The 72089-nt window shown below is 36.1% G+C and overlaps 1 protein-coding gene across 1 annotated transcript; it reads right to left on the bottom strand.

The window, feature by feature from the left end:
* Positions 1 to 14920: 14920 nt before the first annotated feature.
* Positions 14921 to 55302, bottom strand: LOC148940715 (uncharacterized). The gene is made up of 3 exons (XM_089105047.1): positions 54972 to 55302; positions 16088 to 16869; positions 14921 to 15943 (listed from the first exon to the last, which is right to left on the bottom strand). The coding sequence occupies exons 1-3, from the start codon at positions 55300 to 55302 to the stop codon at positions 14921 to 14923; spliced, it is 2136 nt and encodes a 711-aa protein (XP_088961173.1).
* Between the last annotated feature and the right edge of the window lie 16787 nt (positions 55303 to 72089).

Raw genomic sequence — 72089 nt, 5'->3', positions numbered from 1 at the left:
TCTGAAGGCTGGAATTAAAGATGGTAGTCAACCGTTTCCGATTCAGAAAGATGTACGCCAAGGAGCATCGACTTCTCCAGTTTTGTTTGATAATTGTGTTACCGGTGGTTTGGATAAGTTAAACTGTATATTTATCATCAAAGGTGTTGATTTTATCGTTAGTTACGTTTTCAGATGACTCACTGAACTTTTCCTGCACTTTCCAAGGATGCTCTTCAATTTTTGAGCTTCTCCACGATGAGTACGAACACATTGGGTAGAGCTTCAATACTAACAAAACAGTTGTTCTACCATTCAATTATAAAGGGAATAGAAATTCAATAAGTCTATCGGGCTTTGAGGTGTCTTTAGCTAGTAGCCTTATTTACCTGGGCATGCCTATTGGAGCAAACCTGAAAGAAACTTTAAACCTGGCAATGAAAAACTATGCTAGTAAGATCCGGGCTGCGTATGCCTCCCTGGCTTCAAACGTATTGTTTATGAGTAGACCCCACCGTTCTAAGTTATATAAAAGCCTAACAGTTTCTCACTTACTTGCCCTTGCTCCTGTTTGGTCTTTTTTTAATTCTGGTAAGAGAAAGCAAATTCATCGCCTTTGTTTTAAATTTGCCAAGTATTTAATAGAACTTCCAACTTGGACAAGTAACTCTTTTGATTTATGAAAAAATCAAATATTATTAATAAATCAGATTTATTTTATACATGGATGTTCTTATTTCTGAAAACTAAAAACCAACTTTATTGAAATATCAAATATTGCTAATAAAACTAGATGTATTTTAAACGTGGATGTTCTTATTTCTGAAAACTAAAACCAAACTTTATTAAAAAATCAAATATTATTAATAAAATTAGATGTGTTTTAAAGGTGAATACTCTTACTTCTGAGAACTATAACCAAACTTTATTAAAAAATCAAATATTATTAATTAAATTGGATGTTTTTCAAATGTGTATATTCTTACTTCTAAAAACTAAGACCCAAACCTAATAAAAAATAAAATACTATAAGCAAATTCAGATAAATTTTAATCGTAGATGTTCTTATTTCTGAAAACTAAAGCCCAACTTTATTGTAAAATCAAATATTATTAATAATATCAGATGTATTTTAAACACGAATGTTCTTGTTTCTAAAAACTAAAACCCAACTATGTTAAAAAATCAAATATTATTAATAAAATCAGATGTATGTTAAACGTGGATGTTCTTAATTCTGAAAACTAAAACTCAACTTTATTAAAAAAAAATTTAATATTACTAATAACATCAGATTTATTTTAAAAATGGAAGTTCTTATTTCTGAAAACTAAAACCCAACTTTATTAAAACAATAAAATATTATTAATACAATTAGATGTATTTTAAGCGTGAATGAACTTGTTTCTGAAAACTAAAACCCTGTCTATTTTTAGTGATGATATGGCAACCCTGTGAGTGAAATGATTGAATAATGTCGATTGAAAAGTACTGCTTAGCATTGAGGTATGCATAAAGTCAAAATTAATAAAGTAATATCTATTCTCAGTGATTATGTTACAGCCCTATAAGGAAAATGATATAACTAATGTCTTTTGAAAAGTATTGATTAGTATTGGGGGTATGGATAAAGTCAAAACTAATAAAGTAATATCTTTTCTAAGTGACGGTATAACAGCCCTATAAGGGAAATGAAAAAATAATGTCTTTTTGAAAAGTATTGCTAAGTATTGGGGTTTACATAAAGTCAAAATTAATAATAGAGTACCACTGGGACAGCCGAGTAGTTTCTATGAGCAACCATAGAGTACGATTGATATAGCCGCATAAATAAAAAAAATTGAAAAAAGTTGAATAATAAGTCCAAAAATTCCACGTAAGAAAAAAAAAAGTGCTACTACAAACACTATTTTTCTAATAGTATAAGGCACTACTAACATATCTATATCATTCTCATTTTATATTTCGAAAATATTAAATGTATATTCGTTATTTTAAATATACTTCATGTCATTCTAAAACATGTAAAAAAATTGAAAAAATTCCTGTGTTTAAAAAAATGTAAAAATAAAAATAAAAGTTAAAAAATAGACAAAAAAATTAAAATAAAAAAAAATCTTAAGAAATGGGGGGAAGGGGGTCAAAAAGCTTGGGGGAGGGGTATTTGGCCCTTGGAGGTTTGGGCATGGAGGACTAATGGCTGCCGTGTCATTGCCTAAAATGTATACGGCTTTATTAATACCGGGTTTCCCCCCCAATACTACACAATATTTTATATTGCCCACACTCCGCATTTGGTACTTGTGTATTATACCAACCACACTTTTACATTTACAATTCCCACGTTAAATATAATCAGAAATCTAAATAATTATTCTCCAAACATCCCTCCAAAATAAAAAACAATATGTATCTCTTAATGGAGTCACTGTTCTCTCAGATATATCCCTTGGTTGATGAGCAATTAATATGTCAAGCCTTTCTCTCTTTAAATAATTATTCTTTCTGATATCCTTGTGCACGCAATAACTATGTGGCATGACCATGCAAGAATCACGTGTCAAAGTCCTGAACAAACAATCTGTAATCTCTCGCTTGAATTCTAACGCCTCTCTCTAAAGTAGGTCAAATTCCGTCTCTTGTAGTTCTGGCTGGAGTCCAGTTGTCTCCCAAATAAGGATACCCCCCTGGAACCGTTGAGGTATTACTACTACAATGGGCGTGAGAGGAGGGTTAGTTGCCCTCCAAGCAGTTTCAACTATTAAAAAGGGAGCTATCCCTTTGAATTTTCAATTGAATGAGCCCTTTTTGAAGTTTCTACGACAACGCTGTCTATAAAAACCTTAAATGCCCCCAGTGCATAACTTACAACCCTTGCCCTGAGGGCTGTGGGGGGGGGAGTCTCCTCCTCAAAGACATAATTTCATGATCTTTCAACTACGTTTTACAAAATGGGTGTGAGAGGGGTTTTACCTGCTTTCCAATCACTTTTGGCTATTAAAAAGGGCACAAGCCCTTCCAATTTCCAATCGAATGAGCCCTTTTCGAAATTTCTAATAAAAATCCTTAGATATGAAGTGCCCTGGTCTAAAAGAACAAAACAAACAAAAAAACCAAAGAAATAAATAAATAATACATTGTGCCAAGATCATTCTTTTCTTATGCAGCGCTATTGCGCTGCCTATGATTAAAGTCAAAGTGCAGTTATCTTGAGGATATATGTTTTGCTAAGGATTCATATAACATATAAGTAGTTAAGCCAGTTGAAGGGTTCTCATGAACCACCCAAAAATAGGACAAAATTTGTCTATTTTTGTTTTTTGCCGGTTATTTAGCGAATCAGTCGTGCAGGCTTATATTTTTGAGTCGTTACGAAATATTCATCTGATTCGACCGCTGCCTATTGTCACAATTAGAGAATAATCGGCTGAATTGACTGCCTGAGCCTAACTTCAGCATGAAAAACAAGAAAACAAGAAAATTAAAAACAGGAAGTAGCCAAAAACGATGATAAATGAACAATAAGATTATGAAGCTATATTATAGAAATGACTCGGCTCAGCCTTTTCCCAAACTGGTACATAATTTAAACAACCAATGGATTAATCGGTGCAGGGCGTACTCCCCCGGAAAATTCTCCCCAGATCCCCCAGGACCCCCCCCCCTCTCCGAGGGAAAAAAACGCATCCGCTGTTTTTGAATACATGGCAAGTGTTTTTTCTATAACAAACGAGCAGACAATATTAGTCACTGAATTACTTAATTACTCAGTTTTCACAGTAATTGAGCAGCTGAAAAGCACTTACTAACAAGTAATCATTACGGTTGTCTGTCTTTGCGGAACAGATTATTTCTTTATGTCCTCAAACAACTAAGTTAGGTATGTTCATTATAACCCGCTAAACATTCTTTTTGGGGAAACACTGTAATATGCTTACTGTGCTTTTTCCTTTGTTGGTTTGTTCGGCACAAAGCGCAAAGGCCAATCTTCAATTTTTATTTTACAGGAAAGAGATAACATGGCTTTTAATTTTTTTTATGGGAACAGCCTTTTGTTCAAGAACTGTCCCGAGGAAAAAACTAGTAAATAATGAAGCGTTTAGTTAAATAATGAGGCGTTCTTTTCGCTGTATAATACGTGGCATTGTTTTATGTCAACTTTGAGCTAAAATGACTGAATTTGTTTTGTTCAAATCCTGACCAGTCTTTTCTATCCCCTATAAACTAAATAACCCTCTGTGAATGTGACTTGTAAATGTAACTAGAGGAACAGTTTTCATTTTCCAACTATTTTTATAGTAATATGCACCCAATTGTCTTAGACTTTGGCCCAAACTATTACCTAATCGATCACTCAGCATTAGAAAAAGAGTATTAAAATATTAAAAATTAGTATTAAAGATTATACTACACCCAGTATTAAAAATTAGGTAGCTGAGGTTTTGCGTTTCTCGAAAATTATCCACGAGCTATTACTTAACGCTGGAAAACATTGACTAATTAAGTAATTTCGGCATGAGACATGCTTTTTGTCTAGTAGCCAAGTTTTTAAAGAGCGACTTATTTCAGTAAATCAAGTTCTCCCTACATCTTCCAGTAATTTATCATTAGTTTGTTGATGTTGATATAATTTCTTTTATGTGTACGATGCCTATTACGTGTCCAAAGTTTTTCGCACATAAGCTACAAATATACACGAGACTTTCAGGGTCTCGTTAGCTTGTTTTTTGCTTATTTTCGTTATTGTTTTTTCATCAAATTAAGTTCTTCTACTAACCTGAGGAATACCAGTTTTAAAAAAGCCTAAATCCCTTGACATAAAAGGATTCACGTTAACCTTTATTTCCATACACCGCGACATAGAAGAGAGACCTCCAGGCATACCACCCACCAATTCCATTATTCTGCAATTTCACCAATAGTTATGATTTTGTTTCTCAATAGTTATGAACATGATTCTCATGTTCTTTTCAGCTGCAATGTCACCCCTCACCAGGAAAAAGCTATATGTGTTTCTGCTCCCATAGGTTCCAAATGATCTTCAATATCTCCAAGATTTAACCGTTTCCTGGCTATCACGTAAAACTTAAAAGAAAAGTTGTAGTTTTAACCAATCACTTTTGCGAATAATCTCATTTCTTCGAAATAATGATAAGAGATAATACTACGAATAAAGGGAGCGTGTAAAAGAGTAATGCCCCTCCATCCATATCTTCAGCCAGCCAGTAAAAATTAATAAAATTCCATTAATATGTATCCTGATTTCCCGGCAGTTTTGTCAACATTATATATATACACACACACACACACACACATATATATATATATATATATATATATATATATATATATATATATATATATATATATATATATATATATATATATATATATATATATATATATATATATATATATATATATATATATATATATATATATATATATATATATATATATATATATATATATATATATATATATATATATATATATATATATATATATATATATATATATATATAAATATATAAATATAAAATATATATATATATATATATATATATATATATATATATATATATATATATATATATATATATATATATATATATATATATATATATATATATATATATATATATATATATATATATATATGTCAGTATATATAACTGACAATATTTAATGATTCTCGAAAATTTTATTATAATTCAACCGATTTATGCTTTTGGTTCGTCAGTCATTTGCGCAAGAACTTATTTTTGAGGGAACATACGATTTTGGAAGTAATTCCGAGATACAGTTCCAAGAATCTCGAGATTTCAGTGGTAGGAGGGAGCCAAGCACAATAGCCTCTTCCCTGTTTCTGCCTGATGACGGTGTAGCATTAGGGAAAGATAAACACTTGTCCAAGAATATATGTTATTTATGTATTCATGCATGCAAACATAAACCTGGCCCGGTTTCACACCTTTTCGGTTCAAGTTACAATTAAATAAAAAAAAAACAAGTCTTTTCAACTGAAATTAAGGAATAATATTAAAACTCAAAACGAAAAGAAATTATACCTTATATGAAGGGATTGCCCCCTTTTCTATACCTTCCTCTTCACGCTGTAGTTTCTAGTACATTTAGAGAAGCTTCCTATTCTAATTAAACGGCCCTTGTGTTTCACGAGTCGTTCTTAAAAAATGGGGATAAATAGTAAAACTTTAGTGCTAAGAGCAAGTTAGTGAGGAGGGGGCAACCCCTTTAAATGCGGAATAATTTCTGCTCGTTTTGAGTTGTGTTGTTGCTCCTTACTTTCAGTTGGAAAAGTTTATTTTTAATCTCTGATCGTTTTTCAAATAATGCCGGTCAATCTGGCTCGCTCACCATGAAAAATTTTCGCCCCTCACGGGAAAATCCTCCCTGGAAAGTTCCTCTGGCGTGAAATACACCCCTTCCATAAAATTTACCCACGGGCTGTGGGGGGTCATGTTACCCCTGAAGGCATAATTTATTGAATCTTTCAACTATGCTGAAGAAAATGGTAATCTTAAATATCGGACGTCTTTGGGGAAATATGAGGCGTTGGAGGGGGGCTAGTTGCCCTCTAATCTTTTTGGTCACTTAAAAAGGGCACTGTAGAATTCTTTGATTCAATAATTTAATTTCGACCCAAGCACATATAACAAATAAGCACATCAAGCACATAATAATCACACGTAGGCAATATAAGCAGAAGTATAAACAAGTAATACATAAGCAAGCACAAGCAAATATAATATATACTGCTACAACGCACTTCTTCGCATTTAATAAAATCTATATTTCAAGCCGTGTTATTTGCCTAATCACTGTGCCACTGCAGGTCTGGGGCACGATAACTGATACAGAAGGGAGTGGTGTAACTTCCATCTTGTACAGGGAGGTCGGTCTGAGGGGTGCTGATGAGTTGCGTGGCAGTGGCGCCTTTTCGTTGCGTGAATCCTGATCAATTTCGTGGGCTTCTTCTGTTGGATAAGAATCACGGTCAGATGGTGCTGTGTGGAAATTGTTCAGATAGGCTGTGTCAATGTTTTTGTTTTCAGGTATTTGGGTGCCTAGTGAGGTGAGGGTAGGAACATTGACTCGAGAGAGCTGGGTTTTGTTTCTTCCCAGCCTAGATTCATCAGCGGTTTCAACGACGTAGGATCTAGGATTTTCATATCGCGAAATGATTTTGGCTTTTGTCCAAGAGCTATTTGCCATTTTCTGGATAAATACTTTTTCACCCGTCTGAAGTTCTGGGAGTTGCTTTGCTGATTTGCCATAATAAGATTTCTGCCTATTCTGTTCAACCAACCTGTGCTGCATGAAATCTTTTGTTGGAACAATTCTGGGTTTTAGCTGTTGGTATGTTGATGGCAGGATTGACCGGAGCTGGCGACTCATTAGAACCTGGGCTGGAGAAGCATAACTGTCAACTGGGCTGTTCCTATATTCCGAAAGAGCAATATGAGGGTCGGTTCCAGCTTCTTTTGCTTTAGTGAGTATTTTCTTGCAGATTTGAACCGACTTTTCTACAGCCCATTGGATCTTGGGTATATGGGCTAGATGTTTTCAAGCTGATTCCCCAGGACTGAGCAAAATCTTTGAATTCCTGGGAGAACAGTTGTGGACCGTTGTCAGAGGATATGAGCTGGGGAATCCCAAAACGTGAAAAAATGGTTTTCATTTTTTCTATAATGGTGGACGAAGTTTGGCTTGGCAATTTTTCAACTTCAAAAAACCTGCTATAATAATCACTGATTATGAGGTAGCATGCTCTGTTCCACTCGAATAGGTCAATACCGAGGTGTTGCCATGGGATTGATGGTATCTGGCTGCTTCTTAGCGGTTCCTTCTGGTTGTTGGCAGCAAACTTCAAACATATTTCACAATTCTGGACAAACCTCTCTATATCAGCATTCATCTTTGGCCAGTATACGATCATTCTTGCGCGCATTTTAGTTTTGTCTATTCCCAGGTGAGCATGGTGGAGTTGGTGTAGAATGTTAGTTCTCAGCGTGTGAGGTATGATGATCCGCTGGCCTTTCAATAGCAGATCGTCGTAGACACTCACTTCGTGCTGGATATTCCAGAAGGCCAAAACTTCCATCGGGCAAGACTGACGTTTTGACGGCCAACCATCAAAACGTTGATGGTTATATCAACCATCATAACGTTGATTATATATATATATATATATATATATATATATATATATATATATATATATATATATATATATATATATATATATGTCAGTATATATAACTGACAATATTTAATGATTCTCGAAAATTTTATTATAATTCAACCGATTTATGCTTTTGGTTCGTCAGTCATTTGCGCAAGAACTTATTTTTGAGGGAACATACGATTTTGGAAGTAATTCCGAGATACAGTTCCAAGACTCTCGAGATTTCAGTGGTAGGAGGGAGCCAAGCACAATAGCCTCTTCCCTGTTTCTGCCTGATGACGGTGTAGCATTAGGGAAAGATAAACACTTGTCCAAGAATATATGTTATTTATGTATTCATGCATGCAAACATAAACCTGGCCCGGTTTCACACCTTTTCGGTTCAAGTTACAATTAAATAAAAAAAAACAAGTCTTTTCAACTGAAATTAAGGAATAATATTAAAACTCAAAACGAAAAGAAATTATACCTTATATGAAGGGATTGCCCCCTTTTCTATACCTTCCTCTTCACGCTGTAGTTTCTAGTACATTTAGAGAAGCTTCCTATTCTAATTAAACGGCCCTTGTGTTTCACGAGTCGTTCTTAAAAAATGGGGATAAATATTAAAACTTTAGTGCTAAGAGCAAGTTAGTGAGGAGGGGGCAACCCCTTTAAATGCGGAATAATTTCTGCTCGTTTTGAGTTGTGTTGTTGCTCCTTACTTTCAGTTGGAAAAGTTTATTTTTAATCTCTGATCGTTTTTCAAATAATGCCGGTCAATCTGGCTCGCTCACCATGAAAAATTTTCGCCCCTCACGGGAAAATCCTCCCTGGAAAGTTCCTCTGGCGTGAAATACACCCCTTCCATAAAATTTACCCACGGGCTGTGGGGGGTCATGTTACCCCTGAAGGCATAATTTATTGAATCTTTCAACTATGCTGAAGAAAATGGTAATCTTAAATATCGGACGTCTTTGGGGAAATATGAGGCGTTGGAGGGGGGCTAGTTGCCCTCTAATCTTTTTGGTCACTTAAAAAGGGCACTGTAGAATTCTTTGATTCAATAATTTAATTTATACCCAAGCACCTATAACAAATAAGCACAATAAGCACATAATAAGCACAAGCAGGCAATATAAGCAAAAGCATACACAAGTAATACATAAGCAAGTACAAGCAAATATAATAGATAATGCTACATCTCCCTTCTTCGCATTTAACAAGATCTACATTTCAAGCCGTGTTATTGGCCTAATCACTCTGCCACTGCGGGTCCGGGGCAAGTTCACTGATACAGAAGGGAGTGGTGTAACTTCCATATGGCACGGGGAGGCAGGTCTGATGTTTGCTGATGAGTTTCGTGACAGTGGCGCCTTTTCTGTGTATGAATCCTGATCAATTTCGTGGGTTTCTTCTGTTGGATAAGAATCAATGGCCGAATTTGCTGTGTGGAAATGGTTCAGATAGGCTCTATTGTCTTCTCTTAGTTCGTAATCAGTAGAATAATCATTATTCCATTTTGAGTCATACACAATTTTTACTGGTGTCTCATCAAAAGGCTCAATATGCTTTTCGTCTTTGGTATTATTTGGTTCAATGACTGTTTGACCAATGATAGTAACGTTTGCTGGTGTTTTGTTTTTCATCGATTCATCTTTATATTCCATCTTGATATTTTCTGACAATGCCCTTTTTATTTTTCTGGCAATTTCACTGTCTATTATCACATTATTTTTACACAGGTAACAGTTTCGGCACGTAGACAATATATGGCTTACGATATTAGTAGAAGAGTAGGCCTTTCTTTTATTGATCTTCCGTTGAATGCTAATACCTGAAAGGTGACGATTGGATGTATCAGTAGGTAATGTGTTACCTGCAACAGTAGCAAGGAGTTGTCCTCTATCATCAATGATTATTTTTATGTTGGCATTCTCTTTGAGTGCAATCATCTCTGGAGATCTCAATCTCGCATAACCACCAACATAAGAGTTGAATTTTTCGGTATTCCAAAGAAATTTAATTCCTTACTGTCATGACAATGCATGCATACATTTCCAATAGTGCTACCACCTGTACTTGTTTCAAAGTTTAAATATTTCTCTTTGTCGGCATTCAATGCTACAATAACCTTGTTATGTAAACACACTTTATTAAAATGTTCCGTCTTCACTTTTTTTTAAAATATATTACTTATTTGTTTATCGTTCCACTGCGTAAAAAATACTGATTTAATACATGCAATAGATTAGGTTGTGTCAATAAAAAGTAATAGAATACCAGTGGGAAAGTCACATCGTGTCTCTGACCAATCACAGAGCGCTGTCAATAACCGGTCATAGAATGCCAGTGGGAAAGTCACATCGTGTCTCTGACCAATCATAGAGCGCAATTGTTAGAACTGTAAGCATATTTTGACATTTTGAGTTCTGTACAGAAAGAAAGAAATAAATAAAGTTGAGAAATTTCGAAGTTTTAAAAAAGTTTCAATTAAACACTTTTAGGATATTGAGTGTCTTTACTGAAAAACTAGTGCATTACAGAGTCTCTCAAACCCATTAAAGCTATTTTAAAAGATACAAAAAGTACTTATTTAACACAAATATTTAGTTTTTAATTACCACCAAGTAAATAAAAACCACACTGAAACAGTCATCTGAGTCTCTCAAACCCCTTAAAGCTCTTTTAAAAGATACAAAAACTAATTATTTAACACGAAAATTTTGTTTTTAATTACTACCAAGTAAAGAAAAACCACACGGAATTAGTCAACTGAGTCTCTCAAACCCCGTAAAGCTCTTTTAAAAGATGCAAAAACTACTTATTTAACACAAAAATTTCGTTTTTAACGACCACCAAGAAAAGAAAAAACACACCTAAAAAGTCACCTGAGTCTCTCAACCCCCTTAAAGCTATATTAAAAGAAAGAAAAACTACTTATTTAACACAAAAATTAAGTTTTTAATGACTAACAAGTAATGAAAAAACACACGGAATTAGGCAACTGAGTCTCTCAAACCACTTAAAGCTCTTTTAAAAGATGCAAAAACTACTTATTTAACACAATAAATTCGTTTTTAACGACCACCAAGTAAAGAAAAATCACACGGAATTTGGCAACTGTGTCTCTCAATCCCCGTAAATCTCATTTAAAAGATACAAAAACTAATAATTTAACACAAAAATTTCGTTTTTAATGACAACCAATTAAATAAAAAACACACGGAATCAGGCACCTGAGTCTCTCAATCCTCTTAAAGCTCTTTTAAAAGATACAAAACTACTTATTTAAAACAAAAATTTCGTTTTTAATGACCAACAAGTAAATAAAAATCACACGGAATTAGGCTACTGAGTCTCTCAATCCCAGCAAAGCTCATTTAAAAGATAAAATAACTACTTATTTAACACAAATATTTCGATTTTAATGACCATCAAGTAAAGAAAAATCACACGGAATTAGGCAACTGAGTCTCTCAATCCCCGTAAAGCTATTTTAAAAGATACAAAAACTAATTATTTAACAAAAAAATTTCGTTTTTAAAGACCACCAAGTAAAGAAAAATCACACTGAATTAGGCAACTGAGTCTCTCAATCCCCGTAAAGATATTTTAAAAGATACAAAAACTACTTATTTAACACGATAATTTCGTTTTTAATGACCAACAAGTAAAGAAAAATCACACGGAATTGGGCGACTGAGTCTCTCAATCCCCGTAAAGCTCATTTAAAAGATACAAAAACTACTTATTTAACAAAAAAATTTCGTTTTTAATGACCATCAAGTAAAGAAAAATCACACGGAATTAGTCAACTGAGTCTCTCCATCCCCGTAAAGCTCTTTTAAAAGATACAAAAACTACTTATTGAACAAAAAAATATCGTTTTTAATGACCATCAAGTAAAGAAAAATCACACGGAATTAGGCAACTGAGTCTCTCAATCCCCGTAAAGCTCTTTTAAAAGATACAAAAACTACTTATTTAACATAAAAATTTCGTTTTTAATGACCATCAAGTAAAGAAAAATCCCACGGAATTAGGCGACTGAGTCTCTCAATCCCCGTAAAGCTCTTTTAAAAGATACAAAAACTACTTATTTAACACAAAAATATCGTTTTTAATGACCATCAAGTAAAAAAAAATCACACGGAATTAGGCAACTGAGTCTCTCAATCCCCGTAAAGATCTTTTAAAAGATACAAAAACAACTTATTTAACACAAAAATTTCGTTTTTAATGACCATCAAGTAAATAAAAATCACACGGAATTAGGCAACTGAGTCTCTCAATCCCCGTAAAGTTCTTTTAAAAGATACAAAAACTACTTATTTAACACAAAGAACCCCCATGTAACTGAACCCCTGTATAACTGAAACCCCTGTACAACTGAACCTCCGTGCTAAATTTAATTACGTTTAATATCTAGTCAACAAATGATACAAGCATCAGAATAAAAATGGATTTTTAAAACAGGGAGCCCCATTTACGAAAAAAAAAAGGGAGACCCCCCGTGCAACTGAACCCCCCTTGTAACTGAACCCGTGTATAACCGAAATCCCTCCGTGCAACTGTATCCTCTTTAACTGAACCCTCGTGCCCCTCACCCCTCTCTGCAACCCACCCCCCGCCTAACACGTTTCAGCCATTTCTTTTTAAATTGCCAATATTTTTAAAACGTTACTCACGTATTATACAGACCACATCGGCGAGGTAAAGCTAGGTCAAGTCACAATGTCATTCTATCGTTACTTTTCAATTAAGCTATTGAATACTTTCTAGCAATGTCCCTTGTAAGCGTCTACACAAATATCTTTTCGCAAATATCTTTTCGCAAAAAAATTCGCAAATCTCGTAAACTAAAGAAGTAATTACCCTTTTCAAATGCATTACTCGTTCTATTAATGAAACCCATGAAACGAATAGCCAAGTTTTAAAAAAAAAAACCCTACAAATCAACTTACAGATTAATGACCACAGATTTAAAATAAAAAAAAAAAACCGCAATCACTGGCTGGGGTACTAGATGCTTTACGCGAGCATTGTATAAAACTGGGCTTATCACCCAAAAGGCATTGAACTTTGAAACCGCGTCGTTCCCCTGGCAAAGAGTGTGTTGACCTGTAACTACTAGAAAAACCTGTTTGTACGGGGGCGTAAGCAAATTCAAAAGACCTATTCTACTTGTGTCATTGTTTTTGTTTCGAGTTATTGGGGTGCCGGTGATGCGAGGGTAGGAAAATGGCATCGAGAGATATGGGTTCTGTTTCTTCGCAGCCTAGATCCATCAGCGGTTTCAACAACGTAGGATCTAAGATTTTCATGTCAAGAAATAATTTTGGATTTTGTCCAATAGCTATTTGCCATTTTCTGGATAAATACTTTTTCACCCGTCTGAAGTTCTGGGAGTTGCTTTGCTGATTTGTCATAGTAAGATTTCTGCCTATTCTGTTCAACCAAACTGTGCTGGATGAAATCTTTTGTTGGAAAAATTCTGGGTTTTAGCTGTTGGTATGTTGATGGCAGGATTGACCGGAGTTGGCGACTCATTAGAAGCTGGGCTGGAGAAGCATAACTGTTAACTGAGCTGTTCCTATATTCCAGAAGAGCAATATGAGGGTCGGTTCCAGCTTCTTTTGCTTTAGTGAGTATTTTCTTGCAGATTTGAACCGACTTTTCTACAAGCCCATTGGATCTTGGGTATATGGGGCTAGATGTTTTCAAGCTGATTCCCCATGACTGAGCAAAATCTTTGAATTCTTGTGAGAACAGTTGTGGACCGTTGTCAGAGGATATGAGCTGGGGAATCCCAAAACGTGAAAAAATGGTTTTCATTTATTCTATAATGGTGGACGAAGTTTGGCTTGGCAATTTTTCAACTTCAAAAAACCTGCTATAATAATCACTGATTATAAGGTAGCATGCTCTGTTCCACTCGAATAGGTCAATACCGAGGTGTTGCCATGGGATTGATGGTATCTGGCTGCTTCTTAGCGGTTCCTTCTGGTTGTTGGCAGCAAACTTCAAACATATTTCACAATTATGGACAAACCTCTCTATATCAGCATTCATCTTTGGCCAGTATACGATCATTCTTGCGCGCATTTTAGTTTTGTCTATTCCCAGGTGAGCATGGTGGAGTTGGTGTAGAATGTTAGTTCTCAGCGTGTGAGGTATGATGATCCGCTGGCCTTTCAATAGCAGATCGTCGTAGACACTCACTTCGTGCTGGATATTCCAGAAGGCCAAAACTTCCATCGGGCAAGACTGACGTTTTGACGGCCAACCATCATGTACAAGGGATGTGAGTGTTGCTAGTTGGGCATCTTGGCGTGTCTCGTGCCGGATTTCCTCAAGTTTAGAGTCGTTCACTGGTAAGAATTTCATCACTGTATTTACAAAAACTTCGATGTCGTTCTGTAATTGAGTGTCCATGTCAGGTAAGTGCAGACGTGACAGTGCATCAGGTATTGGTATTTCTGCTCCAGGGCTGTATCGGACTTCTAAGTTGTAGGGCTGAATCTGTATCATCATTCGCTGAAGCCGGGCGGGTGCTTCATGGAGTGGGCGCGACAGGATAGTCTCTAATGGGCGATGGTCAGTTGTAACTGACAAAGACTTTGCGACCATAGATGTAGTGGTGGAAGTGTTTGCATCCAAAAACGATGGCATACAGCTCTTTCTCCATCTATGAATAGTTCTGCTCTGTCTTGCTTAGCGCCCGGGAAGCAAAACCAAAGATTTTACCTTTCAAGGATAGTTACCTCCCAGCCCATGTTTTGATGCATCTACCTTAAGGTCCAGTGTTTTGCAATCATGTTCAAAAAAAGATAAGCTGTCTGATATGTACCTTTTTATTTCTTCCATCGATGATTTGTGGACAGCTTCCCACTTGAATTCTGTGGCTTTAGTCAGGTCTCTCAATGGCTTGTTCTTTGAAGATGGATCAGGTATGTATTTCGATAGAAAATTCAACATTCTGAGTAACGTCTGAAGCTCCTCTTTTGACTTGGGATTTGGCATATCCCTTATCGCTTTTATTATTTCAGGATCAGGCTTTATTCCTTCTTTGCTGATGATATGTCCAAAGTATTTGACCTGATCTTTTGCAAATTCGCATTTGTCTTTGTTGAATCGAATTCCTGTTTCTTTTGCTCTGTTGAGAACTGCAGTAAGCCTTTCGTCATGCTCTCTACGGGATTTTCCGTATACTAAGATGTCATCCACAAGTATTCTGATGCCTTTAAGACCTTCAGATGCTTCTTCCATTTTCCTCTGGAATTCATCTTGCGCCGACACAAGGCTAAAAGGATATCTCTTCCACCTGTAACGTCCAAATATTGTGCTGAAGGTTGTTAGGTATGAAGATCGGGTAGAGAGTGGTAGTATCCAATAGCCTGAGCGAGCATCTAACTTTCTGAAAATAACTGCTTCATCTATCTTGGCAACAGCATCCTCAAAGGTTGGGATAGGGTAGTGTGGACATTTTATGGCCTTATTAAGGTCCACAGGGTTAATAGATAATCTGACAGTTCCATCATTTTTCTCAACCATTACCATGGCATTTACCCAATCTGTTGGTTCACTAACCTTTTCAATGATGTCAAGGGATTCCAACCTATCTATTTCGTTTTTTAGCTTCTCTTTCATGGCTAGTGGTACTTTTCTAGCTGGGTGTACAGTTGGGGTTGCATTGTCCTTTAGATGTATCTCACATTCTGTTTCAACTTTCCCTATGCCCTTAAACACGTTAACATTTTCAGATTCTGGGGACTGTTCAATGTTCAGAAAAAGTTTGATCAGGTTCAGGTCTTTGCTTGTTTCGAGGCCAACTATGGGTGTGGTGTTTGATTTGACTATGTAGAATACATGTGATTGTATAGGTCGATTTTTGTAGCTTCATGACAGGCTGCATACCCCAAGGTAGGGTATGGATGATCCACAGTAGCTGGTGAGTCGTTGAGTGGCTTTGGATAGCTTTGGCTTTTCTGACTGTTTACTTAAGTATTGTGATGGGAGTATGTTGACCTGAGCACCAGTGTCAACCTTAAATTTGATCTTCAGCTCTCTACTGACAGATATTTCTGCAAAGACTTCATCACTGCTGGAGTCTTTTCCAATTGTATATAGAAATACCTCGGTTTCTTCCTGATTTTGCAATTCACTAGTGAAACTAGGCCTCTCTGGGGCACCATTGCCAACAGCATTCACTGCCTTGCTTCTGCAGACTTTGGCGAAGTGGTTACTCTTTTTGCATTTTGAGCAGGTTTCTCCTTTAGCAGGGCATATGTGTTGGGGAGAGTATGTGCCACCACAGAAGTAGCACTCTGTTTTCTTATGAGGCGGATAGTATTTGCTTTTTGAAATGGCATTCACTTCTTGCTTGATTTCTTTCTGTTCAAATGTTTTGAGTTGCGCTTGGGTCGATTCATGTGCACGACAAATTGTGACAGCTTGGGTAAGTGTGAGAGTGTCACCTATTCCCAAGAGTTTCTCACGCAGTCTAGGATTTGTCACTCCACCTACTATTTTGTCTCTCACCATCTCACTTTCATTAGTATATCCAGCTGGTTTGAATAGAATTTTTAGTTCTGTTATGTATTTCTTAGGGGCTGCATACTCTCTGAACTTTTTCAAATACACCTTGAATTTGTCTTTATCTGCTTCTGTGAGCTCAAATGTTCTGAATTTCTCTCGCCCTTGATTACCAACCCATATGAGAAGGTAGGCACATAGCACTTTCTCTGACTTTTCAGCAAGAGGACCTTTCTACATCAGTGTTGCATGACTCTCAAACTTGATCCATTCAGAAGCGAGATCATTGGTGTTCCAGTTGATTGATGGTTGACTAATATCCATGACTTCTGACACCATGTAGAATTCTTTGATTCAATAATTTAATTTAGACCCAAGCACCTATAATAAATAAGCACAATAAGCACATAATAAGCACAAGCAGGCAATATAAGCAAAAGCATACACAAGTAATACATAAGCAAGTACAAGCAAATATAACAGATAATGCTACAGGCACTAGAAGTTTTAATTTCCGCTCGTATGCACCCTCTTCCGATCTTGGAGGGCCATTGGTTTGATACAATTACCCCTTAAAAAAACACAAATCCATGATCTTTCTTATGGCAAAAAAATTTACAATTCCACAGTTTTGTATAAAGGAGCTTGAAACTGCCACAGTAAGATTATCTGATACGCTGAATTTGATGATTTGATTTTCATTAATATTCCTCGACTTTTAGAGGGTGTTACTCCTTAAATGAAAATCAGGCAATTTTTCTCAGGCTTGCAGCTTTGTATGAGTAACACTAACCTGTCTGATATTTAGTCCCATCGTCCATCGAAGTGAATAGTTCTAAAATAGAACTGACCAAGAATTGTTTTTATAACCATAGAAAGTGAAAAAAAATGCACAGGAAAAAAAATTCTACAAAAAAGAATTGGTAAACAATTTAAAAGCAAGAAGATGAAAGAGGTATTAAAGAAGGTGAAAAAAGTACAAATCTAAGTTAAAGCAAATCCTGATACTAATATTAAAATAGCTTCTTCTAATAGAATATTTGGTATTTACTTATTTGGTATTTACTAATAGAAGTTGGTATTTACTCTTCATTTCTCAATTTTCAATAGTTATTATTCACTTTTTTTTAATGGATACATTAGATATTTAAAAATTTTTAATGTAAATGAAAACGGATTGCAAATTGGTATGTAAAATAGGGTTGTAAACGAGTATTGAAAATATCTTTTACGTATTCCTTTTTTAGTTACTAAATTAGTGAACAGAGGGTTTCAGCCTTGTATTTCAGTGATCATACTAAACAACGTCCAACTTCTTTTCTTTGCTAGAGAGCAATTAGTTCATTGTTTTAAATTGGTCTTTAAAATTAAGCTTCTTTCGTGGCTTAGTTATTAGTTAAATCAAATAAAAACAAGTGTTGAAGCCCTTGGCCCACACCCATATGCAAATATACCTGTTCCTCAGTTATTCTCTTGAATAAAAACCTGATTGAGTACAGGCGTGGTATCGTCTTCCGCCTGTGGCTGGGGATGACCATCATGGCAGGCGAAGAGCCAGATCTCCGCCCATTTTAGAATTCCGGGTCTTATGCTGCCTGCCCAACCTTTGAATTATAGCTTGATTCATCTGATCATTAAGAATGACATTGTTGGCATATCTTTATGAGTTTCCCTCCGACAATTTTGGAGCACCATGATGTGAGTGACTACCTTCCGTGATATGCCTTTTTATTTCTTCCTTTTTCTTGAGGGGGGGGGGGTGGATGCACAAGAGCAGACAAATTTTGAGGAAGGTATGCAATGAAAAAAAAAACCTATTTCAACTCCTTTTCGGGAAATATCAAAATCCTTGTGCAAGTTTTTTTATAACTTCATTTTAACCTTAGGGGGCATTTTGTACACCCAGAACCATACCTCACCCTCCTCAAGTTGTTCAAGATGACAATGCACCAGAAGACTCGATTTAAAATTTCTATTAGAGTGAACAATAACAACGGATTTTCTCTGGGGAGCTAAATTACTTAAAGTCGCTATTTCACGTCATAATGTTCGTGCAAGTATTTGTCCTTTGATCACTTTGACTCTTAAAAAGGGAAATAAATTTTTTTATATCCGATCAAACGAGTCTCCTCAAAAGTTTATACGGCCACCCCTTCCATATGAAGCGTCTCTGGTAAAAACAAAACATAATTTATTGGAGCCTTATGGCCCTTTACTATAGGCAGCGTCATAGCATTGCCTACAGATAGAAATTAAATAAAAACATTTTTCAACTGAAAGTAAGGAGCAACATTAAAAATTAAACATAACAGAAATTATTACGTATATGACGGGGGTTGCCCCCTCCTAAACACCCCGCTCTTCACGCAGAAGTTTTTTAGCACTGTTTTAAAAAAAGCTTCTTATTGTTGTAATTAAGCGAACATTGTGTTTCAGGAGTCGTTCTTAAATAATTGGGACACAATTTAAACTTTAACGTAACGTGCGAGGAGCTGAAGAGAGGGCAACCCCCCTCATATACGTAAATTTCTGTTCATTTTAAGCCTTAATGTTGCTCCTTAATTTCAGTTGAACAAACTGGTTTTTTCATTGAATTTCCGATCATTTTTTTTTAAATAATGTCAGGAAATCTCGCCACGCCTCCACAGAAAAATCCCTCCTCCCCACGAATATGTCCTCTAGACAATTCAATTTTGGTGAAAATTTACCCTAAACAATTACCCTTAGCATCTCCACGCATAAAAATGATTCGGGAAAGAGAAAGCAAGACTTAAGAAGAATTTCGTACAGGAATTCTGGCAAACTCCCCCAGTAAAAAAAAATATCCCCTGAAAAATACACCCCCTGGAAACTTCCCTCCCCATGGAAAATTCTCCCCTTGGAAAGTTCGCTCCCCCCCCCCACCCGTAAGAACGAATACATAGTTCCCAATAAGAAATACTATACGTAAATAATGGGCAAATTTTATAACTTACAGGACTTTCTCCAGGGGCTGTGGGGGGTCATGTTATCCGCAAAGGCATAGTTAATCGGCATTTAAACTATGCTGAACTTATGGCTATCGCAAAATATTGATCGGATAATTTTAAGTAAAAAGAGGCGTGGGAGGGGGCCTAGTTGCCCTCCAATCTCTTTAGTCACTTAAAAAGGTCACTAGAACTTTTAATTTCCGTTCGAATGAGCTCTCTCTCAATATTCTAGGATAACTGAGTCGATACAATCACCCCTGGGGAAGAATAACAAACAAACACAAACACGTATCCGTGATCTTTCTTCGCGCATAAAAAACACAAAATTTCACATTTTTGGTGGTAGGAGCTTAAAACCTCTACAATAGTGTTCTCTGATACTCTGAATCTGATGGTGTTATTTTCATTTAGACTCTTTGACTTTTAAGGGGTGTTTCCCCCCTTTTTTCAAAAATATTTCAAATTTTCTCAGGCTCGTAGACTTTGATGGGTATCCCCAGCTCGTGAAAAATTCCTCATGTGAATCGCCAGGATAAATTCCTCTGAAAAATCCCCCTCCCTCACAGGTATTACTGAGCAGCCACAGAGAAAGCATTACAAATAAAAATGTTGAAAAAAGAGAGAATTTTGGTATATTTTACCAAAATTACAAATTCAGGTCGTGGGTTGGACCACAGAGGGTCAGAGTCAGCTTCCATAAGTCTTGAAGCACAATATCACTATTTTTTTTTTTTTTGGCGAAGGAGTTAGGAACAAGGAGGGCTAGGGGTCGGCTCCCATAAGTTTTGGAATTAAATATCTTTAATAATTTTTTTGGAGAGGGGGGTCAGGCCTTGGAGGGCCAGGAGTCAGCTCCAATAGGTTTTGGAATAAAATATCACTAATAATTTTTTTTGGGTGGGGAAAGGGGGTCGGGCTCAAGAGAGCCAGGGGTCGGCTCCCATAAATTTTGTTATGAAATATCTTTAATAATTTGGAGTTTTTTGTTTTGGGAGGGAGGGATCTGGCTATAGAGGGCCAGAAGTCATCTGCCATATGTTTTGGAATAAAATATCACTAATAAGTTTGTTTTTGTGTGGGGAGGGGGGTGGATTGAGGGCCGGGGTTCAAGTCCCTTAAGTTTTGGAATAAAATATTGTTAATAATTTTTTTTTAGTGGGGTGGGGTTTGATCTTATCTCATCTTTGACCTATTTTTAAAATTATTCCATAAAAACCTTATAGGCACCCGGTGCATAATTTACAAAACCTGTCCCGGGCTCTGGAGGCTGTCTCGACCCCAGAGTTTTTGTTATTTGATCTTTAAATTATCTTTAACAAAATGACTATCTTAAAATTTTATCGGAAGCATTTGGCGAAAAAAGGGCGGGGGGGGGGGTAGTTGCTCTCCGATAACTTTTGAATCTTAAAAAGGGCACTAGATCTTTCAATTCCCAATCGAGAGACTGTCTCCGAAGTTTATATGACTATCCTTCCACATGAAGTGCCTCTGGAAAAAAATGGATAAATAATAAAATATAGAAGTCTTATGACCTTTACTACAGCCAACGCTATAGCGTTGCCTCTGATAAAAATAAGATCAAAACGCCAAGAATTTTAAAATTGCTTCCTATATTTTTAACCTTAAAATCTTCTGGAGAAAGCAAAGAAGGTTTCACATGAATTTATACTAAAACTACGTACATATGTCATTGTTTCTGCATTGGGTGAGCCTGACGTTTTTTTCCGATGTTTTTTAAGCATACATTTCAAGCTGCTTCTATGTCCGAATTATATACAAAAGCGATATTTCAGTAGAAACATCAAAAAGAGCAAATTATTATGCGAGTTATAGTTTTTAATTTGGGACATATTTACAGAATTATCTGCAATTTGTAATTCAAGAAAGCTTTGTTTTAGGAATTTTAGTAATTTAGTTTAGGGTTTTTAATTAAGGTGACGTTTTAAGACTTCTAGTCTATACTTTACGAAAACATAATCTATAGTATCACGTTTACACCAGCTGTTGCAACCTAGTAATCAGGGTTTTAAAGAACAGCCCAGTGGCAAATATCTACCATTTCTACCCATGATTTTGTTCAGATTCAACTGAACGGTAACTTTTAATTACGAGAACAGCCTGAAAATCCTCAAAAATGGAATTGAAAAAAATAATAATCCGTTGATATTACCATTATAAAAAACCCTTAACTAGTTTTACCATCTCCCGCCAGAAATAGCAAGAAAAATAACAATTTTATGTAGGTAGCTGTAATTTCATTTTTTTTAGCTGGGAGTCGCTATAGTTGTCCCGGCTTCACCGCTGGGACGACTATAGTAGAAAAACTTCCGGAAAAGCTAATATCCTTGAAATTTATTGAAACTACAAGTTGAACTTTATACGATTAGTAACCACCGTTCGGTTTTTCGGCCATTTTGTGCAAGTAGATTTCCAAAAATAATAGATTACTGAGAGGCAAAATATGGCCCCGAAATCGGTCCAAATGGCAATAAGTATCTTTTGTTATACAGTACAGGAAAAAAATTGTCTTACTTTAATTGTAACCACAACACTATTTATATGCTATTAGTGGTGCTGTAAGCAAGAATGGAGTCACGAAAGCCGTATAATTAAGAAGGTAAGCTACAAATGCAAATAACCTATGATACATTTGTCCTCATAATCATCACTCATGTTTTATGTATATTGGTCTCTCTTGATAATTTTATTGCTACAGATGAGCTCTTTAAGTGTTTAAAATTCATGTATTTAACTTTAATAAAAATGGCATGGGAAAAAGTCTCGTGAAAGAGTATTCTCAGTTGCTATTATTATAACCATGAATTATCCGTAGAGGTCACAATCATCAACTGCATTTTGGTTCTAATGTTTCAATTTACAAGAACTACCAGCCAAGAAGCTACTAGATTTTTGACAGGCGAATAGACCGATTTGTAGGCTTCTAAAGCCTAGAACTTAAGGTGGATTTGCATCCAAAGTCAAAGCGCTTGCGGAGACTCATTAAAAAGCAAAATTTCCCCCATGTATTATTTTTTCCTCTGGCTATCTCATAAGAACGAGGTGGTCGAAAAAATTATGGAGGGACTAATTTGAAGAGAAATTCTCTAGTGGTCTTTTTAAGAACTGAAAGTGTTTGGAGGGAATTCAGCTCCCTCCCGTGCCTTGTCGCCCCTGGGTGCCCCATGAGACCCCTTGGAATTTGATCACAATTTCTAGACAAGTTTTTCGTAAAATAGTCGACAAGTTCAATTTGTTTGCCTCTAGGAATGACATGACCTATGCAACTCCAGGGCAAGGATATAATATTATTCAAATTAACCGTTGCTCACAGGTAGATGTTATGGCTGAAAAGAGTAGGCATGTCTGATCTTGGTTTTTCGCTTGGCCTGGAGCTCTTAGGAGTCAGTTTTAGGCCCAAGGGCACCTTAACTTTTATTGGGAGAGGAGAGAGTGTTAAGGAGCGCGAAAATAGGCCAAAGGGTAAGGGACTCTAATATTCACAAAAAAAAAATCAGGCTAGAGGAAAAGATCCCCTAACAATGAGGCCAAAAACTTTTTTATTGACTTCAAATTTACATCCGCAAATCCTTGGGTAAAATAAAACATTAGAAAAGAAAACAAAAAAATAGGCCTATTAGTTCACCAGAATTGTTTTTCAGATATGGCGGGACTATCGCCTGGCCGCGAGATATTTTCCATCAGCCCTAACCAAAACTATTGACTAAAATGTTCATGATCATCTCAGACCAAAACACTAGCAGACTCGTGATATTCCAACAGAGAACCCTTAATTTAGTTCTTCCGATCCGCTTGGAAACTGCATCCACAAGTCCCTGAGCCAAGAAATTACATAAGTAGGCCCGGGGTGACACGGACCTCATTTCAGAATATTAAATCTGAAACTAACTATTTCTTTACGGATCCGTGAAGAATTCATTTTAAGTAAATGCTCACATCGATTCGTAACGAAAGAATACTAAAAAAAAAAATGAACAGATATTAAAATGAACAATTGCGCCGAACTTAGAAATACAACATACCACCACAGATGACTGAATGGAACCTAAAACACTCAGGAATTAAAATGAATACCAAAGGCAATCTTAAAATAAAGAAAAACTACCACAAAAACAGGACCACAACCTCTCGGCCCCTCTCAAGGGGGCCTCAAATGTTGCACTGCTTTGGAGACTATTTTTTTTTTTAGGTTCCAATTTATATAATTAAGAGGCTTATCTATTAATAGGTAAGGCCACAGTGGACTTTAACCCAGGGGTAAAAAAAAACTACAGCAACAACAAAAGGCGCAGCCGTGAAAAAACAAATGTGAAACTATGCATTTTTTGTACGTAAGGGCTTGCAAATTGCCTGAGGGAGCTCTAGATGTGCTAATGCTACCACTGCTACCACCACTATTACTACGATTGAGGCTAAGGGTATTAAGGTGAAGCTTTCAGGTAATGAAGAGGGGATGTTGAACTAAATCAAAACATACTATGTGCACATAAGTTGTCAAAAGGGTGTAGCAGTAATATCTTGACAATGGCTTAGAGCAGTGATTCTCAAACTTATTTAGACACTGTACCTCTTTTTACCCACAAAACACTTTAGTTACCCGTTCTCAGTTACCGGTACTAAGGAAACTATAGCTAAAATATAAATAAAATTTCCAGTCCTGCTGTTATTTAGTTAAATAACTATATTGCAGTAAAGGGCTCTTTTAGTTTTCTTTGCCGGCCGCATACCCAATTAAAATTTTCGTGTACCCCCAAGGGGTACGCGTACCAGAGTTTGAGAACCACTGGCTTAGAGCATTAAGTTGAAACTTTCAGAGTATGTTGAGGAGGATGTTGAACTAACCAAAAGGCACTAAGTGCATTCTAGTGCTGCCACTACTGCCCTTATGATTACTGCTAGTGTTGAGGCTAATGGTATTAAGAACAAACCTTCATGGAATACTGAGGGGTGTTGAACTAATCAAGACACACTACGTGCATGGAAGGTGATTAAAGGGGCATACAAGCAATATCTTAGGATCAGCTTAAAGTATTATACTAAGGCAGAGGGAAATGAAGGTGAAAATTATAGGGGATAATGAGTGGGAATTTGGCCGTACAATATAAACAAAGGTTGTCAAAAGGGTATATCAACAATACTTAGAAATGGATCAGAGTACTAAGTTTAATCTGCAGGTCACTTTGGGAGGAATGTTGAACTAATCAAAAGACAATATTGGCAATAAAAGCCAAAATAAAAGGCAATCTTGCTACTACTACTGCTACTACTTTTGGTACTGTTGCAATAGCTACTACTAAAACTAAGGGCAGTCAGGTGAGGATTCAAGGGAAAGTTGAGAGGTTGTTGAACCAAACCAAAAACAAACTATACGCATGTAGGTTCTCAAACGGATGTACCAGTAATGTTTCAGGAACTGCTTAGGGTATTTAATTAAAACTTTCAGGGTATGTTGAGGGATGATGTTGAAAAATAGGCGCTATGTACATACTGCTACTAATCCTACTACTACTATTACGACTGTTACTACTACTGAAGGTAAGGATAGTAAGGTGACGCGATAAGGGAATGTTTGGGTGGATATAAAACTGAATCAAAATACAGTCTCTGCTTGTAGGTTCTCAAAATTGTGTATCAGCTATATTGCGTAATAGTGGATGTTGAAATAAGCAAAAGGAAATACATGAATACTATTACTACTACTTCTACTGCTGCAACTGTTACTGTTACAAAGACTATGGTTATTAAAAATAATTTTTAGGAAATATTGAGGAGGGTATAGAATTAAATCAAAACATACTGTATGCATGCATGTTGTCAAAAGGGCATGTAAGCAATTTCTTAGGAACAGGTTAGAGCATTAAAATTGTCAGAGTATTGAAAACTTTTTTAGGAACCCTTGTAATTTTAGGGACCATTAGAGACTTTAGGGATTAATGTACGGCCCCTGTACTATGTGCATGCAGGTTGCCAAAAGGAAGTATCAGCAATATCTCAGGAGCAGCTTAGAGAACTAAGTTGAAACTGACATGTTATTTTGAGGAAAATGTCGACCTAATCGAAACCCACTATTTACATACTACTGCTGCCCCTCCTCCTCCTATTACTTCTGCTTCTACTCCTACTACTACTACTACTACTACTGCTACTAGCACTACCTACTACTACTACTACTAATACTACAGCTACTGCTTCTACTAAGGCTAAGGGTAATAAAAATTTCAGGGAGTGTTATGGGGTAGTTGAACTAACCCAAAACACACTCTGTACATGCAGGATGTCAAAGGGACATATCGGCGGTATCTCAGGAACAGCTAAAGGTAATTGGTTGAAGCTGTTAATGAACGTTGATGTAGATTTAAAACTAAATTAAAACACACCATAAGTACACACTAAAACTACTGCTAGCCCTACTACTGCTGCTACTACTACTACTACTACTGCTACTACTACTACTACTACTACTACTACTACTACTACTACTCCTACTAAGTCTAAGGTGAAAATTTCAGGGAATGTTGAGGGGGAAGTTGAACTCAATCGAAACCTAATATGCGCATGTACGAAGTCAAAAGGATGTATCAGCAACAACTCGGGAACAGTATAAAGTGTTAAGTAAAGTGCATGTTGAGGGAAATTTTGAACAGACCGAAAGGCAATATGGGCACGCTATTGCTGCTACTTTCGCTACTACTGCTACTACTGCTAATGCTACTACCACTACTACTACTACTATTAATGCTATTACTATTACCACTACTACTACTACTCCTACTACCACTACTACTACTACCATTACTACTACTACTACTACTACTACTACTACTACTACTACTACTACTACTGCTACCGCTACTACTACAGCTACTACTACTACTACTACGACTACTACTGCTGCTGCTGCTACTGTAAATGTTACTACCGCTTCTGCTGCTACTAAAGTTAAGCGCATTAAGGCAAAATTTCACGTAATGTCGAGTACATGTGGGCTGTCAAAAGGGCATATCAGAAATATCCCGGGAAAGGCTTAGGGTATTAATTTGAAACTTTCAGGTAATGTCGAGGTGGATATTGAAGCAGTCAAAACGCACTATGTTCACTCTAACAATATTCATACTACTAATACTGCTTCGACTACTACTGCAACTGAGGCTAGAGATATTCAGGGTAAAATTCCGAGATATATTTAGACAGATGTTAAACTAAATCAAAGACACTATGTGCATTTCAAGAATTATTAACGAGGATGTTAAACTAGCCAAAATGTAATATTATTCACAATACTACTACTACTAGTACTACTGCTACTTCTGCTACTACTGCTAAAACAACTACGACTAGTACTGAGGCTTAGGCTATTAAGATGAAACTTTCAGGGATTGCTTAGGGATTGTCAAAAAAGTGTATCAGTGGTATCCCAAGAACGGCTAATATTATTAAGTTGAAACATTCAGGGCACGTTCAAGGGGAGGTTGAACTAAACCAAAGGTACTATTTGCCCATGTTCATGCCGGTTGTAAGTAAACGTGCATGTAATATCTCAAGAACGGCTGAGGGTATTAAGTTGAAAAAGACATAATTTCCAGAACTTCAACTAAGTTGAAAAAAATGGCTATCTCAAAATTTTGATTGTATGTGTTTGGGGAAATGGTGATCGTCATAGGGGGTTAGTTGCCCTCCAATTATTTTCAACTATTAAAAAGGGCACTAGCCATTTCAATATCCAATCGAATGAGCCCCGTTTTTAAGTTTCTACCACAAAGCTTTCAATAAAAACCTTATATACCCCCAGTACATAACTTATAACCCTTGCCCTGAAGACTGTGGGGAGATTGTCCGGCTCAAAGATATAATTTCCAAGACTTTCAACTACGTTGAACAAAATGGTTATATCAAAGTTTTAATTGCATGTGTTTGGGTAAAGGTGGGCGTGGAAGGGGTGTTAGTTGCCTTCCAATCACTTTTGACTATTAAAAAGGGCACTAGCCATTTCAATTTCCAATCGAATGAGACCCTTTTGTAGTTTCTACAACAACGCTTTCTATAAAAACCTTATATGTCCCCAGGACGTAACTTACAACCCTTGCCCTAAGGGCTGTGGAGGGTGGTTGTCATCCTCAAAGACCTAATTTCCAGAACTTTCAAATACGTGAACAAAATGGCTATCTCAAAGTTGTGATTGGATGTGTTTGGGGAAAAATGGGCGTGAGAGGGGGGTTAGTTACCCTCCAATCACTTTTGACTATTAAAAAGGGTACTAGCCCTTAGAATTCCCAGTCGAATGAACCCTTTTTGAAGTTTCTACTACAAAGCATTCTATAAAAACTTTATATGCCCCCAGCGCATAACTTACAACCCTTACTCTGAGGGCTGTGTGAGGAGGGTCCTCCTCAAAAACATAATTTCCAGAACTTTCAACTACGTTGAACAAAATGGCTATCTCAAAATTTTTATTGTATGTGTTTGGGGACATGGTGGGCGTGGAAGGAGTGTTAGTTGCCATTCAATCACTTTGGGCTAGTAAAAAGGACGCTAGCCATTCCAATTTCCAATCAAATGAGTCCTTTTCGTAGTTTCTACGACAACTCCTTCGATACGAAGTGCCCTGGTCTAAAGGAAAAAAAAATAATACATTGTGCCAACATCGTTCTTTACTTAGGCAGCGCTATTGCACTGCCTATGATAATTCTGAACAACGATATTCCTAGAACAAATTCTAAAAGCCCAATCAACTAATAATGAAATCGCAACTCCTCTTTTCACTGAAACCGGGTGGCACGAGTGAAAATTTAGTTGGTTGTTGCTATGCGTAGGTTCTCTAAATATTCAGAAAAGCAAATAGTTATCCCTTTATTAACAAAACATCCAGAAATGGTAGCCTGTTATTTTCTTCAAACTCAAGTGTAAATTTAATGCCTTTTAAAAGCTATTTAAATGTTCAAGAAAAAAATTTGAGGACATGAATCCGTGCTTTCACGTACAAACTAAGTCAACCATGAATCTACCCCAAAACAAGGGGAAAGTCTGAAACTCTGTATTGTGGACGTTTCAACAAACTTCAGTCATCAAAATTAATTTTGATGAATAAATTTAATCTTGACGAATTTTACAAAATTTGGAAGCGCCATAAAAAGCCAATTCTATCAAGGTTTTGGCTACAACTAGCCCTCCTCGCTCCTTAGTTGCAGGTCGTTACTACGAACGGTTTGATTGGAAAAGAACTGGTCCCTTTTCGTTTAATCGGAGTCACAGATGCCTTAAGAAAGCATTAATCAAACTTCAGAGTGAAGGCGGGAAGGTTGAAGGGTTGTAAGCACCCTCCGACATACGGTAATGTCCGTTCATTTAAAGTTCAAAATCCATTTTTATTTTCTTCTAAAAGGACTTTTTTTACTCTTAAAAAGAAAATTGACCGCTCTCTATGTATTTGAAAAAGTTTATATTACCGAAGTCTTCATTTACTGTAGTCAACCTTGGATGAAATCTCTTCAAACCTAGCAATTAAGTCAAAGTCGTGATCTTCTATCAACTCTCCTTACTTTGAATCATTTGTTAAAAATAGAAAAGTAATAATTATTTTGACACTTAAATACCTAGGTATGTTGAATTTTGACGCATCTTCACATGAGTGAGTTAAGTCGGTTTTTTTTAGCGGAACTTTTGCACACCATGACTTTACATACATGTTTGTTTTTTTTTACTTGATTTTCCAATTTGGAACAGCTAGTCACGTACTCTAGACTGCTCAAGACTCATTTCGAGGGAGTTTCAAATGTCTAACTTCCAAAGGAGAGGTTATTACTAGACCCAGAAGCCGCGCCGAAAAGTCGGCGGCGCGCCGCCGAAAAAAAACGGTGGCGCGCCGCCGAGCGTGCATCAGCGCGCTGACGCCGCCGCTGATTCTACCGGCGGCGGGGTCACAAATACGCCACCGTTTTTTGTTTTTTTTTGTCTCTTTTGCTTATCGATATCGACCTTCGGGCTTCAACCTTCATCCCGGCTAATCTGTTTCTTACGGATAAATACGGTCATCTTGGGCTCACTTTGCATTTCGGTTTGTAGGAAGAAGAAGAAGAAATTTTTCTTGAAAAGAAAAATCTACCTTCCACTTCAAAACTTTTTTCATTTTTCTTTCTGATTTCTTGGATGACAAGAGCTAGGTAATAGGGCATTGAGCAATACAGTGTGTTATCATAGGCAGCGCAACCGCGCTGCCTAAGTAAAGAACAATGTTGGCACAATGCATTATTTTTTTTTGTTTTTTTTTCATACCAGGGCAATTCGTATCGAAGGAGTTGTCGTAAAAACTTCGAAAAGGGCTCATTCGATTGGAAATTGGAAACACTAGTGCCCTTTTTAATAGTCGAAAGTGATTGGAAGGCAGCTAACACCCCTTCAACGCCCACCGTTTCCCCAAACACATCAAATCAAAATTTTAAGATAGCCATTTTGTTCAGAGTAACTGATCTCCAGAGAGAAAATATGTTTTTGAGGAGGTTACTGCCCCACAATCCTTAGGGCAAGGGTTTTAAGTTATGCCCTGGGAGTATATAAGAACGATGTTGGCAAAATGTATTATTTATTATTTTTTCCTTTAAACTAGGGCACTTCGTATCGAAGAAGTTGTCGTAGAAACTTCGAAAAGGGCTCTTTCAATCGGAAATTGGAGTGGCTTGTGCCCTTTTTAGTAGTCGAAAGTGACTGGAAGGCAACTAACACCCCATCCACGCCCACATTTCCCGAAACACATCCAATTAAAATTTTGAGATAGCCATTTTATTTAACGTAGTAGAAAGTTCTGGAAATTAGGTCTTAGAGGATGACAACCACCCTCAAAGTCCTTAGGGTAAGGGCTATAATTTATGCCCTGGGGACATATAAGGTGTTTATAGAAAGTGTTGTTAGAGAAACTCAAAAAGGGATTATTTATTTGGAAATCGAAAGGCCTAGTGCCCTTTTTAGTAATCAAAAGTGATTGGAAGGCTTGACATTTTTATTGTAAAGATCGATGTGGGTATAATGTATCATTTTGTTGTTGTTGTTGTTGTTTAGACCAGGGCACTTCGTATCGAAGGAGTTGTCGTAGGAACTTCGAAAAGGACTCATTCGATTGAAAATAGAAAGGGCTGATGTCCTTTCTAATAGTCGAAATTGATTGGAGGGAAACTAATCCCCCTCCCACGCCCACTCTCCCATTTGATTTTATGTTTAAAAAGTAAATTTTGCCTTAAGATTAAATCAAAATGCACTGTGATCATGCTAATTCCCAATAAAGCATCTCAGCAGTATCCCAAGAACGACTGAGGGTATTATGTTCAAACTTCGGGGCTACTTCTGCTCTTAAAATTTAACCAAATCAAAATAGCGTAACTGTATCCAAGCTATCAAAGAAAGTAAACAGATTTTTTTGCGAATGGTATCAAGTTTTCTATTTCAGGTCAACTAGAGGAGATATGAAACTAAATTAAACACTACTATTTGTGTCCAGATTTTTAAAAGGGTCTATGTTAGTAGTATGTTAACTTATACTTTGCTCTCTCTATGTTCCATCCTGTGTTATTTGCGTACGGCACGTTCCCTGGCACCTTTCCATGGCAGATTACCAGACTAGTTATTTGGCAGTGTATAATGTGGTCAAACAGGTTTTTTTCTGTTTTTGTCGTCAATTGTACAATGAATGTACGTCATGAGTTCACGTGCACATTCTTAAAAAACTGGTACTTTTAGAAAGGGGTAATGAGCTTTGCGAATTGGAGTGTAGGATTCGCGAATTTGATCCTATTAAGGATTTACTTGAAATAAAAAAAATTAACAAGAAATGGCTGAAAAGTGTTTTGGGTGAAATGGAGTGATTGTGTACTTTATAATACACATGGGGTGTTTGGACAGTGTTGTCAATTTAAAATAGTTTAACGTTCCCTTCGTTCCCCATTTCTTAGAGCAGGGGGGGGGTCAATTTTGGAGGGAAAATCAAAAATGCTCAGAATCGAAAATAAATGGGATCTGCCTCAAGGGGAAGGCTCAGAGGCCCATCATTCCCCCATTTCTGAGGGCAGAGGAGGGGGGGGTCAATTTTGGAGGGAAAATCGAAAATACTCAGAATCGAAAATAACTGGGTTGTCCCACAAGGGGAAGGCACTTAGTCCCTTCGTCCCCCCTTTTCTGTGGGCAGGGGAGGGGGGGGGTCAGTTTTGGAGGGAAAATCAAAAATGCTCACAATCGAAAATAAATGGGATCTGCCTCAAGGGCAAGGCTCAGAGACCCTTCGTTCCCCCATTTCTGAGGGCAGGGGAGGGGAGGGTCAATTTTGGAGGGGAAATCAAAAATGCTCAGAATCGAAAATAAATGGGATCTGCCTCACGGGCACGGCACCGAGACCCTTCGTCCCCCAATTTGGGCGGGCACGGGAGGGGGGGGGTCAATTTGTGAGGGAAAACCAAAAATACTCAGAATCGCAAATATATAGAATCTGCCTCAAGGGTCAGGCGCAGTGGCCCTTACTGCCCCCCTTTCTGAGGGCAAGGGAGGGGGGGTCAATTTTGGAGGGAAAACCAAAAATACTCAGAATCGAAAATAAACGGGATCTGCCTCAAGGGGAAGGCTCAGAGGCCCCTCCTTCCCCCATTTCTGAGGGCAGGGGAGGGGGGGGTCAATTTAGGAGGGGGAAAAAAATGTTCAGAATCGAAGATAATTTCTATTCATCTTAGTTTTTAACGATGCTCCTTATTTCCAGTTGAAAATGCTTATTTTTTAATTTAATTGGGAATGAAAAGTCAAACTCTAACATAAAGAACAAGGTATTTTGGAGGGGGTATCTGATGAAATAATTTAGGTCGTATGATCAATTTAATTATTTCTAAATTCAATAGTTTTTCAGTAAGGACACTCGATATCCTAAAAGTGTTTGATTCAAACTTTTACCTTGAGCATCGATGTTGTTAGCAGAATTTCAAAAAAAGGATCGTTTATGAGGGCTGGCGTATCTGATGAAATAATTTAGGTCGTATGATCAATTTAATTTATTTTTTAATTCAGTAGTTTTTCAGTAAGGACACTCGATATCCTAAAAGTGTTTAATTCAAACTTTTACCTTGAACATCTATGCTGTTAGCAGAATTTCAAAAAAGGATCGTTTATGAGTACTGGCGTATCTGATGAATTAATTTAGGTCGTATGATCAATTTAATTTATTTTTTAATTTAGTAGTTTTTCAGTAAGGACACTCGATATCCTAAAAGTGTTTGATTCAAACTTTTACCTTGAGCATCTATGTTGTTAGCAGAATTTCAAAAAGGATCGTTTATGAGTGCTGGCGTATCTGATGAAATAATTTAGGTCGTATGATCAATTTAATTTATTTTTTAATTCAATAGTTTTTTTCAGTAAGGACACTCGATATCCTAAAAGTGTTTGATTCAAACTTTTACGTTGAGAATCAATGTTGTTGGGTCCCAGACCACCAGCCTGAAGGGTTGAAATTTACTAGCTCATTATTGGAGTCATATTGTAACAGCCTGTATGCTCAAAATCCAAGAGCTCATTAGTCGGGTTCCATTCTAACAGCATCACTGGTGGAAATACACGAGCTCAAACGTTAGGTCTCAGTCGACCAGCCTGAATGGTGGAAATTAACCATCTTAGAAGTGTGGGTCGTAGTCTAACAGCCTGATATGTTGACATTCACGAGCAGAAACGTGAGGTATTATTCAGTGTCCAGAGTGGAGCGTTGGGGTCCGACTATCTGGGCTTTATATGTCAAGGGCTCAATGCTAAGCGATGGACATCAACTCGATTGGGACGATTGGGACCCCATTGTGAAAATGGAAAACAAAAAACAAAAATATATTGTTGGTATGTGTGTAGAGCATGGCATGGCTACCGCTAGGGCAACAGTCTAACCCTTGACGGTTTTAGGTATCCGTGAATAAGTTCTAAGGCGAGAGTGGAAGTTGGGACAAATTTTTGGAGGTGCCCACCTCATCTGCCCAGAGTCTCAGGCAAGTGACCCTAAATTTGAAAAAGTCGAAATTGGCTCAGATTTTCTAAACTGAGCTGAGACAATGAATAGATACTATTGGGAAAGGGATTGGAGACGCTGGGCATCCGTGAACCAGTGCTAAATTGAGAGAAGAATTTGGGACAATATTTGGGGGTGCCCACCCGCCCAGAGTCTCCGGCAAGTGACCAAAAAATTTAAAAAACACACAGAGACGACAGACACACAGAGACGAATCACACACAGAGAGGACAAACACACAGACACGACACATAGAGACGAAATATGCACGGAGAGGATACACACACACAGAGTCAACACACACAGAGAGACGAGACAAACACAAAGAAATGACAAACACACATAGAGACGACACACACAAAGAGACGTCACACACACACAGATAAGAAACACACAAAGAGACGTCACACGCACAGAGAGGACAAACACACAGAAACGACATACACACACAGAGACGACCCACATATAGAGACAACACACACATAGAGATTACACATATACGGATATGACCCACCCACAGAGGCTATACATGAAGTGAGACAACACAAAAATAAACACTCACCAAACACATGCCGACACTCAACATACAAAGAGACCACAGAAACACAGAGTATACACACACATACACCAGCACTAAACACTAACATAATGCATAGAGATGACACGTGCACAGAGACGATACACACAGACAGAGTCAACAAACACAGAGAGATGAGACACACACACAGAAATTACAAACCCACAAATAGATACAACACGCTCAAAAAGTCGACACAGACACACGAGATTACAGAAAGTGAGAAACAACAGAATCATCGAGAAAACACACACACACAGACAACTTCCAAACAGAGACGACACACACACAGAGACGACACACACACAGAGACTGTACACTCAAAGTGACGACTGACACAGAGAGACTACACACACACAGAGACGACAAGCACACAGAAACGACAAACACACACACAAAGAGAGACGACACACACATAGAGACAACACAGACACAGAGACGACACAAACACAGAGAAGACAACACATAGAGAGACGACACGCAAACAGAGACGACAACCACACAGAGACAACACACACACAGATACGAAACACCCACAGAGACGACACATGCACAGAGACGACACACAGACACAGAGTCCACTCACACACAGAGAGGACAAACACACAGAGACGACAGACACAAAGAGACGAATCACAGACAGAGAGGACAAACACACAGAAACGACACATAGAGACGACACATGCAAAGAGACGATACACACACACACAGAGTCAACACACACAGAGAGACGAGACATGGCGTATCTGATGAAATAATTTAGGTCGTATGATCAATTTAATTTTTTTTTAATACAGTAGATTTTTTTTTAGTAAGGACACTCAAGACAACACGCACACAGAGATAATACACACACACAGATACAAAACAAACACAGAGACGACACACACACAGAGACGACATACTCAAAGTGACGACTTACACATAGAGACGATAGACACACACACACATACACAGATACGACAAACACACAGAGACGAGACACATAGAGAGACGACACACACACACAGAGAGACGACAAACACACAGAGACAACACACACACAAAGAGAAGACACACACACACACATATACAACATATACAAATATACTTAATTCAGTAGTTTTTTTCAGTATGGAAACTCGATATCCTAAAAGTGTTTGATTCAAACTTTTACCTTGAGAATCGATTTTGTTGGGTCCCAGTCCACCAGCCTGAATGGTGGAAATACACTAGCTCAGTATTGGGGTCTAAGTCCACCAGCCTGAATGGTGGAAATCCACTAGCTCAGTATTGGGGTCTCAGTCCACCAGCCTGAATGTTGGAAATTCACTAGCTCAGAATTCGGGTCTTAGTCCACCAGCCTGAATGGTTGAAATTCACTAGCTCAGAATTGGGGTCTTAGTCAGTGTTCAGATTGGAGCGTTGGGGTCCGACTATCTGGGCTTTATTTGTCAAGGCCTGAATGCTAAGCGATGGACATGAGCTCGATTGGGACCCCATTGTGAAAATGGAAAACAAAAAACAAAAATATATTGTTGGTATGTGTGTAGAGCATGGCATGGTTACCGCTAGAACAACAGTCTAACCCTTTACGGTTTTAGGTATCAGTGATTAAGCTCTAAGGCGAGAGAGGAAGTTGGGACAACTTTTTGAAGGTGCCCACATCACCTGCCCAGTGTCTCTGGCAAGTGACCCTAAATTGCAAAAAAGTGGAAATTGGCTCAGATTTTCTAAACTGAGCTGAGACAATGAATAGATACTATCGGGAAAGTGATTGGAAACGCTGGGCATCCGTGAACAAGTGCTAAACTGAGAGAGGAATTTGGGGCAATATTTGGGGCTGCCCACCCACCCAGAGTCTCTGGCAAGTGACCAAAAATTTTAAAAAACACACAGAGACGACAGACAAAAAGAGACTAATCACACACAGAGAGGACAAACACACAGAAATGACACATAGAGAGGACAAATTCATAGAGACGATACACACACACACAGAGTCAACACACACAGAAAGATAAGACAAACAAACAGAAAAGATAAACCCACAGAGAGACGACATACACACAGAGACCTCACACACACATAGATACGACACACACTTAGAGTTGACAAACATATTGAGACAACACACACAGAGGCAACAAACACACAGATACGACACACACACAGAGACGACACACACACAGAGAAGAATTACACATAGAGAATACACACACACAGATAAGACAAACACACAGAGAATAAACAGACAGAGAGAAGACACACACACAGATAAGACACACACAAAGATAATACTAACACATAGAGAAGACACACACACAGATACGACAAACACAGAGAGACGACACACATAGAGAGACGACACGCACACAGAGACGAAAAACGCACAGAGACAACACACACACAGATACGAAACACACAAAGAGACAACACACGCACAGAGAGGACAAACACACAGAAACAAAACACACACACAGAGACGACACACACAGAGAGACAACACAGACATAGAGATGACAGACACACAGATACGAAACACCCACAGAGACGACACATGCACAGAGACGACACACACACACAGAGTCCACTCACACAGAGAGAGGACAAACACACAAAAACGGGAGACACACATAGACTAATAACACACAGAAATGACAAACACCCGTAAATGACAGAAAGAGACGACACATGCACAAAGACGATACAAAAACACAGAGACAACACACACACAGAGAAACAACACACGCACATACAGAGACGACACACACACAGAGACTACACACTCACAGTGACGACTTACACATAGAGACAACACACACATAGAGACGACAAGCACACAGAAACGACTCACGCACACACACACACACACACAGAAGACATACAAATATAGTAAACACCCACACACAGACGACACACACACCTAGACGACAACACTTAGAGAGACGACACTCACACAGAGACGACAAACACACAGAGACAACACACACACAGATACGAAACACACACAGAGACGAAACATGCACAGAGACGAAACAAACACACAGAGACCACACACACAGAGAGACGACACACACACAGTGACGACATACACATAGAGAGGACACACACACAGAGACGACAACCACACAGAAACGACTCACGCACACACACACACACACACACACACAGAAGACACACAACGAGAGTCAACACAGAGACAGAGACGACACACACACAGACACGACAACGGATAGAGAGACGACACTCACAAAGAGACGACAAACACACAGAGACAACACACACACAGATATGAAACACCCACAGAGACGATACATGCACAGAGACAACACACACACATAGAATTCACTCACACACAGAGAGGACAAACACACAGAGACGACAGACACAAAGAGACGAATCACACACAGAGAGGACAAACACACAGAAACGACACATAGAGACGACACGTGCACAGAGACGATACATACAAACACAGAGTCAACACACACAGAGAGACGAGACATTGCGTATCTGATGAAATAATTTAGGTCGTATGATCAATTTTTTTTTTTTTAATACAGTAGTTTTTTTTTTAGTAAGGACACTCAAGACAACACACACACACAGAGAACACACACACACACAGATACGAAACACACACACAGACGACACACACACAGAGACGACATACTCAAAGTGACGACTTACACATAGAGACGACACACACACACACACACACACACACACAGAGACGACACACACACAGAGACGAGACGCATAGAGAGACGACACACACACACAGAGAGATGAAACACACACAGAGACAACACACACAAACAGAGACGACACACGCCCACACCGATACGAAACAAACAAAGAGAAGACACACGCACGGAATTTCTGACCGTTTAAGTTTTGATTTTAGTGTTGTCAGTCAAAAGCTATGAGCTTGAGAAAAGAGCTTGAGAAAATTACCTGATTATCGAAAAATGGGGAAACACCCTCCAAAAGTCGACAGGAATGCCCCCCTCCGGCGCACCGGATTAAGTTAGGTTAGGTTAGGTTAAGTTAGGTTAGCCTACGTACGCGCTCGTACGTAGGCTAACGTAACCTAACCTAACTTAATCCTAACCTAACCTAAGCATACACCTAACTTTTTGCCTGTCTCTCACCTAACCTAACCTTAGTGAACCTTAAAATAACCTAATTTTTTGCCTGTCTCTCACTATGAGTGTGTGCCATCTATGTCAACATGAAAAAATGCTAGCGGCTATAGCGATCATACTCTATGCTTGCTCTTACATTGGAAGTGGCTTTCCCAGTGGTACTCCATGGTAGGCTATCGATACTATCTAGTTTAATGCATGTATTTGATTAGTAATTTTCATTCATTGAACGAATAAACATCGACATCATATTTAAAAAGAAGTGAAAATGAATTATTCGAGAAACGTGTGTATGCATGATAAAGTCATCGTTGCCTTGAATGCTGACAAAGAGATATATTTGAACTATAAAAAAGTAGTTGTGGAGATCTTATTGGGAATGTATGCCTACGTTGTCATGAAAGTGAGGAGTTAAATTCCTTTGGAGTACTCAAGAATTTCCGTATGTCAATTGGCGGATATACGAAAGTATCATTTCCAGAAAAGCTAGTACTCAAAGAGAATGCTAACATAAAAAATAAAAGTTGATGAAAAGGGACAACTTCTAGCTATTGGTTCGGGTAAAATGTTAGTTGCTGATAGATCTTATCGTCATCTTTCTGGTGTTAGCATTCGAATGAAAGCAAAGGGAAAAAGAAGACGTGCATACTGCTGTACCAACATCATAAATCATATCTTGTCAACGTGTCAGAAGTTTTACCTTTGTAAAAATAATGTGATAATAGACAATGAAATTACAGTCAAAATAAAAAGAGCATTGGCAGCCAATATCAATAATGAATGTCAAGATAAATTAATGGAGAATAAAGTTTAAGTGAACTTTATTGCTACCAAAGTTCATAAGGTCATTGAATTAAATAATTGCAAGGATTAAATTTGTATTGAACCTATATGTGACATCCCAGTAAAAATTGTATATGGCTCAAAATGGAATAATTATTCTTTTCCAAGTGGTTATGAACTAAGAGAAGTGAATAACTCTAGTGTCAAGAGAAAATCTAATGATTTATTTTATGGATCAGAATCAAAAATGTTCGAAGTGGCTCAATAATATTAATAGTGTCTAATAATGTATGTAGTGTAGTGTCTTTTATGTTAATATTCTACATGGTATTATTTCAATAAAAATATTTTATGCATTACTTCGTTATAGTTCTATAATTGTAGGATACGTTAGCATGTCAATGCTTAGAATGTATTAGAAAAGTCGGAGATTTTTTATTTTCTTTGGAAAAAATTAGAATTGGATTATAACTTTTTTCCTTTCTTCGAGAAAATTCAGAAGAGAACTTGAACTTTTTCTTCACTTCGTTGTGTAAACTCTGCTTGGTGTTGGGGTATTCAAAATGCCATAAAGTATAGTTGTGGGTGAAAAGAATTAGCACTTCAAGTTGTAAAATTGGTTTATGGGGGACATTAAGAAAGGTTGTGTGTGTGTAAGTTTTTTTTTGTGTTTGTAATTTTTTTTGTGTGTGTAAGCTTTTTAGTGTGTGTCTGTAAGTTTTTGTCTGTTTTTTAGTTTTTTTTGTGTGTGTAAGTATTTTTTTGTGTGTGTGTGTTTGTGTGCGTGTAAGTTTTTTTGTGTGTGTTTGTTTTTGTGTGCGTGTGTAAGTTTTTTTTGTGTGTGTAAGTATTTTTGTTTAAGTTTAATTTCTTTTGTGTGTGTGTATGTCTTTGTGTGTTTGCTAGTTTTTGTGTGTGTGTGTGTAAGTTTTTTTGTGTGTGTGTGTAAATTCTTATGTGTGTATGTTTTTGTGTGTGTGTGTAATTTTTTGTGTGTGTGTAAGTATCTGTTTTTGAGTAAATGGGTTTGTTTTATTATTATTGTGTTTTTCTTTAATTTTTGGTGTTTTTTTAATATTTTGTGTGTGTGTGTATGTGTTTTTTTTTGTGTGTGTGTATGTTTTTGTGTGCGTATAAGATTGTGTGTGTGTGTGTGTGTGTGTAAGTTTTTGTGTGTGTGTAAGTTTTTGTGTGTGTGTGATTTTTTGTGTGTGTGTAAGTTTTTGTGTGTGTGTAAGTTTTTCTGTGTGTGTGTTTGTTTTTGTGTGTGTGTGTTAGTTTTTGTGTGTGTATAAGTTTTTTGTGTGTGTGTAAGTTTTTGTGTGTGTGTAAGTTTTTGTGTGTGTGTAAGTTTTTGTGTGTGTGTAAGTTTTTTTGTGTGTGTGTAATTTTTTGTGTTTGTAAGTTTTTGTGTGTGTTTGAGTGTTTAATTTTTTTTGTGTGTGTAATTTTTTGTGTGTGTGTCTGTTTTTGTGTGTGTAAGTTTTTTGTGTGTGTTTAAGTTTTTTTGTGTTGGTAATTTTTTTTTTGTGTGTGTATTTTTGTGTGTGTGTGTTTGAGTTTTTATGTGTGTGTAAGTTTTTATGTGTGTGTAAGTTTTTGTGTGTGTGTAAGTTTTTGTGTGTGTAAGTTTTTTTTTGTGTATGTTTTTGTGTGTTTATAAGTTTTTGTGTGTGTGTAAGTTTTTGTGTGTGTGTGTAAGTTTTTGTGTGTGTGTGTAAGTTTTTGTGTGTGTGTAAGTTTTTGTGTGTAAGTTTTTGTGTCTGTATAAGTTTTTGTGTGTGTTTGTTAGTTTTTGTGTGTGTGTAAGTTTTTGTGTGTAAGTTTTGTGTGTGTGTGTGTCAGTTTTTTTTTGTGTGTGTAAGTTTTTGTGTGTGTACAATTTTTTTTGTGTGTTTGTAAGTTTTTGTGTGTAATTTTTTGTGTGTTTGTAAGTTTTTGTGTGTGTTTGTAAGTTTTTGTTTGTGTGTTATTGTTTGTGTGTGTTTGTAAGAGTATGTGTGTGTGTAAATTTATATTTGTTTGTAAGTTTTTGTGTGTGTGTTTAAGTTTTTGTGTGTGTTTATGTTTTTGTTTTTTTGTATTTATTTGTTTTTAATTTTTTTTTTTTGTGTGTAATTTTTTGTGTGTGTTTAAGTTTTTTTGTGTGTGTGTAAGTTTTTTTTTGTGTTTTTAAGTTTTTTGTGTGTGTCTAAGTTTTTGTGTGTGTGTAAGTTTTTGTGTGTGCGTGTGTTAGTTTTTGTGTTTGTGTGTGTAAGTTTTTGTGTGTGTGTGTAAGTTTTTGTGTGTGTGTAAGTTTTTGTGTTTGTGTAAGTTTTTGTGTGTCTGTAAGTTTTTGTGTGTGTTTGTGAGTTTTTGTGTGTGTGTAAGTTTTTGTGTGTGTGTAAGTTTTTTTGTGAGTGTAAGTTTTTGTGTGTGTGTCAGTTTTTTTGTGCGTGTGAGTTTGTGTGTGTGTGTGTGTTATTTTTTTTGTGTGTGTTAGTTTTTGTGTGTGTGTGTTTTAGTTTTTGTGTGTGTGTAAGTTTTTTTGTGTGTTTAAGTTTTTGTGTGTGTGTTTGTTTTTTTGTGTAAGTTTTTGTGTGTGTATTAGTTTTTGTGTGTGTGTAAGTTTTTGTGTGTGTGTGTAAGTTTTTGTGTGTGTGTGTAAGTTTTTGTGTGTGTGTAAGTTTTGTGTGTAAGTTTTTGTGTCTGTATAAGTTTTTGTGTTTGTTTGTAAGTTTTTGTGTGTGTGTGTGTACGTTTTTGTGTGTAAGTATTTGTGTGTGTGTAAGTTTTGTTTTGTGTGTGTAAGTTTTTGTGTGTGTAAAATTTTTGTGTGTGTGTGTGTAAGTTTTTGTGTGTAAGTTTTTGTGTGTTTGTAAGTTTTTGTGTGTGTTTGTAAGTTTTTGTATGTGTGTAAGTTTTTGTGTGTGTTTGTAAGTTTTTGTGTGTGTGTAAGTTTTTGTGTGTGTGTAAGTTTTTGTGTGTGTGTGTAAGTATTTGTGTGTTTGTAAGTTTTTGTGCGTGTGTAAGTTTTTGTGTGTGTAAGTTTTTTTTTTGTGTGTAAGTTTTTGTGTGTGTGTAAGTTTTTATGTGTGTGTGTAAGTTTTTTTGTGTGTTTTTAAGTTTTTTGTGTGTGTCTAGATTTTTGTGGTTGTGTAAGTTTTTGTGTGTGCGTGTGTAAGTTTTTGTGTTTGTGTGTGTAAGTTTTTGTTGGTGTGGGTAACTTTTTTTGCGTTTGTCATTTTTTGTGTTTGTTTATGTTTTTGTGTGTGTCTGAGATTTTGTGTGTTTGTGTAAGTTTTTTTGTGTGTGTCATTTTTTGTGTGTGTGTAATTTTTTTTGTGCGTGTAATTTTTTGTGAGTGTGTTTGTTTTTGTGTGTGTGTAAGTTTTAGTGTGTGTGTGTGTAAGTTTTTTTGTGTGTGTTTGAAAGTTTGTGTGTGTGTGTGTAAGTTTTTGTGTGTGTGTAAGTTTTTGTGTGTGTGTAAGTTTTTGTGTGTGTGTAATTTTTTGTGTGTGTAATTTTTTTTTTGTGTGTGTAAGTTTTTTTTTGTGTGTGTAAGTATTTTTGTGTGTGTAAGTTTTGTGTGTGTGTAAGTTTTTGTGTGTGTTTAATTTTTTGTGTGTGTTTATTTTTTTTTGTTTGTTTGCAATTTTTTGTGTGTGTGTGTAAGTTTTTGTGTGTGTGTAAGTTTTTTCGTGTGAGTGTAACTTTTTTTGTGTGTGTGTAAGTTTTTGTGTGTGTATGTAAGTTTTTTTTTTGTGTGTGTAAGTTTGTGTGTGTGTGTGTAAGTTTTTGTGTGTGTATTTTTTTGTGTGTGTGTAAATTTTTTTTTTGTGTGTGTTAAGTTTTTTTTTGTGTGTGTAAGTTTTTGTGTGTGTGTGTAAGTTTTTGTGTGTGTGTAAGTTTTTGTGTGTGTGTAAGTTTTTGTGTGTGTGTGTGTGTGTAAGTTTTTTTTTATGTGTGTAAGTTGTTTTTTTTGTGTGTGTAAGTTTTTGTGTGTGTGTTAGTTTTTTTTTGTGTAAGTTTTTGTCTTTGTGTAATTTTTTGTGTGTGTGTAAGTTTTGTGTGTGTGTAATTATTTACTGACCTTCAGTTGTTGTGATTTTAAAAGTTCCACTTATGTTTCAGCCAATCGTGTTTAACAAAAAAAAAACAATGGAATTATTTACTAATGTTCTAGCATATCCCTAAAAATAATGAACGCTTAACAAAATAATGCATATGATATTTTTAATGAAATAACGACATGTAGAATATTAATATAAAAATATTTTAAATACATTATTATACATTATTAGTACATTTGCGCTTCACTTTCCGTCAATTCATCTTTATATTCATTGATGATATTGTCTGCTAATATCCTTTTTATGCTGCCTGCGATTTCACTGTCTATTTTAACATTGTTTGTACACAGATAACAATTTTGGCATGTAGACAAGATATGATTAATGACATTAGTGCATGAGTATGCTTGTCTTCTTCTTGTCCTCTTTAAAATGGTTATGCCGGAAAGATGACGATAGGATGTATCAACAGGTAATGTGTTACCAGCAACAGTAGCAAGGACTTGTCCCCGATCATCGACAATTATTTTTATGTTTGCATTCTCTTTGAGCACTAATTTCTCTGGTGATGTTACTCTCGCATATCCACCGTTTGCACGATTGAAATTCTTTGGGTATTCCAAAGAAATCTAACTTCTCGCTGTCATGACAACGCATGCATACATTTCCAATAGTGTTACCACTTGCACTCGTTTCATAGTTCAAGTATTTCTCCTTGTCAGCATTCAACACAACGATGATTTTATCATGTGCACATAATGTTGTTTGTAGTTAATGGATTCGACCTACGACCATGTCGTATAACCGTCGGTCTGTTTGAACTGGCCACTGGAGTCGCTTCACCCCTTCTTATCTTCTTAATGGGTAGGGGGATCTCTGGAAAATCCTAAAAAAAAGTTTGTTTTTCATGAAAAAAAATCTTGAAAGAGAACTATAAGTCCTCATCAATAGTATTCACAAGAATAAGTTTTTAAAATTTAAATTAAAAGTGTCATTCTATTTTTCTGATACGATTTAGAGATGTAAAAAAAAAGTTGAAAAAAAAATGTCAGAAAAAGACAAGTTAAAAAAAACTGTCAGAAAAAAAACAAAAAAATTAAATAAAAAAGTAAAAAAAAAAAATTGGTCACTACAAACATTATGTTTCATGACATTCTAAAAGATATAATAAAAAAGTTAAAAAAAAAGTTAAAAAAAGCTAAAAAAAAGTTAAAAAAAAGTTTAAAAAAGTTAAAAAAAAAATTTTAAAAAAAAAGTTAAAAAAAAAGTTAAAAAAAAAGTTAAAAAAAAGTTAAAAAAAAATGTTGGGGGGGGGTGTAGAGGGAGGGGGTTAGAGGGAGGGGTGTTGGAGGTATGGGGTTAGAGGGAGGGGGTGGAGGGAGGGGGGGGCAATTGTGGCACTTTGGGCCGGTGGGGAACGATTGTGGGGAACTTTGGGCCGGAATAAAAATTAGGTATGGTTTACCTCACGTACTATGCTCGCAAGCCATTTAAATGCAGTTTACATACTTTTTTTCGTGTTTTGATATTGCTCTTTACCGACCTCTCGAGATCCAGATTCAAAAAATATTTAACAATCTGTTAACTATAATGGGATCCGTATAAATTTTATTAGAATTAATTTCTTTACCCACTGTGATTATAAAAGAATAACTTACTTCTTGCGTGTAGCTTTCGTCAATATTCCTTTTATTTGAATGCATCATTATATTTCAAATACCAATTCTGAACTGAGAAGATAACAAATTGTCAGAGTTTTTATATCCGTATTCAAGGTTAAACATAAGTCAACCACGCCTAACAAATTAAATTACAAAAAGAATTTCACAATTTCAAGCAAAGGAATCATTACGCACTTTGAACAGAAACAACACGAATTTTCACGGTGGTTGAATTCCGGTCATTACACTGTCTGCTTGTATTGACGGGAGCACTGTCTGCTTGAAACTGTTATAGCTATATAGGGAGACACCCCGCTCTTAAATATTATAGCTATATAGGGAGACACCCCGCTCTTAAATATTATATACATACTACTAGTATTGGTTATTTGGGAAGTATTAAGACGTTTTCAGGGGGGATTGTTTTTGATAGTGGGGGTGGGTGAATTGGGGGTCACGTGGGAGAATCTATCCATGGGGGAAGGGACATTGTCATGAAGGGAGCGCCGGATTTCCCAGCATTATTTAAAAAAACGATCAGAAGTTAAATTAAAAAAAAAAACAAGCTTTTCAACTGAAAGTAAGGAGCAATGTCAAAACTTAAACCGAAAAGAAATTATTACGTATATGATTGGGTTCACCCCCTAGTCAATACATCACTCTTTACGCTGAAGTTTTTTTTATTAGTTTCATAAGAGCAATTTATTCTAATTAACGGCCTTTTGTGATTCAATTTTATGCTTATTCCAATTGTACACAAACTATAAAGTTTAAACTTACAAAAACTTAGTAGCTTAGGTATAATTGTATAACTTCAGAAACCAGGGGATTGGGGATCGCCCCAATCAGAAACCAGGGGATCCCCTGATTGAGAAACCAATGGGGATCCCCTGGTTCAGAAACCAGGGGATCGCCCTCCAACCTAGTGTACTTTTTCTGGACCTAAAGGCATCGAACTAGAGAAAGGTAGCATACCGCAAGGAAAAAAATAAAATGAAATACATTATGTGATAGTATCTCCCTGAATAATAGACAATCGCTGGATTATTTATTGCACAGCTTTATACGGTAGAATCAAATAAGATAATATTTGATTTTCATTCTCTCTTGAAAACGTTTGGATTAGTCTCAAGTCATTCAACTTTTAAAAAAATATGACGTTATAGCAACGATAATTCTAAAGGGTTATGGTAGTATAAATACAATATTTTAGGTTTGAAATTTAGTGTTTATTGTATGGTCTTGGAGCTTTTTATTTTAAATAAATGGAGGGAAATGAAAACAAAAGATTTTCGTTTGAAATTTAAGCGTCGGCTTCCTTTCTTGTAGCCGCAAAAGCGAAATAAAGATGGATTCCCTGCATATGACAAACTTATAATGGGTTTACATGCTATAATAGACTTTGGTAAGGTATTTTTCTGGTTCGTCTTTCTCTCTCTCTCTCTCTCTCTCTCTCTATCAAGGAAACTTGAAATGAAATAAAATAACAAGAAATTCCCAAACTTGATGATTTATGACAGCTAGAACAAATACACTTTCAAATGGGGATACATCCATTTATTTGGACAGTGAAAAAATAGGTACAAAAGTCCAGACATTTCGGTCATAAATACTTCGACCGTCTTCAGAAGAAGTACTAGAATAATAAAATTCAAACTAGCATATTTATATACAACAAAATAAAAAACTTTTCGGGTCATTCACAACATAATGAACTTCCGGATTATTCACTGGATTATTTTCAGAGAGAGTTAGTAAATAAATGAATTTATCCCCATTTGAAAGTTTATTTGTTTGTCTTAGAACGGCAGTGTGGTCTAAGAAAACAATACCTAATTTGAAGGTGTTACGTCGAAAATATGTCGTACATATGGGGAAATGAGACCACCCCAGTAAACATCTAAGAACTCAACATTTGGTTTGCAATTAGAAGACACGGAAGAATTTACCACTTTCATTGGAAATTTGTTTTACATTTGGGCAAGATTATAGAAGAAAATTTACATCAAGAACTTTGAATGAACTTTGTCAATGAACTCTCTCTGAAAATAATCTAATGAATAATCAGGAAGATCATTATTTTGCGAATGACCCGAAAAGTAATTTATTTTGTTGCATATACATATGCTAGTTTCAATTTTATTATTTTAGTATTTCTACTGAAGACGGTCGTTGTATATGTGATCGAAATATCTGGACTTTTGTACCTGTTTTTTCACTGTCTAAATAAATGGATTTATCCCCATTTGAAAGTTTATTTGTTCGTCTTAGAACGGCAGTGTGGTCTAAGAAAACAATACCTAATTTAAAGGTGTTACGTCGAAAATACGTCGTACATATGGGGAAATGAGACCAACCCAGTAAACATCTAAGAACTCAACATTTGGTTTGCAATTAGAAGACACGGAAGAATTTACCACTTTCATTGGAAATTTGTTTTACATTTGGGCAAGATTATAGAAGAAAATTTACACCAAGAACTTTGAATGAACTTTGTCAATGAACTCTCTCTGAAAATAATCCAGTGAATAATCCGGAAGTTCATTATTCTGTTAATGCACCCGAAAAGTTATTTATTTTGTTATATATAAATATGCTAGTTTCAAATTTATTTTTTTAGTACTTCTACTGAAGACGGTCGCTGTATAAGTGACCGAAGCATCTGACTTTTGTACATATTTTTCACTGTCTAAATAAAAGGATTTATCCCCATTTGAATGTTTATTTGTTCGTCTTAGAACGGCAGTGTGGTCTAAGAAAACAATACCTAATTTAAAGGTGTTACGTCGAAAATATGACAGCTAGAACAGCAGCATTTTTTTATTTTTATTTTTTTTGCGTCCTCTGGCTACTTCTGTGCGGTTGGTTTGTGATTTGTACATTGTTTTTATAATTATTTGCTGAATTATAGGACCAAACACTGCAATAATAAAGTTTGAGTCAAATTTTACAATAATGAAACTGCTAATTTACGCAAAGGGAAGCGCCATCTATTTTTTTCCCCTAGGTTATCCGAATTAGCAAGCTTCTTGCCGATATTAGATTCGTTTGGGCCCTGAAATTAGCAAAATACTGACCGGATTTTAGACTAAACAGAGCACAGACCTGACCTCGGTACTGGAGGCCTGATTTCGGTAAGAACCCTTCTGCTGCTACAACGGCTATTCATACTATGACTATTATTAAGTTTACACGTATATAGGACAGTAATACTCAGTGGCAACAATTAGGGTGGGGAGGCAGGGGCCATAAACCTCTAGATTTGAAAAAAGGCCTTTTTACTTTTATTTAATAGCTACTTTACATTTTAGCTATGTGCTACATTGAGCTAGCAAGACTGGCAGACTGGTCGTTTGCATTGGTCACCCCCGTGATTTGTTTTTTCAGAGCCATTAAATAGCACTGCTACTTTTCAATGAATTTGTTTTGAAATATCCCTTCTGTCCGAGTTCTGAAGCATGCTAACTTTACTGATGGGAGACAACCTTGTTTTGAAATGTGTAAAACGATTTTTCTCCGCTGCTTTACCCAGTGTCGTGATCTCTGACTAGGGTTCTGTCAAAACTACGTGTTGGCTTGTCAACATATCTTATTTGTTGTTGTGAATCCATGATCAAACAATGAGAAATAAAACTACAGCAAACTTTGGACTTTTTTTGCGGAGAAAATCCGGAAGAAAAATGAAGAAAATTCAATGCAAGAAACTGGCAACAATTCGGTGTTCAAAGTGTCGGGTTAGTTGATATGAATTCCCTACCTATGACAATTTTTTGGAAACAAGCGGAACAGTAAATGACCCAGGTCAACATGAAAGTGTGGTCTCCATCTCCAAACCCGTTGCAGGTTCCGATATCAGTAACAGTCGAGAATATCTCTCAGATATGTCTACGACCCGTCACAACCAACCAGCTCAACCTATTCTTTAGAGATACCCGGCTCCCACTCCAAACAGAAGAAAATTCAGTACACATTATTTTAAGACTTACAAATGGATTGAATACTCAAAAACTTGGATTCTGTGTTTTGTTTGGCTTGCCGCTATTTTTTAGTGGGGCTCTTGAAACTTCTGGAAAAAAGGGCTTTCAGAGACAGGATTTTGCAAGTGGAAAGACAGTTCTTCTTTATTGAAGCAACAAAAAGGTGTTGAAAGACATAGGAACTGTGTGTCATCATGGGTGGAATTTAATATAATTATTACATATATTTCGAGATGTGCAGCGAATGCCTTGAGTCGGTCCAGATCACAAGACGCTCAAGAAAACAGAGATCACAAGTCGGAAAAAATCTGAAAAATGCTGCGCTCTTGCGGCCAGACGTCTTGGACAATGTATTTTTTACAATCCTATCACCGAAAACCTTCTGATTAGAAATTTAAATTGTGACTTATGCAATCTTATCTTCAGCTCGTTCAAATGTTATCCAGCAAATTACCGGTAATCTTGAAGTCCTAACGAGAGATTACATTGGTACCACTATGAACATTGATCACGTTTTAGCATCAAGAAATCAGTCCTAAAGTCAAGAGAAAGTCTTGTCGTCAACATACACTTCTGACCAAAATTTTGATTGAATATATTTGAGGAAATGATGAACGTGGGGGGGGGGGCTTGTTGCCCTTCAATCACTTTCGTCTATTAAAAAGAGCAATAGAACTTGCAATTTCCAATGAGCCCCCTCCAAAGTTTATCCGACCATCCTTTCTATAAAAACCGTATGTGCCCCCAGGGCAAAACTTACAACGCTTACCATGAGGGCTGTGGGAGGGGTGGTTCATCCTCAGAGACATAATTTCCAGACCTTCCAACTACGCTGAATAAAATGCCTATCTCAAAATTTTGATTGGATATGTTTAAGAAAAATTACTGGCGTGGGGGGCTGGTTGCCCTCCAATCACGTTCGACTATCAATAAAGGCACTACCCCTTTCAATTTCCAATCGAATGAACCCCTAACAAGCAGAGTGCATACAGTGTGTTTTATTGTGTTCGGAATCCTTTAAAAAGATCCTTTCATGTCGTCACCATAGGAATAGTTATTTAACCATTAGACTATTTGGGGTTAAATGGCTATTTCAAAATTTTAATTGTATGTTTTTAGAAGGGCAACTAAAAAAGGTATGAGAGGGGGCTGGCGGCCTTTCAACGGCTTTTCGACATCCCCTTCAACATATCCTGAAACTTAACACTTAATACTCTCAGCCGTTCTTAAAATGTTGTAGATCTTGTTTTTTGATAAACTGGATGCACATAGTGCCTTTTGATTTAGTAAAAAATACCCGTCAACATTCACCAAAATTTCATCTTAATACCCTTTGGCTTTTCGAGTATACCCAGAATCAATCCTTTCCAGTTTCTTTAATGATAAATCCTGCCTGTAAACAATGGGCAAATTGCAGAATTTACAATTCTTGCCACGGGGGCTGTGAGGGGCGTGACATTTCTAGAGGAATAGCTATTGGACCTTTTGACTAGTTTGAAAAAAATTAAAATCTCCAAATTTTGAAGTTTTGAGCAGAGGGGTACCTAGAAAAAATAAGCAAGGCGGAGGGGGGAGGGGGGTTGCCCTCCAATTTCTATTCCAATTCTCCTCAACATACCTTGAAAGTTTCAACTTAATACCCTCAGTCATTCCTTGGATATTGCTAATACTCACTTTTCACAACCAGCATGCACGCAGTGTGCATAGATTGTGTTTAGCATCCTTCTCAGCAAAGTTTCACCTTAATAGTTAAAGTTTTATTGAAAACCCAGGATCAAACTGATAGGATCTCAAAATTTTGATAGGATACATTCTTTTGGGATCTTTTAAAACAAAATGGCTATCTCAGAATATTGATCGGATGCGTTTGGGGTAAAAGGGCAGGGTGAGAGGGGCTGATTGTCCTCCGATTACTTTTGACTCTTTAAAAGGAATATTTATTCCTTAAGGTCTAAATAATTTTGAATTTGTTAAAGTTAAAAAAGTGAAAACATTTAAATGTATTTTGTTCCCCCTCATTTCTTGAAAGCTCAAAAGTAATACACTCAGTTCTTCCGGAGTTACGCAGTGTTTTTTATTTATTTCAACACTCCCCTTGACATTCTCTGAAAGGTTCACCTGAATACCCTTCATCTTTTCGGACATAAAGGTCAAACACATCCACTTTTCTCATTAACCAATACTAGCCTATATATAAGTAATGGGCGAATTGTATTAATTGCAGCCCTTGCCCCAAGGGTTGGGGAGGGATATTCAGCATAACCACTACATAATTACTGGACCTCTCAACCGTGTTGAACGAAATCGCTATATCAAAATTTTGATTGGATGTGTTTGAGGAATTGATGATCGGGGGAGGGGGGCTTGTTGCCCTGTTATCACTTTTGAATCTCAAAAAGGGCCCTAGAGCTTTGAATTTCAAACCGAATTAACTCAATCCGAAGTTTCTAGGATAACTCCTTCTAAACGAAGTGCCTTGTTAAAAAAAAAAAAATATGAATAATACATTGTGCTCACATCGCTCTGTACTTAGGCAGTGCTGTTGCGCTGCCTATGGTTGTACTTTACTTTGTTTTAGTTTTACCTTTTGTTAATTATAGACGTTAAAAAAATGACTATCGTACCAACGTTTTCACTGACGAATTCAGACGATTCGAACTGGACTTATCAGGAGTTTCAGAAACTCATATCCCTAGGGTAGAAAGCATGAAATTAGATGATATAGAATTTGTTTACTCAGGCAGGAAGGATGGGGTACTTATACAGGGAGTAGGGCTCATTATGACTAAGGAAGCTGCTAAGTCTTATTTAGGCTGGGAAGGTATTAATAATATAATACTAATTGCTCATTTTATGACTAAAAAGTTCAGGGTATTAATTATAGTATTATATGCCCTATTGAACAGACTGACGGAGATACTAGTGACTCTGATGAATTTACTTACAGTTACAAGAGCGAATAGAAAGGGTCCCAGGTAGAAATATGGTGTTTTTACTAGATTATTTTAACGCCGAAGTCGGTTGAAATATGAATAGATGGTATCCTAGCCTTTGTAAATTTGGTGTAGGGAAAGAAAACAGTAATGGCTACAGACTTTTGCAGTTTTGTACTTATAACAATCTACTTATAGCCAATACGGTGTAAGACTGGCAGGATCAATACAAGATACTAGGGTATATAGAAGTGCTGTTATTGATGTTAAAAGTAAAGATCGCCATCTAGTAGTTTCTAGGGTTAATTTAAAGCTCAAATTTCGGAAAGGTAACTACCTCCTGGGAAATTATGACTCCTGGATGAGAATTTGAGAGAAACTCTCCGGGAGCAGTTGAATATTAAACTTGAGAGTTAAAAATATGACAGGTTCAGGTTCATACAGTTTTATTAACAAAAAAACAACTCATTGTTAAAAAAAGTCGCAATAAAGAAAAATTTTACTTTAAAAAGCTACCTGTTGGATATCGTGAATGAAAATTAAACAAACAAAAAAAAAATGAAAAAAGGGGATAACAATAATAATAACTGAAATTAATGATGAATATATAATGGCATAAAATATAAAAAAATAAAAATAAAATATCTACAAAAAAAAAAAAAAAAAAAAACAAAAAAACAAAAGCCTTCTCTTGAACATTTAACCTTACCAAATTTCTGAAAAGAAATGATTTGTAATAAGCGTTTTAAGTTACGGCAAACCTTCAGCTTGACAAACAGAATTTTGGAACGAATTCCAAACTGACGGGCCCATGTGTCTGGTCACTTGACTCGCTCTCGTTGTGTTCCGTGGCTCAGATGCAAGACTATCCGCACTCCTAGTCGAATAATCGTGATAAAACGAATTAGGCTTAAAAATATTCATAAAAAAATCCGGTGCAAGACCATTCAGACACTGAAATACAAATACTCCAATTTGATAATCACTTATTTCACCAACCTTTAAAATTTTAAACTTTCTAAAAAGTGATTCAGTGCTATCAATACCACGATCATACCTTCCAATCAACCTTATAGCCTTATTCTGCAGAACTTGAACTCTTCCAAAATTGCAACTAAAATTACTCGCCCAAATCAAACAACCATAATTTAAATAAGGCGCTATTAATGAAAAATACAATAAAAGCAGAATTTTCAAAGGTAAAAAGTTTTGAAAATGGTTCAGAACTCCAAGGCCTCAAGCCAGCTTGCATGCTATGATGTCGCAGTGTTATCTCCAACTCAAGTTTCGATCCAGGATGGATCCCAGATATCGGATCTCTTCGACTTGTGAGAGCAGTAGGCCATTGTAAATCATGGCACCAGGGAGAGTGGGAGCAGAACCAGTCCTCTTAAACATCATGAAATTAGTTTTTGATGCATTGACACTAAGTAGGCTAGCACAAAAAAATTCATGTAGGCCATCAAGCGCCTTATTCGCCTTGAACAAGAGCTCTTGCAGCGACTTTGCTGCAATCACTAAAGCTGTGTCGTCAGCAAACGAAGTAACTGAAGCTCCGGGAATGTAGAATCTCATTGTGTCTACAAATATCAGGTACAGGAGAGGATCAAGAACTGAGCCCTGTGGAACACCACACTTTATGGGAAACGGCTGAGAAGATTTGCTACTCAAAGTCACTCGTAGCCTCCTTTCACTTAAATACGATTCAAACCAATTTAAAACACTACCCTTTATGCCTAAATAATACAGCCTTTCCAATAAAATCTTAAAATCAACAGTGTCGAAAGCCTTTCTAAAATCCATAAAAACGCCCATGCACTGCTCGCCATTCTCAAGTGCTGAGTTAATATTTTCCAGAAGATGCTGGACTGCCTGCGTCCTCGAATGTCCTTTCCGGAAGCCAAATTGACCATAGTGTAAAACACCAATTTTCATCAGATACTCGTAAAGCCGGTGATGAACAATCTTTTCATAAATTTTTTAACAAATCGGGAGAATTTATATTGATCTCCAATTCGATATGTCAGTTTTGACGCCGCCTTTGTGCAACGTTACAACTTAAGCTAGTTAAGGCTGATTCGGAAATATCCCCTTTTCTATAGAAATTTTGATCTTGCATACGAGAACAGGAAGCAAATAAACCACAACCGACTTAAGCTTTCTAAGGCTTATTCCATCAATTCCTGCAGTATTAGATTTAATCGTGCTAAGTCTCTTGCGTACCTTCTCTTCAGCATAAGGCTGTAAATTCATTTCGATACTTCTTCCTCACTCATCCACAAAACTGCTTGATTCGAAAACATGGGAGTTCCTTGCTTCTTCTTGAATCTTGCAGCCAATTTCAGAGAAATATTGTCCAAATGCGTTGCAGATTTCCTCCGTTTCTTCCAAGGTCCTATTATTTAGTACAATTTTTGGCTCCGATGGCTTCATAGGACCTTTTAGAAGATCATTCACAACTTGCCATGTTGCTTTGGGGTTACCTTTACTTTCTTCAAATACATTTGTAAAATATGCCTTCTTTTTTTTCCTTCTTAGGGCATTTGCCCTATTCCTTAGCTCTTTGTACATCACATGGAGCTCATTATTCTGTGGATGATTCAGCTGCTCCTCACACGCCTGATTTCTCATATTAAACAGATTAAGCAGCTCATCATAACACCACGGTTTTCTCGGTTTATTCTTTCTGGGGTTTGTTGCTTTAAGCGGACACGTGCTATCATAAATATTCGACACTATTTGGTTAAACTTTTCAAATGCTTCCGATGGATGATCTTCATTCAGTACTTTTTCTCAGTTAATAACACTAATTAGTTCTTCAAATTTTATCAGATTAACTGGCTTCAGTTCACGCATTGGTATTTTATTCTTTCTGTTATTTTTCTTCACTTCAGAATTCAAATGCAATAAAAACGGAAGATGGTCGGAGCCGGAGGAAGATGGTCGGAGGCTGGGCTTATAACAACAGAGCAGCACGCTTTACTTAGTATCGCTGAAGATACAAACACATTATCGATGAGCGTTTTCGAATGATCCGTGATTCTCGTTGGAATGCTCACGGTCGGGTATAAATCATTTGACATCATCAGGCTCAAAAAAATCCAAATTTGGTCAATGCATATTTAACAAATCAAAATTAAAGTCTCCCATACATATAAACTCTTGACTAAATCTATTTAACTTTGCAGCAAGACATTCAAGTCCTTCAGCAAACTCTTCAAATGATGCACTTGGTGGCTTATATACAACAGTAAGAATACAAGCTCGATTTTGAAACTGAATTTCTATATTAAAGGTTTCTATCTTACCTTCCTTCCGAATGTCCAAATCCTTTCTAATTTTCCAATTCAAATCCTGTCGGACAATGAAAGCCAGGCCTCCACGTCCCATTGATGATCGACTTCGAGCAATCAGTTCATAACCTGGAAAGTTAAAGGACGAGAGAAGGGTATCATAACCCAAAAATGTTTCACATAATGCCATTATATGTAAATTATTAGATCGGGAAATAAAATCAAAAATCTCATGGTAAGAAGACGTTAAATGACAATTCCATGTACATGCATGAAATCCAGACCTCCAAAGCTGATAACTGGCGATATTTACTATCAAGAGATGGACGAAAACTAATTTGCGACCCATCATTTCCAATATCCGTCAACAAATAATCATCAACATTAAATAGATTCTTTTGCAAATCACTCAATCTTCCACGTAAACTACTACTCATATCAACTTACGTAAAAAAGAATCCTATAATTTATCCCTTTTCCGCGCTCAAACGGGACGATATTTATACTCATAAGAAATAAAAAAATAACCAACAAAATAAAAATATAAATAAAGAGCAATATAGAACATCTTAACGAGATAAACACTACCAAACTACTCATAAACAACAAACTAAACGCAATCTGAAAGCGAGTTTATTCGACGAGCAGCTCGCTCACCCGGAAACATTGCGAAAACCTGGCCACGATCTGACCATACATTTTTCACGCCAAACTTGTCTCTCGTGGCACTCAGGATATCACGACGGCGCTTGGTTAGAGACTCAGACAAAAATATTTTCGAACCAGCCAATTTTGATTTACTCGCAAACACTTTACGGGCCGTCTCACAGGTAGAAAATCTCACGAACACTGGTGCAACTTTATCGTTTGCCGATCCTGGATTATTCAATTTCGACCTGTAAACCATAGCAAAATCACAATCAGAGATACCGGAAAGCCCCAGCTTTTTCGAGGCTATATTCAGAATGGTCGACTTCAAGTCAACACCAGGCTGCTGCTTAATACCGTGAAAAACTAGAGTTCCAAGCTGTTTTTCTTGCTCATAATAATCAATTTTCACTTCTAATTTTGCAATTCGGTTCTCTAAATTTTCAATCAGTCCTTTGATATTCTTTACTGATATCAACAATTGCTCTAGCTTTGGATTAAACCCAAGCGACACTGACGAGTATATTTCACTCAGGATAGTCTCAACAGAAGTTTTCAGAGTTCGGTGGTTTCCGCATTTATCTTGAACTTGCTTAGTAATCGCACTCATCATTGATTCTTTTGTCTTAGCGATTTCTTCCTCAGTTGCTACTATTTTAGCTAGCAAATCCGCGGTAGATGGTTCAGAAGAAACTGCTTTCAGCGACTCGAAAATTTTGTAAGCCGTCTTATGAATGTCCGGGTTCTGGTTAACCTTTTTAAACGCACTTCCGACATTTGTATCAGTTTTTGTAGATGCTTCGCAGTAATAGTCCTCAAACGAGATGAGACTATTCTCCGTTAGGCACGACTCTGTGTGATCTCCATAAACTAAGTAGTTGAATATTCCTTTTTTATCCTTTGAAACTTGGATAATTCTTACGGGCCACAGCGGGAATCTTTTGAAATTCGCTAACACAAGCTGGAACTGTTGGAATTTTGACATTACTTCGCTACTATGAGAAAAACCAAAAAAAAGAGAATAAAAATCAACTTAACTTTCAGTGGGCAGGCCCACGGCAGCAGTGGCGATCAGCAATTGACGTCTGGCCCGGTGGTCCGCGGAACCTGCTTTGTTATTCACCACCGTACTCTGGCATCCTTAATCAGCGAATCCAAAGCAATTCGAACGCCGCACAAAATAATAGGACGATCCGTTATTGCTACCGTATTATTAAAATCCAAACCAAGCAATTAGTCCATATCAATAAGTCTACTTTAGATTATAATCCGTAGCAGAGTACTGTCAAACTTTTGTAATCCTCAAGGTCACTGAATTATATTAGAGCTCAAGGCACTGAATTAATACAATTTCACAGCTGGTTTTAAAACAGTTGGTTTATAGTGAAAAAGCTTTCTATTTATTAGAGAGGAGAAGGGGTTTGTACAAGTACAAGCATTATCTGAGTGATATATCATTTGAAAACAAAAGGAGTGTAAGGAAAATGGAGAAAGCATTAAAATGTGAACTAAGGAGGTGCCAAGTGGACGCCATGGATAAAATTGCCGAGGATCTGGAAGATGCAGCTAGACGGCATAATAGTAAAATATTGTATTGGCACATTAATAAATTGAGAGGGAGTAATAAATCCGGACTTATTCCAGATAAAGAAAGGAACAGGGCCACAATTAGTGATAAGGAAAGAGTTAGAGAGAGATGGTCGGAACATTTTGGGAATGTGCCAAACCAAGATACAGTTGCAGGAAAAGATAGAGAGGAAAATGAAAAGCTTGTGATACCTTGGATGAGAAGGAAGATTTGTTTTGTGAGGAAGATTTAGCAACAGTACTAAAAGGATTAAAAATTGGTGCTGATAGTGTGGTAAATGACTTTCTTAAAATGACTTCTGGTGGCTCTGAGGTTAGAAATAAGTTACTGAAGATTATGAATATGATTTTTATAAAAAGGGGAAGTACCTAATGATTTTACGAAAATCCTAATTAAGCCACTGTATAAAAAAGGTGATAAGAGTAAGTGTCGAAATTATCGAGGCATTAGTCTGGTACCTGTAGGTAGCAAATTACTCAGACATATGATGCTTTTTAGACTGAGAGATGCTGTAGACAAAGTTTTAAGAGAATAACAGTGCAGTTTTAGAAAAGGTAGAGGATGTGTCGAACAAATTTTCACTCTTAGGGTAATAATTGAGAAGTGCGTTAGCTGTCAAACACCTTTGGTCCTCAGTCTTAGAAATTATGAGCAAGCGTTCGATTCTGTTGATAGAAGAGCTTTAGCAATGGTCTTATACTTGTATGGTATACCAGACAAAAACATTAGAGTGATTAGTGCTATGTACGAGAATGACACTGCTACGGTTAAGGTAGAAAATGAGGTTAGCAGCTGATTTTGTATTAAATCAGGAGTTAAGCAGTATTGTGTTCTATTCCCATCTATATGGATCATTTTGATGAACTTTGTCTTAAGGAGCACAGGAAAGGTAATGGGAGACCACGGAATTAAATGGGGAGGAAAATCTCTCCTGGACTTAGATTATGCTGATGATGAAATAAGTATCTTAGATGATAGTATGAGCAAAATGAATGAACTTTTAGAGTTGTTGCGACTTCAGTGTGCTAGAATAGCTTTGAAAATTAAAGTTAAGAAGACTAAGTCATGAAGGCTAGGAATAAGTGAAGATGAAAAGGTGATGCTGGGTTACGAAAAGATTGATCAGGTTGGCAGCTTCACTTACCTTGGTAGTATTATTAGTAGAGACGGTGGGAGCAGTGAAGATGTTAAAAGTAGAATAGCCAAGGCTCAAGGGTGTTTTTTCATAGTTAAAAAAAGTTTGAAAGAATAGGAAGATGAGTCTGCAAACCAAGAATAAACTATTGGATTCTATACTGATGAGAGTGGTCAAATATGGCTCTGAAGCATGGGCGCTCCAAAAAGTGGATGAAGATTATTTACCAGAGGTTTTCCAAAGAAATTGCCTACGGGTTGATCTGGGTACCCGGCTGGCTAACCGTATTTCAAACAGTAGGTTGTATGAAAAATGTGTTCAATCCCTCTTTTTAGGGCTATAATGAAAGACAGGTTGAGATGGCTAAGGTGCGTTCTGCAGATGAAGGATGACAGATTGCCGAAGATTGTCCTTTTTGACCAACCGTCTAGGACTAAACGGAAAGCAGTTCGCCCTCGTCTGGGGCGAGAGGATATCATAAAAAAAGATTTAAAGGAAATGGGAACTTCCTGGGAGGGTATAAATAGGGAGGCTTTGAATAGATTGGGATGGAGAAGGATCGTGCGTAGCTTTGTTGGCCTCTGGTGGCTTGGTGCTGCGGTAAGTTGTTAGTAGTAGTAGTAGTAGTAGCAGTAGTAATAGTTATAGGTGACGCTAGATATACCGATGTCCTTTCAAACGAACCCTTAAACACCTCTCTATGATGTTTCAGTGCCCCACTAGCGGTGACTAAAAAAAAGAAGATCCGCGAGGATAAATAAAAAATAAAAGGTTTCATTATTTTAAACTCGTGTTCAAAATGGACAAAAAAGCAGAAAATAATTTTTTACAAGAGAATCTATTCGTAAAAGTGAAAATTACATGGGTAAAATGGATTGGGCCTTGCACTACATAGATATCAAATTCATCCAAGTTATAATTACTTTTGTTTTACTGTGTTGCAGCTATCACTGCAACTGTGATGCATAATTAAAAAATAAATCAGTTAGTCGAGAAAAAGGAGGTAAAAAGACAAATCTATACAAAGCCCAAAGTGGTATTGTTATAACAGTTTCTAGCTGAGCGCTGTCCCAACATTTCTAGCAGAGCCCTGTCCAAGCATTCCCAGCGCACACATCACGTCTGATCGTACTTCCGGGGCGATAAGAAAAATTCTTTGAAACATTATTATCAGAGTTACGTTTGCCAAGAATATCGTTCAATAATAGAAATGAGTTTGAAGTGACATTATGTCTAATAAACGAAATTTGTATAGGAATCCTAATAGACAATTGGATAATATCTTTTTGTACTCTAATGGTATCGATCCTATTACTGATTATTGACTATTGATAATTGATTATGACTGCAACAGGGCAGTTATCATTATTGTAATGTAATGGTTCTGAACCTTGTTTTTCTTATAATGAAAAAAAGAGGTTTTTTTTACTTTTTTCGATGTCTTAAAATGACATGCAATCTGGTGAACATAGTTTTTTTTTTCTTATGCGACAGGCCCCACTGGTACTCTATGGTTAGTCGTCGACAATACTTGAGTTATTCTATGTTTTAGATCATTATTGATTGTGCACTGGAAGGATAAACACATAAGTTTCACTATAAAACGTAAAGAAAAACTATTTCTAGAAAGTATGTTTACATGAGAGTTGTCGTAGCATTGAATGCTGACAAGGACAAATATTTGAAATTTTAAACAAGCACTAATGGCGAAATCATTGGAAATGCATGCTATCGTTGCTGTGGCAGAGAGAGATTGAATTTGTTTGGACTATCGAAAAAACTCAATGGTAATAGTGTTAGTTACGCCAGAGATTTAACTAAAATTTCCAGAGATGATAGTGCTAAAGGATAGAGCAAGCCTAAAAGTAATAGTTGATGATGATGGCCAACTTCTCGCTTGTCGCGCGGGTATCACGTTACCTGGTGATACATAAATATCAACATCTTTGTGGTATTACCATTCAACAGAACGTAAAAGCAAGACGAGCGTACTCCAGCCTCCAAATAATATCATGTCTTTGTGTCGGAACTGTAACCTGTGTAAAAATTATGTGGTAATAGAAAATTTCATAGAGAGAAAAATTAAAAGGGTATGAGCAGATAATATCGTCAAGGAAATTAAAGAAAATTGAATGAAAAGCAAAGCATCACTGAACATTATAAGTATCACTGGTAGTTTACCATCAGATACAATCATTGAATAGAATAATAGCAATGATAAAGAAGTGAAGATGAAATAGTTCAAAAAAGTATTTGTACATAATATTTGAACTATGAAAAAAGCACTAATAGTGACACTATTGGAAATGTATGTGTGCCTTGTCATGACAGTGAGAGGTTAAATTTCTTTGGACTACCGAAAAAATTCATCATTACTGATGGTGGATATACTAGAATAAAACTCCCAGAGATGATATTGTTTAAACATATTGCATACCTAAAAGTAATAGTCGACAACGAGGTTCAACTTCTTGCTCGTAGCGTGGGTAACACGTTACCTCTAGATAAATCATATCGCAATACTTCAGGTATTAGCATTCAAGGGAAGGTAAAAAGAAGACAGGCATAGGCCTACTGCTATAGCAATGTCATAAAACGTACCACATCTCAGTGTCAGAATTGTTACTTGTGTAAAAATAATGCGGTAATAGACAGTGAAATCGCTGGCACAATAAAAAGGCCATTGATAGATAGTATCACCATAACAATTAATGACAATGCTAAGAAAGGCAAATTATCGGTGAATGTTACTAACATCATCGAAAGTTTACAATAAGATAAAGTCAATGAACATAATACTTGCCAACAGAAGCAATCAAACTGCTAATTTCCAACTAAGCTATGATGGATGAAAATATTGAAATTGAAACATCGTTTTACTGTGATTATATCATCTGTAAAGGCTGTTGTCATGATTTAACCAAATCTTTTGAGTCTAATGCAACCAATTTAGAATATGTGTACATTCGAATAGATGAGGTGAATCTGGAAGAGATGAAGAGAAAAATATTGAATGAAATAAAATCAACTAGAATGAAGAGATACCCAGTTTTAGATTGGTCAAGTAAGAACTTAAATAAAGAAAACAAGTTTTTTAACTGAAAATAAGGAACTACGTTAAAACTTAAAACGAACAGAAACTATTCCGTATAAGAAAGGGGCTGTCCCCTCCTCAACGCCTCGCTCTTTACGCTAAAGTTTTTTATTGTTTAAAAAAAATAGAGTTTTGAGAAAGTCAAACTTTAACGTGAAGAGCGAGGCGTTGAGGAGGGGACAGCTCCCTTCATATACGGAATAATTTCTGTTCGTTTTAAGTTTTAACGTCGTATCTTACTTTCAGTTAAAAAAACTTGTTTTTTTTATTTAATTTTTGAACGTTTTTGAATTAATGCAGGTTTTGATTTTGACTCACCGTACATGAGTAATCAAAACAAAATTAGCCTATTAATTTTACTTTTATTTCGTTAAATGGCTTTCTCGAAACTTGTTTAATTTTATTTGCGAACGTTTTTATTAGTAATAAATATACGTAACTTACGAATTGACTTACGTAACGAATTTATATATTCATATATTTTTAATACGTATATTAAGGGGTTCGCCCCCTAGTCAATACCTTGCTCTTTAAGCTAAAGGTCGAATTTTTTCCAATTCTGTAAAAATGACCCTTAATCACAAAGGCCGTTAATTAGAATAAATAGCTCTTATGAAAGTACTAAATAATCTTTGGCTTAAAAAGCGAGGTATTCACTAGGGAGGGAACCCAATCATATACGTAATATTTTTTTTCGTTTTAAGTTTTGATGTTGCTCCTTACTTTCAGTTGAAAGACTAGTTTTTTTATATTTAATTTCTAATCTTTTTTTAAATAATGTTGGGAAATCTGGCGCCCCTTCATAGCAATGTAATTTCCCCCTTGAAAACTTCCTTCATGGAAAGATCCTTCCCACATAACCCCCGACCCCCCCAACTAACTGAAAAACCCCTCTGAAAACGTCTGTATACTTCCCAATAACAATACCATGTGTTAACATTGGGTTAAGTTCATAACTTTCAGCCCCCCCCCGGGGACTTCGGGTGATTAATCCATCCTAAAGACATAGTTATCATATCTTCGAACATGCTGAACAACATGGCTATGTCAAAATTTTGATCAGGTGTTTTTGGGAAAAATGAGCTTGGGAGGGGACCTAGTTGCCCTCCATTTTTCGGTCACTTAAAAAGGGCACTAGAACTTTTAATTTACGTTCCAATGAGTCCTCCCACGATATTCTAGGACCACTGGTTCGATACGATCACCCCTGGGAAAAAATAAAAAAAACAAAAAAAATAAACACGCATCCGTGGAGCGTGGATAGGAGCTTGAAATCTCTACAGTACGGCTCTCTAATACGCTGAATATGATGGTGTGATTTTCATTAAGGTTCTATAATTCTTAGGGGTTTCTTTCCCCTTTTTTTGAAAATCAGCCAAAATTTCTCAGGCGCGTAACTTTTGATGGGCAGAACTAAAATTGATGAGACTTATATATTTGAAATCAGTATTAACATCTAATTAGTTTGATGTATCTATTGGTATCAAAATCCCGTTTATTAGAGTTTTGGTTGCCATTGAGCCGGGTCGCTCCTTTCTTACAGTTCGTTACGCACCATGAAAGCTCAAAATGACAATCATGCTCTTGGAAAAAGAAAGACGGCACACAAGAAAGAGATCACGAAGAGAAAAATAAAAGACAAAGAAAAGCAGGGACCCCCTACCGGAAATCATCACACTTCTTGAGAAATAACAGAGGAGATTCATATAAAAGAAAAATGGCATACAAGAATTCATCATCATCGTTCTGGAAGAACCCCCATTTATCAATTTATGTCAAATCTCGTTATTAATGGCACATTTAAGAATGTTTTGGCCTTTATATTTACATTTAATATTTTTTACCATATTGTCCTTTATTTATTTTTGAAGGGGTCATGTGACAATAGGTTGTTAAATTCATAAGAAAACATCAGACTTAAATCAAGGATTTGTCTTGCAACTGGCATGTTTTAGGTGCATGTTGAATGTTACTCAGTGTGCGTGCGCACACGCTGACTGAGCCCAAATGAACTTAATTCGAAATCAGTTAATATATTGTAACCTAAGTGAGAAATCACTTGTGATGCCATCAATAGCTTCGGTGTAAAAAAAGATGGAAGTAAATAGACAGGAAGACAAAAACAATGCCATCTTAGACTTTAAATTAATAGATGTCGGTAGTAGGGATTTGAGGAAAGTATTTGATGTCGCGAAAAAAAAAAAAGCATCGTCCTGTGGCACGTTTCCAAAAATATTCACTTCACAGAACCATTTGTTAATAGCCTGTCAAACTTAGCTGAAATCATTTCAATTGTCTATGTCAACTTCATTATCAGCATATCATGTCAAATTCTAATATAAACCAGCTAAGAATCCATTTAATTTTCAAAATAAATGAAGGTTTCTCAGGATACATTCCCTGATTCAAGCTTTTTCTCACATTTAACATCATGACTTTTCCTAAAATAGGCCAATTGCAAGACAAATCTGTGATTTCAATCTAAAATTTGTACCAGTTTAACAACCTGTTTTCCTATGGCACCCTTTCAAAAATATTCACTTGACAAAACCATTTGCTAATAAACTGTCTAATTCAAGTAGAAATCATTTCAAGTTGTCTATGTCAAACTCATTCTCTAGCATTTTTAAAGCAAGCCAATTGCAAGAAAAATCCTTGATTTTACAACCTATTGTCCTATGGTCCCCTTAAAAAATATTCAAATGACACAACCATTTGTTAATAACCAGTCAAATTTACAACCTCAATTATTTCAAATTGTCTATGTCGACCTCATTTTCTAGCATGTGACGTCAAACTTTTTCCTAAAAAAGATCCTTGACTTAACAACCTAATGGCCTGTGGTCCCTTTCCAAAAATAATCCCATGACTGGTTCATTTGTTTATAACCTGTCAAATTTAAACAGAAACCATTTATAATTATCTATGAGAATCTCATTTTCTAACATGCATCGTCAAACATTCTTTAACACTTTTCAACTGCAGAGACAAATCCTTGATTTAACAACAAAAAGTCCTATAGTCCTCTTCGAAAAAATATTCGGATGATAGAACCATTTGCTAATAATCAGGCAAATTTATGCAGAAATCATTTTCAAATCATCTGTGCCTACCTCATAACCTACATATCATGTTTGATTCTAATATGAACCTGCTAAAAACTCTTTAATTTTTAAAATTACTGACGGTTTCTCATTTTCTTGAATGCATCGTCAAACATTTCCTTAACACTTGCCAACTGCAGAGACAAATCCTTGATTTCACAACAAAATGTCCTATAGTCCCCTTTGAAAAAACATTCACATGATAGATCAATTTGCTAATATCCAGTCAAATTTATGCAAAAATAATTTCAAATTGTCTATGTCTACCTCATTACTTACATATCATGTCCGATTCTAATACGAATATGCTAAGAACCCTTTAATTTTCAAAATCAATGACAGATTCTCAATGTACATCCCCTGATTCAAGCTTTTTTCTATCATGTAACATCCAACATTTACCTAAAACCTTCCAAAAAATATTCACATGACTGAACCATTTCTTAATAACCTGAAAAATTTACGCAGAAATCATTTCAAATTGTCTATGACAATCTCATTTTCTAGCATGCATCGTTAAACTTTTCCTTAACACTGCCATTTGCAATGACAAAACTATGATTCAACAACAGAATGTCCTATAGTCCCCTTCGAAAAAATATTCATATGACAAAACCATTTGCTAATAACTAGTCAAATTTATGCAGAAATCATTTCAAATTGTTTATGTCAACCTCATATCCTGAATATCACGTCCGATTCTAATACGAACCTGCTAAAAGCTCTTTAATTTTCAAAATCAGTGACGGTTTGTCAATGTACATCCCCTGATTCAAGCTTTTTTCTATCATGTAACATCCAACATTTACCTAAAACATGGCACCTGCAAGACAAACCCTTGATTTAAGTATGACATTTTCTTATCAATTTAACAATCTATTGTCATGTGACCCCTTCAAAAACAAAATAACGGACAATATGGTAAAAAATATTTATTGTAAATATAAAGGCCAAAACATTCTAATTTATGCATCAATAACGAGATTTGAAATAACTTGATAAATGGGGGTTTCCCGAACAATGATGATGAATTCTTGTATGCCAAATTTCTTTTATATGAGTCTTATCTGTTACTTCTAATGGAGTGTGAAGATTTCCGATAGGGGGTCCTGCTTATTTTGATCTTGTATGTTCCTTTTCGTAATATCTTTCTAGTAGGCCGTCCCTCCTTTTCCAATAGCATCGTTATGATTTTTAACGTTCATGGCGCTGTAAGGGTGCCCTTTCTTTAGCTAATTTCATATTTGACCAATTTAAAACTGAGCATCTCTTCGTTCTAGCTAGCTTAATTTCATTCAATAGTTTTCTCCTCATGTCTTGCGGATTCACATAATCTATCCGAGTGTACACATGTTCTAAATTGGTTGCATTAGACTCAAAATATTTGGTTAAATCGTGATAATAGCCTTTACAGATGATATAATCACAGTAAAACGATGTTTCAATTTCAATATTTTCATCCATCATAGCTTAGTTGGAAATTAGCAGTGCGATTGCTTCTGGTGGCAAGTATTATGTTCATATACTTTATCTGATGGTAAGCCGTCCATGATATTTGCAAAATTCACCGATACTTTGCTTTTTTTAGAATTGTCATTAATTTCCATGGTGATATTATTTACGAATGCTCTCTTTATTTGGCCAGCAATTTCAATGTTTATTACCACATTATTTTTACACAGGTAACAATTCTGACACTGAGACATGATATGTTTTATGACATTTGAGGAACAGTACGCCTGTCTTCTTTTTACTTTCCATTGAATGCTAAAACCCGAAAGATGGCACTATGATTTATCAAGAGGTAACGTGTTACCCACGCAGCGAGCAAGAAGTTGACCCTCTTTATCAACTATTACTTTTAGGTATGCAATATGTTTAAACAATCTCATCTCTGGGAATTTTTTTTTAATGTATTCACCATCGGTAATGTTTAATTTTTTGTTAGTACAAAGAAATTTAATCTCTCACTGTCATGACTATTCACACATACATTTCCAATGGTGTTACCATTAGTGCTTGTTTTATAACTCAAATATTTGCCTTTGTCTGCATTCAGTGTTACGACAGCTCTATTATGTACACATACTTTCTTGAAGTATTTCATCTTCACTTTTTCATCATTGCTATTAGTGTGTTCAATGATGGTATCTGATGGTAAACTACTACTGATACTATTAACATTCAGTGATGCTTTGTTTTTCATTGAAATGTCTTTAATTTCCAATGCAAGGTTATCTGCCAATGGCCTTTTAATTTTCTGTCGGTTAAACTGTCTATTACCACTTTAGTGTGCACAGGTTAAGTTCCAACACATAGACATGATATGATTTATGATATTGATGCGGGAGTAGCCTACGCTTGTCTTGCTTTTACGTTGCGTTGAGTGGTAATACCACAAAGATGTTCATATGATGTATCAACAGGTAGTATGCTTCCCGCGGGACAACCAAGAAGTTCTCCCTCGTCATCAACTATTATTTTTAGGCTTGAATGATCTTTAAGCACTATCATCTCTGGAAATTTGACTTTGGCATAACGAACACTATGACTATTGAATTTTTTCGATAGTTCAGATAAATTCAATCTCTAACTGCTGCAACAACGCTCCCATACAATTCCAATGATGTCACCATTAATGCTTTTTTAGCAATTCAAATATTTGTTCTTGTCAGCATTCAATGCTGCGACAACTCTATCATGCAGACATACTGTCTCGAACTAATGGATCTTTACTTTTTTTAAATAAGACTCATGTTTTTATCCTTCCCGTGCACAATCAATAATGCACAAATGCCCGTGCACAAATAATAAGTTTCGTTTGTCACAATCAATAATGATTGAAAACATAGAATAAACAAAGTGTTTTTGACGACCAGCCATAGAGTACCAGGGGAGCAACTGCATAAGAAAAAATCCAAAAACTATGTCATTTTAAGACATGGAATAAGTTCAAAAGAAACCTGTCTTTTTTTCATTCTAAGAAAAAAAAGAAAAAAAAGTTCAGAATAAAAAATAATCAAGATTTTCCTCAAGGACTAAGCTCGCGAACTGCCCGAAAGTAGTTTTTATGTGCTTTTTAGTTTTCATATTGCTCTTTACCTTCCCCTGCAGGTCCGAGTTCATAAACATTTCACGGATTGATGTCACTAGTTCAAGAATGGCTAATAGGGAGGTTTTTTTTTAAACCAGAGATAATATATGATATACAAACACATATAACATAATGTCAATATAAATTTAATGGATGTGGTCGGACCTATTACAAGTCTTGGATGCCGAAACATGTTTCATTAACCATCAAAAAAATGGGTGTGTCCAGCATGTATCTCAAATCATCGTGGTATGCACATTCTCGGAATGATGCCAAAATGGTGCTTGGAAACAGATCAGTGATAACACATACCAAAAAATTCAATTGAGAAATCGATTGTGCAAATAACTTGTTATGATATTGTTAAGCTTAACATCAGTTGGCCAGGGTCCCAGAAATAATACACTGATTACTATAGAATGTGTTTCTAAGGGCATAGTATTTTCAATGATTTGTTGGCTCAGTCGAGTAACGTGTCGTTCTTCTACGATAGGAAATAATGGGTCTTACGACATGAAAAAAAGTAAAAAAAAAACTTAAAAAAAAGTCTTCTTTTCCATTCTAATAAAAAATGGTCAGAATAAAAAATAATTAAGATTTGCCACAAGGCCTAAGCTTATGTGTTTATTATTTTTCATATTGCTCTTTACCGTCCCCTGAAGGTCCAAGTTCAAGAATAGTTCACGGATTGAATTCAATAATTCAAGAATGGGTCATAGGAAAGGGTGTTTTTTTTAAAACCAAAGATGATATATGATATATAAACACTTATATCATAGTGTCAATATAAATTCAATGGGTGTGGTCGGACGTATTACAATTTTTGGAGATTGAAACATGTTTCATTAACCATCAAAAGAACATGTCGCCCAGACTTATGCGCAACCCCAGTAATGGAAAACCAAAGTGCTCAGAACCTTTACATTACAATAATGATATCTGCCCTGTTGTAGTCATAATCAATTATCAATAGTCAATAATCAATAATCGGATCGATACCATTAGAGTACAAAAATATCTCATCCAACTGTTTATTAGAATTCATTTAAAAACTTTGTTTATTAGACATAATATCATTTTAAACTCACTTCTATTATTGAACGACATTCTTGGCAAACAAAACTCTGATAATAATTTTTCCAAGAATTTTCCTTATCGCGCTGGAAGTAAGATAAGACCAGATGTGTGCGCTCAAAATTTTTGGACAGGGCTCTGCTGGAAATGGTGGGACAGAGCTTGGTTAGAAATTGTTATAACAATACTACTGCCCACTCCGTTTTGCGTCCCTAGTTTTTACTAATATTCATACATTATCGTAGAAAAAATTGTTTTCTACTTTTTAGTCTATGTTCAAAATTTTTTTTTGAAAAATCACATCTATTGTTTTTGACTTTTTAGTCTTCCAAATGTATTATCATGAAATTTTATTTATCCTTATGCAAAATTTTACGAATTTACTATTTCTACCTACTATATCCTCTCGGTGGTAATGCGATCATTACCAAATTACTGTTTTATTTCTATTGATATTATTTAATTAAAACATAGTAAAGATTTCAAGAAATATTGTATTATTGCACTCCCATTGGAAATGCATATAGTGATAAAATCTGGTAATAATTTAAAGTTTAGACATGGCCAATAAATAGCGTGCAAATTTACCAAGTAATATCTGACAAACTACCTTTCAAGCAGAAGAGTCGATGTTTTGAGGAGAACGAGAGAAAAACTAAGTCCCTATAATGCATTAAACTGTGTCTAATATTTACAAATTTTACACATTCAAAGGAGATTAAAATAAGTTAAGATGTATAGTTAATATACTGTACAGAAATCCATGTTATTATTAATACAATTTTTTGCCACAATGCTACTAGGACATATACCTTTATTATTTTGACTTCGTTCACTTTAATATTTTAGGAAAATTGATCATTATAGAATATATGTTCCAAAAAATTGTCTTAGCTTATGTTCAAACCCAAGTTATCAAAGACACAGGGAAGTTCGCTTAGTGCTAGGATATAAAGTCTTGTATAATAGTGCCTGTTTTAGGCTTTTTGCTGTGCCCAGTCACCCTTTAAAGTTGTTTATTAATTTTACTTAATGAAACCATAAAAATTTTAAGAAAAGTTGTGTTACTAGACAGTCATCAGAAGTGCATATACTGATAAAATTTGGAAGTAATTGAACATTCGGAAGAGGTCGAAAAAAATGGCTCAATACTTTTAACAAGTGATTAAATAAAAAAATAATGTGTTTTCAAGTGAAAGTAAGGAGCAACATTAAAACTTAAGAGGAACATAAATTATTACGTATATGAAGGATTTTACCCCCTCCTAAACACCTCGCTCTTTACGCTAAAGTTTTTGAGTAATGTTAAAAGAGCTTCTTATTGTTCTAATTAAACGGCCCTTGTGTTTCAGAAGCCGTTCTTAAAGAATTGGGACAATATTCAAACTTAAGCGTAAAGAACGAGGTTTAGAGGAGGGGGCAACCCCCTTCATACGCGTAATAATTTATTTTCGTTTTAAGTTTTAATATTGCTCCCTACTTTCAGATGAAACAACTTGGTTTTTTAATTTCTGATCGTTTTTTAAATAGTGCCAGGAAATTCGGCTGTGCCTCGAAGGGAAAATACCCCTCCCCACATAACTATCCTGTTGACGACTCAACCCCAGTGAAAATTTTACCCGAGCAATCAACCTTAACATCTCCACGCTTAAAATTGAGACGGAAAAGAGAAAGCAAGACATAAAATCAATTTTTTATCGGAACTATGATAAATTATCCCACTGTAAAATTTCCCCTAAAAATTTAACTCCCATTGAAAAACCCAAAGCAGAACTTTTAAAGGGTATTTCCTACCTTTTCGAAAAAAGGCAAATTTTCTCAGGCCCGTACCCTTTAATGGGTAAAACTAAATTTGATGGAACTTATGTATTTGGAATCAGCGTAATAAGCAGATTCTTTTAATATATTAAATAAAAAAAGGTTTTTTTGCGCTAAAAGTAAGGAGCATCTATTAAGCTTAAGACGAACAGAAATTATTACGTACATGAACGGGGTTGCCTCCTCCTCCTCTAAATCTCACTCATTATGATAAAGTTTATCAGTAATTTTAAAAAAGCTTCTTATTTATCTAATTAAACGATCCTTGTGTTTCAGGAGTTGTTCCTATGGAATTTGGACAAAATTAAAACTTTAGCATACACAGCGAGATGTTGAGGAGGAGGAGGCAACCCCAGTAGTGTAAGGGGTAAAGGTTTCAAACAAACTCATTTTGGAGACAACTGGACTGCAGCCAGAACAGCACTCTACATTCCGAACCCATATATTAAAATAGCCTATGACGATAATATAACGTGACTCCAAATATGGAGCCGCTAAGAATATTCTCTACCAAAGTGTTAGGTGGAATATGACAGAAATTCTATTTTTAATATACTTTCCTTTTATTTCAAATAAATATTTAGATTTCTTAATATATTTAACGTGGGAATTTTAAATGTATGGGTGTGGTATATATAATACACAAGTACCAAATGGGGACCGTGGGCAATATAAAATATTATGTAGTTTTGGGAATATACATAAAGTCGAAATTAATAAAGTCGTATACATTTTATGCAATGATACGGCAGCCATTAGTCATCCATGCTCCAGCCTTTAAGGGCCCCAATATCCCCCCACCCAACTTTTTGGCCCCAGGTATTTAATATAATGCGTTTTGGACGGCCTTCTTTTCATAATTCCTTTTGTACTTTCCAAATTTTGGCAACATGAAACACTTTTCCCCCACTCTGTTTTAATAAACTGCAAACGTGATTTAACCTTATCAAAATGTCAATAGCACACGTATATAGGAGAAAGGCATTTAACTCTTGTTTTCCGCATTGTGGATATTTGACAGATTCCATCCAAATATGTTTCCATCTAATTTAAATATCTTTACGTAAACGTGTTATAAAATATATATTTTACATTCAGAACTGTCTAATGTCTAAATCATTTGTGAGCTACGTTTCTATTAATCGGAATATTATATATTTTTTTTTTCACTGTTATCCAAACTACGTGTAATTTTTATTTAAAATATATATTTATTCAAGATTTCTTATTGTACGATAATACGGTTTACATTTCTATTAGTCAAACTATCATATTTTTTTTGTATGTTTTTTCACTGTTATCCAAATTTTGTGTCATTTTTATTGAAATAATATATTTTTAGAAGATTTTTTACTTTATGATAATGCGGATTACCTTTCTATTAAATGAAATCCAAAACGAACAAAAGTTAAATAAACAATC

Source organism: Artemia sp. Qi Xiang Cuo, chromosome 19 (genome assembly GCF_049724085.1).
Source record: "Artemia sp. Qi Xiang Cuo chromosome 19, ASM4972408v1, whole genome shotgun sequence".
Taxonomy (NCBI): Eukaryota; Metazoa; Arthropoda; class Branchiopoda; order Anostraca; family Artemiidae; genus Artemia; species Artemia sp. Qi Xiang Cuo.
The sequence above is the reverse complement of the archived record's forward strand: the minus strand, read 5'-3'. Positions and strand labels throughout refer to the sequence as shown.

Bases quoted from the DNA above. Each gene is read 5' to 3' on its own strand.
- LOC148940715 (XM_089105047.1), bottom strand. From the start codon at position 55,302: ATGGCATTATGTGAAACATTTTTGGGTTATGATACCCTTCTCTCGTCC. The intron at 16,870-54,971 runs GTATGGGAGACT...TTGGTAATCAAG, and splicing joins ATTTAGTCAAGAGTTTATAT to GGCGAGAGAAATTCAGAACA. The intron at 15,944-16,087 runs GTATGCAGCCTG...AACATTGAACAG, and splicing joins CATCCATACCCTACCTTGGG to TCCCCAGAATCTGAAAATGT.